The 67,684-nt window shown below is 38.0% G+C and overlaps 2 protein-coding genes across 7 annotated transcripts; both read left to right on the plus strand.

The window, feature by feature from the left end:
* The first annotated feature begins 15,362 nt into the window (after window positions 1-15,362).
* slc4a5b (solute carrier family 4 member 5b) lies at window positions 15,363-54,078 on the plus strand. Of its 6 annotated transcripts, none has more exons than XM_017693736.2 (27): window positions 15,363-15,541; window positions 17,841-17,905; window positions 19,216-19,419; window positions 24,345-24,471; window positions 24,733-24,893; window positions 25,861-26,016; window positions 26,836-26,943; window positions 30,039-30,094; window positions 32,054-32,211; window positions 32,331-32,418; window positions 32,746-32,900; window positions 33,523-33,651; window positions 33,801-33,975; window positions 34,383-34,516; window positions 35,971-36,242; window positions 40,210-40,274; window positions 40,524-40,715; window positions 40,917-41,030; window positions 42,220-42,381; window positions 45,039-45,217; window positions 45,316-45,388; window positions 46,224-46,292; window positions 46,394-46,567; window positions 48,059-48,229; window positions 48,951-49,068; window positions 49,533-49,585; window positions 53,477-54,078. In XM_017693736.2, coding segments are annotated over exons 2-26 (3,306 nt in total). In that variant the 5' UTR covers window positions 15,363-15,541; window position 17,841; the 3' UTR covers window positions 49,535-49,585; window positions 53,477-54,078. The 6 variants fall into 6 exon arrangements, with proteins under 6 accessions (XP_017549225.1, XP_017549228.1, XP_017549223.1 ...); XM_017693739.2 differs by lacking the exons at window positions 40,917-41,030; window positions 48,951-49,068 and adding exons at window positions 41,815-41,928; window positions 48,357-48,369; XM_017693734.2 differs by lacking the exon at window positions 40,917-41,030 and adding an exon at window positions 41,815-41,928.
* A 112-nt stretch (window positions 54,079-54,190) lies between these two features.
* On the plus strand, window positions 54,191-60,259 carry vps37bb (VPS37B subunit of ESCRT-I b). Its single transcript, XM_017693743.2, has 4 exons — window positions 54,191-54,365; window positions 56,146-56,317; window positions 58,053-58,135; window positions 58,248-60,259. Exons 1-4 carry the CDS (start codon window positions 54,252-54,254, stop codon window positions 58,674-58,676), a joined length of 798 nt encoding a protein of 265 aa, XP_017549232.1. The 5' UTR covers window positions 54,191-54,251; the 3' UTR covers window positions 58,677-60,259.
* Window positions 60,260-67,684: the final 7,425 nt, after the last annotated feature.

Consider the following 67,684-nt stretch of genomic DNA (forward strand, 5'->3'; position numbering starts at 1 on the left):
TGCATAATATGTATTTAGCCATTAATACTCCCCCTTACGATTTTAGCCATTTGCTATGGCACAATTCCTTTAGTATTCAATATGAACTCAATAAGAAAGCGTGAGCAGGGTAAGAGGGAAAAGCGGCTACTACTCAAACAAAGAGCGAACAGAGACAATGAGTCTAAGTACAGTAGTGGCTAGGACATAATCTTTCTTCCCACTTATCCCAGTTTTTTTATGGAAGTATACTTTTTAAAGAAAGTAATTCCCTCATTGATGCACTGACTCCATTAGTGTCGCCCTTTCCTATGTCACTAATTTCTCCGTAGGAGATCTTTTTGTGATAGGGAAGACACAATCATCTGGGGAGGGCTGATGTATACTTCTTCAGATGAGATAAAGAAAGTTAAGCTGAGAAAATTGGATAGAGGCAGCATAGGCAAGCACAGTTCTAAACTATGTCAACCTATATGTGTATATATATATATATATATATATATATATATATATATATATATATCTGGAGCAGGGATGTTTCATCCATTATAGGCACTGCCCTACCACTTACTGCACTATAGGTTTACTGAAATATTTAATCAATTTTATAAAGTATTGGTTGATGTGAAAGAACTCATTTCAGAGAAATACCATTGAAAAATTAAATGTTAAATGGACATAGTTCATGTTAAGGACAAAATGTTAAATGGACATAGTTCATAGTTCAGGACAAAATATGTGATTCTGAGATAACTGCTGTTTTTACACTTTTTCACTCTATTCTTGCAGCAGCAGAGGACAAGGCTTAAGTTGGCTTCCAATTCACCAGCTTCTTATTCAGATTTCTCTGATCCACTTTACATGTTGCAGCATTTATTTTTTTGGGGCCACAGTGTTACTGCTGCACCATTTAAGAGGGTACAGAAAATTTTATTGAGTAGCAGCTTCAATAGATATCTCCATTTTAACGAGTGTTCATAAATTGTGGTTTGTGTGTGTGTGAATGGTCACAAGCTTTCATTAAGTGCTAAAAATTGCACATGCGATTGCGATTCGTAAACTGCTATAAAATGTGAAGTTGCAAAGCCTTGAAAATGGACAATAATGGCTTTTGTGACAAAGCTTATTTTGAACATGAACATGTGGTGATAGTATTAGGGAAGACTGATTGGGGCTGGGGGGTGGGGTGGGGGGATTTGTTGGGTAGAGATCTGAGATCTTGGGCTGGAGTTCTGGGCAGCTTCTGCTTGTAGCTAGAAGGCCAGACCCCCTTCATAGCTGTAGTAGGACTGATGTAGGCCTAAACAGCAAGGAGAGGGGGGTGATGGTGGGGATTGTAAAGACTTTGTCACAGGAATGGAAGGTGAGGATGTGGATTTAAATGGTGTTAGATTGGAAGAAGGAGCGGTTTCAGTGCTCTAGTGAGTTGGGAGAAGAAGATGCTTCTGAGGTGTATGGGGTGCATTGCAATGCTTGTTTTGTATGTTTATAGTTATATGGTTTGGGTAATAATTGACTTCTAGTGTTTGTTAGCAATATTAGCCTCATAGCTCAAGTTGTAAATTAAAGAATCAAAATTTGAACACCAAGTCAACATGTCTTCAGCCTTATTCGAGCACAATTTATATTACCTTAGGACGTGCTGTAATTTGAATGATTACCAATGAGCTCCATGATTTTAATCCAGTAACTACGAATCTACCAACTCAGCCCTCCTCAGTAACAGTAGACCTGCTCCAATCGCAGGAATGTGATAACAAAACTGGGTAATAGAAAACGCGTGAGGCTGAAGTTGGTTTCCTATTCCTATTTTCCCATTCTGCCTTAAATGGTTTCCCATTCTGCCATGCTTCTCTTTTTTAGCAGAGACCAAGGCAATTTTAATAGCATCTGGAAAAACACCTGTTGACAGAGAACAGTAGTTAAAGCATCTTTTTTGAACATAATCAAAATACATCTTAAGGAGAGAGGTAGGAACAGCGTCAAAATCACATTTGGATTAACTTTATTTGTTTATAACAGTTGTAAGCTCCTGATAATCGAAAGCAGAGAAAGATGTCATTAGTGGTGTAGGCAGCTTATCAAGAAGGTTATAGGAGCTTGTTTCAGCTGGCTATGCTATGTTTTGTCTTATCAACACACTCAGAAAAATTGGGTTAATGAATCAGACTGTGGTGGAAAAAAGGTTGTTTTTAATAATTACATTAGAGAGGTATGGCTGTCTAAATATTGTAATAGCAGTAAAATTTGAGAAGGGAGGAAAATTGCTATTGCCCAATTGGTATTAGCGTGATGAATGTGATGAATGTCGCCTCCCTCCCAGTTGGCGAAACAACACCAGTGTTAGAGTTTTGTACTGTAGTATATCAAATATTAAAGTAGTACTGTGCTGAGTGGAAATTACAAATTACTGTTTGGCATGTAGCCTCATTGAATCATGCCAAGGTTATCACTTTGTTAATGCTAGAAAGCTAAAGTTAGCGATAACATAACATGATTAGTTGCTATTATAAAATTCTGAAATAATTAGCATAATATGGCAAAATACTTAGCATAATATGGTGCAATATGGCAAATACTGCTGCATAGAAATACAGTTTCTGAAGGACAAAGACTCTCAATCATATCTTCTCCACTTCCACTGCATAAGGAAGTCTGCAGGAAATGAGAACAAACAGAGTGCAAAGGTTTCCAATTCATTTTTTCAATGGTTCTAGTACATCGTCCAGGTATTATTTGCACATTACATCCCGTTTCATGCTCCAGTGTGAGCACACAAAAAATGGCTAGTACTCTATGGAAGATTTGAGACTACAGAGCTACAGAGACCACCATTTCACATCTAATCATACATAGTAATGGAAGAGAAGTTTGGGAGTTAGATTAAGGACTTGATGTAAATGAACAAATGCGGAGCTGCAGGGCAGCGATAGTGATTACCATTTCCATGCCATCTGACATCATCACCCCATTAGGCACAGTTCCAAATAAATAATTAATACACACCATGCTATTAAAGAAAAGCTTCTCTTACAAATAATATTTTAATTTAAACCTAATTAAGATGCAAACATAAACCAAATGTTTCTAAGTCAGTTAATAAGCCACTAGCCTCAATTTTCAGAGAGCTGTAGAACATAAACAGACCAAAAGACAGTAGTGGAATTTGCAGAAAGTATATGCCTGGTTTCTTCTAGCACAGAACAGAGATATGATGAGATTTACTAATTTCTTCATTTGTGTGTGTTGCACAGAGCCAGCATCCCTTAATTCAGTTATTCCGGATCCAGACATCAAATACACGTCAGCCAGATTATTTGAGCAAATTAAACAAACGCAAAGACTGGATGAGTTGAGATTTATTCATTCTTTCTTTATGTGTTTTGGTTGCACACATCCAGGCAACATCATTCCATTCAGTTATTCCTGTTCTAAACATCACTGTGGTAATTGTGCTAACTGTGCTAACAGGCTACTGAAACTGAAGACTATTTCATGCAAGAATGCTAATATGGCTAATAACTAATAAAAGATGCCAGGGATTAGCGTAATCATGTTAATTAGCTCTTACTGCCTTTCATTCAGAATTAGAAACATTGCCTGTTTTTTGAGAATATCCTTAGGTCACCAGACAATGTTGGAGGCTCTTGGCCCTATCAAAGACACTTAAGTGTTTAAGTAACTGTAAATGCATACCTTATGTGTAAGAGTAACTTTTCCACAGTCAAAGATTGAATCAGAGCTGGGACTGTGATTGAAATGATAGAGGACATGTAAATTAAAGCTAATTATGCTGCTCATCCAACCTTGATTTTGTTGACTTATTCATATTAATGAACTGCGATTAGAGAGAGGTGTAAGTGAAAGAGAAAATCTAAAACAACTAGAAGCTTTTCCTGTTCACTAAATAAACCTTCAAGTGCAATCCATTACAGTGCACATCTGATGAAAAATTTTTAGATGCTTTCTATTTATTTGAACAGAGATTTGAATCCATTGTCCCATATACAAGTAGATCAGCCAGGGCATGTTTGGTGTGCATGGCTGCTGTAGTTTTACACTTTAGATATGAGATCCATATAGCTAACTTGTAAATCAGTTCTATAGCCACCAATTTACACTGATAGACAGATAAATAACTGTATTATACATTTCTGGAAGTTTGACTTTAGCTTAACAGTATAAAACACACATGCCCCCCTAAAAGCACAGCACTGGCTACATAGAACATAACAATAAAAAAACAGTGCATGCTGATTCTGTTCTCCCTTATTTCTTATGCAGCCTCATAAATCAAGATAAAATCTACTTGGTTCCTGGGGCTGGTTATTGTTCAAAATCTCAACATACTGATAAAAATACACATAATGGTGCTTTGGTACAGATTCCAGAACACTAATCAAAAAGATTCCAGCACCAATGTTAATAACATGCATATAGATAGATAGATAGATAGATAGATAGATAGATAGATAGATAGATAGATAGATAGATAGATAGATAGATGGTTGTCACATGGTTGTGACAATTACCTACTGCAATAGTCATCAAATAAATGTTTTGTTATTTTATTATTTATGTTATTACAGTTGCCCTGCGATGGACTGGCGACCTGTCCAGGGTGTATCCTGCCTTCCGCCCGAAGACTGCTGGGATAGGCTCCAGCATCCCCCCGCGACCCTGACGGAGAAGCGGCTTAGAAAATGAATGGATGGATGGATGGATGTTATTACAGTTTTTTAGCTGTCCCCAAAGGTCACCAACATGTGAACAGGGGTCATCAGGTCCAAGGTCCAGCACAGCTTAGTGATTTCCCTACACTTTAGTACGTTTTATATATATATATATATATATATATATATATATATATATATATATATATATATATTAATATCAGATAACAAAAAGTAATTTAATTTACAATTGCAGGAACACATCTATCCCATGTTGCTGGCTGGCAGGTTTGTTAGTTAACATTACCTAAGTTAACTTGCTAACCAAATTAGGACAAAAGCACTGAAAATAAGGTGCTCTGAAAATCTTGTTGGTTTTTGGATCTTGTTAGCTATTAGTTAACTAGATTGTTGGTAGGTTCATCAATATGCTTCTGTTTGTAAAGCTAATCAGTTATTATAGATTGTATGTTAAGCTAGCAGTAATGCAATGGTTTAACTCTAGTCATTTATTTGATGTAATTTTGCAGCTAATTTTGCAGCACATGCTTGCCCAAGCATGCGTTTGTGATGATTAGATTTGGTTTTTGCTTGACCGTTCAGAAAGACAGATGTAAACACCCCCAGGATCCATTGTGAGCAGATTATGATGAAATCTCTCCCACATTTGGAGGTGATCTTGACCTCCAAAGCAGGTGAAGGGATAAACAACAAAACCAAAGATGGAGGATATACAATGCTAAAGTTAGCCCCAAGCCAAGTGCCTTCATGCACTCCAGGCCAATAAAAAAGTCAAAGCTTAAAGCTTATTTACTAATGTCATCTTAAGAAAAAGAGTAACCTAAAGTAAAATTAATTTTACCCACGGAAAAAAAAGCTTGTCCAGAGACAAGTTTCAGATACAGCTAGAACTTTTTGCTAGGTTTGCGAGAACATTAGATGAAAAATGATCAGTAACTGTAGGGTGCTGTGGGTTAGTATGAAATGTATAAAATGTTAAAAGGAAGAAAATGATAAAATAGTGGGTACTGAGTCTCAGGCTTCACCTTTTCCTTCCTGCTTGTGAATCTGAGGTCATTGAAATGATCCTCAGTTTCATGCCCTGTCACAGCTCCCTCTGAGGTCTGGAACTGGCATTGGTTTGCTTCTAATCCCTGATTAGGTCTCAAGTAAGGCCTCCTCTCCTCTCATTCATATCATTAGATTCACTTGTTTGGGAAGACTTATCCCCAGCTCTTCTTAACCACCGGGGACGTTTTGGGCTTACATCAAGTTCCAATTTATTATAATCCATCAGTGGCAAACTTCCATTTTAGCAGCACTGGAACATGACTCTTGATGAGTTCTGATTAAGATGTAAGATGTAAGATTTATTTTATTTTGAATTTCCTTTTTAATGCAGCAAACATTTTTCACTCTCAGCATACAGTACTAAATTGTCACTGGGGCATTACCCTCAAGGGTACTAAGTTGTACCTTTAGTCAGAGAACATACATGCCAAACAACATGCCAACAGACTCAGCAAACTGATGCGCAAGGCCGGTGATGTTGTGGGTGTGGAGCTGGACTCGCTGACGGCCGTGACGAGAGGAGGACGCTGCCTAAGCTGAAGGCCATTATGAACAATGGCTCCCACCCACTCTACGACACAGTGATGAGACACAAGAGCTCATTCAGCTCAAGACTCACTCTACCAAAATGCACCACAGAGCGCCACGGGAAGTCATTCTTACCTGTGGCCATCAAACTGTATAACTCCTCCCTCAGTGTGTGATTCACAAAACTCAATACGAAACTGTTCATATGTGCAATAATAACAATTGTGTGTGCAATAACTTAATTAAATTAATTAATTAAATTAGGGACACTAACTTAATTAAAATAATTTAAATAATTGTAACTGCTTTATACCTGACGTTTCATATTACTATCACAATCACCGCCACCTTACTATATTCAAAAGTACTTAAATCTTGTGTACATACTGTAAATTTCTCCATATTGTCTTATATTATTAGTAAAGTATTTATTTTTACATAAATGGCTGCAACTGTAACAACTGCAATTTCCCCCTGGGATCAATAAAGGAATCTAAATCTGAATACTAACTGTACCATAATCCAATAAAATTATAACACATCCATAAAAATACATAGTTTTCACATGGGAAAACTTATTTAAGGTACACAATTGGACCTTAAAACTGCTGTTGTACCTTTGAGGTTACATTTACTTTGTTTGTACCGTGATGAATGCAAAATGTACCTGTATAGTACTATTATTTTTATTTTAAAAAATGATTTTAAGTGAGCTGTACTAGGTAAAAAGTGGTAAAAAGATGTCATGCATCATGACCACTTTTTTATTTATACATCTGATACTTGTTCATGATAGAAATTGACTGATTTTTACTCACATCCATCCATCCATCCATTTTCTAAGCCGCTTCTCCGTCAGGGTCGCAGAGTTTTTACTCACATGTAATTGGGAAATTTATTGTTGTTATTTTGGCTGATATGTGTTGTAGTTGTATGAAGTAACTAATAAGGGCCAGGTAAGAACTCACACACTGTATTTGATAGCTGCTGCTAGTTTTAGCATATTTATGCATGACACATTGTGCTAATAACCCGTTGATTCTTTCATAGTATCCCCTCATTTGATTTATGTTATTTAAACAGCGTTTCATGTAGCATGGACATAATGGTCTGTTCAAATGTATGGACTTACGAAAGAAAATTTCTAAAATCTCGGTGTATGTCAGAATATAGATGACATTCAGCTACATCTCAACCAGCCAAACATAAAACTCTGAGAAGACATAAATCTCCACAGGTGAGCTCTTTCAGATGCCTTAACCTCGAATGTGATTCCTGCTGTCACTGAGCAACAGAGACTGTTGTCAAAAGACACTGATTTGGAGCAAAACTAAGCACTTTTCTGATGTGAAACAAATCCTGCTGTTCTCAACTGTAGAGCTACTCAGTTAAATAGTAGTGTTAAATAAAGTATAGCTAGCTAATGCACTTCATTTAAAATCAGCTAGATTTTAATGATGTTACTGTTGAGGTTGCATATATTTACACTGACATCTACGTGAGTTACTCAAAATATTAGTACCAAAAAATATGTACTTGTCCTCAGTCTGAAAAAAAATTATATTGATGTATCCCTAGTTGGGGAATACTGGGTACAGATATAAAATCCCATTTCCAAAAAAGTTGGAAGACAAAATGTAAGTTAATACAAAATGCAATTTTGAATGAAATAATTATTTGAAAATAGTACAAAGGGAGCATATCAAATGTTGAAACTTTTATTGAAATGTTTTTTGTTTTTTTTTTGAAAAATATATGCACATTTCGAAGACTGGTAAATTTGTGCAATGCTTAAAAAAACAATTGGCACTAGCATCACTGGGTAGAAAGAGCATCCCAGAGAGGCTGAGTCATTCAGAAGTAAAGATGAGGAGGGGTTCACAACTCTGTGCAAGACTGTGGGGGCAAATAGTGCAATAATTCAAGAGTAATGTTTCTCAACGTAAAAGGGCAAAGACCTTTGGGATCTCATCATCTATGGTACATAATATCATTAAAAGATTTGGAAAATCCAGAGGAATCTCTTTATGCAAGCGACAGGGTTGAAAACCAGTACAGGCTAGGCAAGATCTTTGGGCTGTCAGATGGAACTGTATTAAAAACAGACATGATTCTGTAGTGGAAATCACTGCATGGGCTCAGGAGCACTTCTGAAAACCACCGTTGTGGTTCCTCGCTAAATCTGGTGTTAAATCTCTTCTATGCAAAGAAGAAATCATATATAAACAGGACCCAGAAATGCCACCACCTTCTCTGGGCCTGAGCTCATTTAAAAATACTGTGGTCCAACAAAATCAACATTTGAATTTTTGAAATCGTGAACATTGTGTCCTCCAGGCTAAATACCATCAGGTTTGTTATTAGCACACAGTTGAAAAGCCAGTATTCATGATGGTATAGGAGTGCATTAGTGTACACGGGGTGATTGGCACATCTGTGAAGGCACCATTATTACTGAATATAATATACAGGTTTTGGCAACAATGTTGACATTCAAATGACATCTTTTTCAGAGAAGGCCTTGGTTATTTCAGTAAGACTATGCTAAACCACATTCTGCATGTATTACAACAGCATGGCTTTATAGTAAAAAAGTTTAAGGTGCTAAACTGACTTTCTGACTGGCTTTCTGTGCAGACCTGTCACCCACTGAAAACATATGGCACATTATGAAATGAGAAATATGATGAAAAAGACAACAAAAATGTTGAGCAGCTTAAATCCTATATCAAGTAAGAATGAGAAAAAAATTAACTTTCAAAACTACAGCAATTGGTCCTCCTCAGTTCCCAAACACTTACAGAGTGTTGTTAAAAGAAGAGGCGAACACAGTGAAACACTGAAACACAGTGGTAAACATGGACCCCGTCACATTTTCTTTGGAAATGGGGTTGTAAATGTAAACCTTTCTGGTTCATATCTAGATTTTTTAAAAATATAAAAGAATGGGCTCTTATACATAGAAAACAAATATAGTTGAAATTAATCACTTTTTTTTGGTAAAGTCATGTATCTGAATAGGATCTTTGAGTTGAATCAAGGTATTGAAATTTACTTTATTGTGTTGCCAATAATGCTGGAGAGTTTGCGTGGGAGACAACACTTTATTGGCTCCTGGCTTCATATATTTGCACATTGAGTGTGTCTTTCCATTTGTTTTAGATACAAGAGGCTGGTTCAAGTTGAAGGTTCTAGAGGTTTTTGTTCAGAATCACTGGATCTCGTGAAATGCGAGGTCTTTAAAGAGTTTAAATATGAATATTGCTACATGTAAGCTAATGCTACTATGCACCGAATTGGCGTCATGAGACTGGCAGCCTCCTTAAACAGGCTTGGTCAGTGTACGTTTCAGCATACAGTCTCAGGGCAGATGAAAAGAAGTCAGAACAAAAGAAGCAGGTTTCCCTGCTGTTCTTTGTTCCTCATCTAATGTTAATTGAAACACGATAGATTTTTCCGTTCTGTTCATTGCTTGATTTGAATAGTGATACAAACTTACTGCCCTTAGACTAACTTAGTAGAGTCAGCTTTGTATTGCTGATCCCTTGATAAACTGAATTAGGCTCTCAAAATATAATAATTGTTGTTTTAATGCTGGTAACGTTTTCTGAAGACACTCTCGGGACATTTGCCAGCGTTTTGTTCAACTTTTCCGTTCCACCTTAAATGGTACAGCAGTCATGTTCTGAACTACTGCGCCATTTAAGGTGGAACGGGAAACTTCTAACAAGCAGGAAAAAAGCTGACTTTAGCTAGGGTTGAAAGGCAAGGTGTGAGGAGGTTTGTCTATTTATGCTCGACAGCTGAGTAACATTAACTTATTTTTGTTGTTTTACAGAACTGACAGGTCAGTATTTTGTCTCCTTTGCTAAGGTTTGTGACGGCTATGTAGAGCGTGTCCCAATTCAGGAGCTGGATCCTTCGCAGGCTGCTGAGACTCGCGAAGGCTGAACTGAAATGAGACCCTCTGCCAACGGTGGATTTTCTCTTTACGTCATAGCACCCATGTTCCCGCCCTCACCGTTACGCCACAAAACAGCACTTTTGTCAAGTTCTTTAAAAGTTCTTTACAGACGGAGTCAGAAACTTTGATTTTAATTGTTTATTTTTTCATTTATTAGAGTGAGTCATCCTACATGAGACGCCGCAAAGAGCGCATGTAAACTGTGAAGGAGCCGTGTTTGCATAGATATCTCTAACTTACTGAGAGAAACTGGCAAGAATGTGTTGGGTGTTTCGTCTGGTCAGAGGAAAGAAGACAAGGAAAGTTGGTGGTGGAATGAGGAAGTCCAGGAGAGTATTCAGAAGAAGAAGGCAGCTAAGAAAAAGTGGGATAACCAGAGAGATGAAGGAAGTAGGCAGGAGTACTGTGAGGCTAGTCGCATAGCAAAAAGAATGGTGGCAAAAGCAAAGGCTCAGGCCTATGATGAGCTGTATGAGAGGCTGGACAGTAAAGAAGGAGTAAAGGACTTGTATCGCAGATAGAGATAAACAGAGAGATAGAGCTGGAAAAGATGTACAGTAGGTTAGGCTGATAAAGGATAGAGAGGGAAATGTACTAGTGAGTGAACAGAGAGTGTTGAGTAGATGGAAGGAGTACTTTGAAGAGCTAATGAATGAGGAAAACGAGAGAGAGAGGAGGACAACGGGGGGAGAGATAGTGGATCAGGAAGTGCCGAGAATTAGTAAAGTGGAAGTGAGGGCAGCTTTAAAAAGGATGAAGAATGGAACGGCAGTTGGTCCAGATAACATACCTGTGGAGGTATGGAGATGTTTAGGAGAGAAGGCAGTGGACTTTTTAACCAGGTTGTTTAACAAAACAATCCTGGAGAGTGAGAGGATGCCTGATGATTGGAGAAGCAGTGTATTGGTCCCCATTTTTAAGAACAAGGGTGATGTGCAGAGCTGCAGTAACTACAGAGGTATAAAGTTGATGAGCCACACCATGAAGGTATGGGAAAGAGTTGTTGAAGCAAGGCTAAGGCGAGAGGTTCAGATCAGTGAGCAGCAATTTGGTTTCATGCCCAGAAAGAGTACCACAGATGCAATTTTTGCATTGAGAGTGTTGGTAGAGAAGTACAGAGAAGGTCAGAAGGAGCTACATTGTGTCTTTGTGGATCTAGAGAAGGCATATGATAGGGTGCCAAGAGAGGAAGCCAGGTGTAGCTGAAAAGTATGTTAGGGTGGTGCAGGACATGTATGAGACAGTGGTGAGGTGTGCAGTTGTAGTGACAAATGGTTTCAAGGTGAAGGTAGGGTTACATCAAGGATCAGCTTTGAGCCCCTTCTTGTTTGCAGTGGTGATGGACAGGTTGACAGATGAGGTCAGGCAGGAGGCTCCATGGACCATGATGTTTGCAGATGACATTGTAATCTGTGGTGAGAGTAGAGAGCAGGTGGAAGAGAATCTGGAGAGGTGGAGGTTTGCACTGGAGAGGAGAGGAATGAAGGTCAGTAGACAAGACGGAATACATGTGAGTGAATGAGAGGGAGGCAGGTGGAAAGGTGAAGATGTAAGGAGTAGAGTTCGTAAAGGTGGATGACTTCAAATATCTTGGGTCAACCATCCAGAGCAATGGACAGTGTAGAAAAGAGGCGAAGAAGAGGGTGCAGGCAGGATGGAGTGGGTGGAGACAGATGTCAGGGCTGATGTGTGACAGAAGGATAGCAGCAAGCGTGAAAGGAAAGGTTTACAAGACAGTAGTGCGTCCTGTTATGATGTATGGTTTGGAGACTGTGGCTCTGTCTAAAAGACAGGAGGCTGAGCTGGAGGTGGCGGAGATGAAGATGCTGAGATTTTCGTTGGGAGTAACAAGGCTGGACAAGATTAGAAATGAGCAGATCAGAGGGACAGTGAAGGTGGAGCAGTTTGGAGATAAAGCCAGAGAGGCCAGGTTGAGATGGTTTGGACATGTGTTGAGGGGGAATAGTGGATAGATTGGACAAAGAATGTTGGAGATGGAGCTGCCGGGTAGAAGGAGAAGAGGTAGACCTCAGAGAAGGTTTATGGATGTAGTGAAGGTGGACATGGAGATGGTTGGTGTGAAAGTAGAGGAGGCAATGGATAGGGCAAGATGGAGGCAGATGATCTGCTGTGGCGACCCCTAAAGGGAGCAGCCGAAAGAAGAAGAACTTATGGATGAAACGAGAGCAGTGTATTAAACGTAGATGAGAGTAGTATCGATCCTATCTGATATTCTATCCTGATACCAATACCAACGTTTGTATCGATAGTATGGATATGTGGATTGATCCGCCCATTCCTGCGGGTCGGGCCATAATCACTGAGATTTAATTGGCTGAAACGCAAACATACACACAAACACATGTTCTAATCCGCTTCTTCCTCAGTGTAGAAACGCAAACACAGCGGGAGAAATAACGGTTGATAAAAGTTTGTTATTACTATATAGACGAGTTGAAGAAAAAAAACTATATCAGGCTGCTTTAGTACTCAGAGCCGGTCTGTAACTCTGCATATTTTCCTCTTTGCGATGTCAGCAATGCGCCAATAATCCGACTAATAGCTCAATCGGAGCAGAATACGTCCATGTAAACATCTAAATCGGAAAGGCTAGTTAAATAGAAGATTAAGAACCACGTAAACGCCTGCATCTAATTACATTCCCAGTCGAAAAGTTTAAGTAGCTACGCCCCTCTCATATAAGTTTGCGTCGTAGCCAAAGTTTATAACATTCAACACGGCAGACGGTGTTACGGTAAATTCAGTCCCCCTGTTCCCCCCGTTGCGCAATTCGAAATCATGTCGTCTTCAGTTGACGCTCTGCGGGGTTTAGCTTGATTAGTTCATTTGTGTTTGTACCGTTATTTCGTCCTATGCGATTTATCACGTTGTTTGTAAAATGACTTCTAATTAAACACGTTTTAAAGTATAAAATGTGTTATTAGCAGATGTTTAAATGCTCGAGCACTACGTGGGCTTTCTTGCTAATGTTAGCTTCGGCTCGTTTTCAACTACTCCCAGTAACACAGTGAGATTCATTGCGCCATTTCTGATTTAATTACTGTACATGCAGACACGTTATGTTGTTCAGACTTCAGTGATTTTTAAGATGTATTTATGTCCCATATCCTCATCAGTCTCGCCAAGTTTGGAAAAATTTTGCTGAAATAAATAAACTGCATTACACGGCACAGTAATTAGTCTGTGTTATTATAGTTAGACTGCGTATTTCAGTGCACCTAGGAAGTTGGTTTCCCTGTAGTCTTTGACGTCTTACTGTTATGGTACTAATGTGACTTGTATTTACAGTCATTTTTATTCATATTATACCACCTTTAGACCTGAGAATACAGAGGGAACATCTTTAACCAGAGCCTAAGAAAAGTGGTTTCCCCTTATATATTACAGCTGGAGTGGATTTTATATCCAACAATGATGCTGGTAATCTATATCTGTACATGATCCTTTCACTCAGTAACGTTTAGCCACACTGTACTATCTTTACACTGACAATACAGGGGAACATCTTTATCCAGGGCTTTTTTAGTTGCTTATTTAGTTGCTTTAGTTTTTTTAGTTGCAATCCTAAAATCAAGGAATGCCACAGCAATGTAGTGTGTACCTGTTTACATACCATCTTTGCGTTGTTTCCTCCTAGGTGATCTTTTCTTGAGTGCATGCTTCTGTATTTTGATTAATAGGCTGGCATTGTTGCTGCTGGTTGTAAGAGTGCTTTACTACAATCTTTGTTACTTTGTTACTGGTTTTTAACTAACTTTTTCTAGCAAGATAAGTTAAGCCTACGTAATCATCAGAGATTGGTAACGTACACTAAACATGAATTGATTTGGACATTTGATAGAAGATTAAGTTTAGCCATTTTTAATAAATTATGTTGGAAGCCTTATATAGAAAGAAAACCATTTAATTGTGTAGCCATCCTTTCCATAATTCAGCTGAATTCAGATAAAGAATTGTTTTTTGAGTGCATGTGCTTTGTCTATGTTAGATTATTATGTTTAAGCTGGACATGGGTAACCTACCAATAAAATGTCCTGCTTTCAAAAGCTGAAGTTAGAACAAGCCTGCTATCTGTATCATCACTGCTTCGGCATTAAATGCTATATGAACAGTATTGCATATGAGAATCATATTGACTTTTCTAATTTGTATATTTAAATGCTACTGCGATTTGCCTTTTTTTGTCCCTCATCTATACAGCACAAATGAACAACTACATCATTATGGCTAAAGAAAAGAAAGACTGCAGAGGAATTGGTGAGTTGTTCTACCCATTTATTCTTTGTCATTATCATTCAAAAACAGTATGCTGAAGATGTATTTGTAGTGCCACCATGTGGAGAAATGTGCAAAATATGAACTCTACTCCTCTGCTGAAAACACAAGGGAGGTAATTGACAGGTAATTGCCCAATTTTTGTTGATGCAGTAGATTCTAAACGCCATTCATTATTCAGTTGTATTACTATTCAGGAACCCAACTGTAGTGAATTAATCACCACCCAGAGCTTAAGTTTCAATCTTATTATTTACCAGATGTCCCCAAGAGTCCTGCAAAAAACTAATCAACCCTTCCAACTGTGAAGTTGTGCTTCTGATGTACAAACCAGTCATGGTTTAGTTATTTGGGCAGATGGAATATCTCATTATGAATACAAAATGTGGAAAGCAATAGATGTTCCTTCGTTTCTAATAAACTTGCTTCAACAATTACAGCATTAATTTGCTTTGTAAGTTAGCCGGTGAGTCATATTAGAAATGTTCAAGCAGAGACAGGGCAGTGGGTTTCCAAAACAGTCTTTGAGCAATTATGCTATACAAAGTTTTCTTTGTATAAAAAACAATAAAATAAAACATATTTACTTACAGAATAAACCAGTCAAGCAACAGCAGAGGCCAGTATGGTACATTTCAACATTGGAAGCTTCATATTTCACAGATTAGTGCTGCAGTGAATTGAGATTTTCAGTGTCATTTGAAAATCTATCTAATCACAAAGGCAAAGGCAGTTGCAAGTACAGCACCACACTGCCAGCGCAATCGATATGGCCGTGTAGGGTGTGTGTCATTTATTGTGCCCTGAATGTACTGTCAGTCCTTCACGAATCCAACCACCTTCCTCTGCTTACTCATATCCAGGCCTCAGGCACTTAATCATTCACCCAATGCTAAGGCAGAAGAGTAGTGATGAGTATTGGTGGTTAGCAGGTTTACAGTACTGCACAGTTCAGTCGCTTGGTTTGCGGTGATACAGATAAATGCTTGCTGTGCCGCTTGTCTCATCTCAGCTCTCAGTTTCCCATAAGGTAAGGCTTGCTTTTGTGCAATTTGCACTTTTTTGTCAGCATCTAAAATTCATGGTGGAATTATATTATTGCATTGTAAATTAAGTCATATTTGGTTGGTAGTTGAAAACGCTGGGGTTGTAGACATTTAACAAGTTTTTTGTTTTCTTCAAATAATCATGTTTTAACAAACCATTTCCAACTGGAATTGTTTGTATGTTTACAAATCCATTTAAGACCAGTTTCACTCAATTTGCAGTCAGTTTTAATATCATAGCATATAACATTTTATTTTTACAACTTACCATTATTGAAGTAGTACAGAGAGACTACATGATCAAAGCCATGTTCACCACAGCCAAAGAACAACCTGCAACTGGATTTATAGTTAAAAGGGAAGTCTGTTTTTTTCCCATTTTCAATATTTCTCTATAAGTAATAAGTAAAGATGTACAGAAAATAATCAAAAATGCTTTAATGTGAAATGTTTTGTTTTAGAGGACTTAAAGGGCCATTTTTTTCACAGTGGTGGTGAAAGAAACCGGATGTTCAAAGAATTTATTGTCTCTAAAAGCTACTTCACAGACAGCTAGTGCAAAAAAGGTTACAAATACTGTTTTATCACAGTTTTGAGAACAACATCTAGTCATGGTGGAAAGGTACATGCATTTTGTAAGACAAAATACTACCCAAAGAATTTTTTTCTTTAAATATTTACCGCTATTTTACATTTGATATAAACGCAGAAGAAAACGAGTTCACTCCACATTTTGGATAGTAAATAAAATGACTATGTTTGAGGTGTAGAGGTTGCGACTGTTGGTTTTAAGCACCACCACTGTAAGAAATCGTGATCGGTAAGTTTGATGATGCACCATTTCATGTTAAACCACTCAGATTAACTTAATTTACATCTTAATAAAGGAATTATGCAGAAATTGTGAAAAATTGTTGGAATTCCTCTTTAGTAATGATGCTCGGCCTTTCAGTATCTCAGGAATGATTGTTCACTAAATGCAAAAATTATAAGATTATATTTGTACTGCTAGATAGGTTAAACATTTTTGTAGCTCGGATACATTTTTTGCATTTCTTGCAACTTTAAGTTAACATCTGGTAAATTACCCAACAGCATATCTCAGGCGACCAAGTAGTCTTTAGATCAGTGATTACCCATGCAATTTATAAAGCCTGAATGGAATACTCAAGGTGCTGTTTTGCTTAATGTAGATTAATGAATGCCTGGATTGCTGTTGGAAAACAAGAGCCTTATGCCACTTTGTTTCTGTCATCTACGGTGCAATCCATAATTTTCTCAAGCATTTACAACAGTGTCAGACAAAGAAAGATAGGCAAACAGACAGAAAATTAAAAAAATGTAATGCTCATGTGCATTCATACATTTTCCAGACTAATCAATACTACTGTCAATCCTGATTATTTGCTTGCCAAGCACCGCTGTCCATTCAGCATGAAGGACAATGATCTGACAATACAGATTACACACATGGGGTATTGTCTCATAGTGAAGCATTCTTTTCTATGAAAACATCTACGAACTTTTTAATTTCATTAACTTGGTTTTAAACATCGTGATCTTCAGTGTTTGTTTATTTAATTTGATTGTAATTTTTATGTAGTAGGAACAACATCAGAACCATGTAGCTTAACTCAGGTAATGTGTATTTTGCTTTTTCAAAAGAAATCCTCATATTTTTAGGCCTGTTTCTCAGATAAAATTTCTTTATGCCACATTTTTGGCATACATGAGAGACATTTCTGTGATGCTTTTTTTTTTTTTTTTTTTTACTAAAATTTAATTACATGAATGAGCTATGCCAATCGATGGGTTATGTTGGCAGTAGCACACCCTCTGACATAATAGAGATGTGTGTGCGCAAAGAACAAGGTGGCATCTGACCGTATAAGCTTTCTCTTAATTATATCTTCATTGGGTTTTCCTCTAGCCAGATATTTGGTCATTGATTGGCCCACGTGTTGTAGGCAACCCACTGTGACATGATCACATGGCAGTTGTTGCTTAGTCATTCATCGGTAAATACTGGCCAGTTTCCCAGACATTAAGCCTAAGCCTATATTAAATAGGTTACTTTGTAGATTCTTAGGTGAAACACCATTGTCATTGCAGTGTCTAATACTAGATGAACTAGCCTTTCTCTCTAAAGCAATCAAAATGTATTGATTTAAGATAACAAAGAGAAAGGGTTTTCATATTTATTTACCACTTCTTTTAAACATTCTAAGATGGAGTATAATAATTACATTTTATTTGCCTGTCTGTTTCTTTCTCTTGTGACAGAATGGACCATGACCATCACAGCAGCAGAAGAAGTGGTCACAGCAGACACTTTGAAGACGAAGATGGTATGCTGTCTTTTTACACTAGTTATTGTGTAATGTTATTAGGTTAAGTGTCTAGGTTTGTCATACATTCAAGACAGTGATTCTACAATGTTAATGTGAGGTTCAGAGGTAGAACTGGCAGTTGATCTCCAGAACTAGCAGCAGCTGTTTCTGTGCTGCAGAAAAAGACTGTATGATATGGACAAAAGAGTAGTATTGTAATTAATATTGCTCCATCTTATCTGTAAATAGATATTTACCACAGTTCAATAATTTTTTTAAGCAACTTTTTGCTGATACCAATATCATTCTGGTAAGTTATTATTAGGATACCTAATAATAATTAGGTATAATAATTTACTTTGATTGGATTACATGAATATCTTGGTTCATTAAAATATATACAGACTGTAACTGAAATTAGTAAAAATGCTTTCAGCACTTATTAAAAAAATATTATGATTTGTTACCAGGTTTATTTGCATATTCCATGTTTTAGGAGCAGGATTGGCACGTGAGCTATAGAAATTAAATACCTGTTATGCTTGGTTGATTCTAGACTCTTTTTGATCTGGCAGCTCAGAGTGTGCATGATTTTTGATAGGCATGTGGGTTTGTATCAGGTATTTATCGTGGGTTTGGTGGTCTTTACAAAAGTCTGTCCAGTTTAGAATGAATGTATGCCAATAAAATGAAATGCCTCATGCGGATTTGCGTAATGAGTGCATCGCCTGAGGTTGATTTGGGACACGACATTTACACAGGAAGGATATGATTGATTGAGTGGCTGACCTCTGTACTACTCCCAAAGAATTCAAACTGGTGCCTCTACAGTGTACAGTGAGAATAGACACATTTTATATATCACATTAAGTTAAACACATATTGACAATAGCACAGTTCAAGAGTGGAGTTGTTCAAGATGAAGAAGAAGGAAGGATTTCACAAGAGAAGAATGTTTACCAATTACATTACACTGGCATACATTTTTTCTTTTTACAACAGAGAATCACTCGCATTGCAGGTGGTAAACTCAGCTAATCCCAGATTTATTAGTTTCAGGCAAGACCATAGCTGTTCTTTTTATCCTGATAGGGGGTGTATGAGACATCACAGAGAACAAGAATTCCCATGAAGTAAACTGCAGAATGGCAGGAATGTTTTTTCAAAATTCTATTCCACACATAATTACGTCTGGAATAGAATTTTGAAATAAATTCCATATTCTTCCAACGGAAGTATGTTAAAAACAACTTTTAAAGGGGTATGTTCATGATTTATATATAGAACGACAACATGTCTTCCCATCATTCCTCTCTCAATTGTCTCAGAGAACCAGTCTATTTACATTGGCGTTCCAGTGCCAAGGGGCTACAGACGTAAACGGCGACGTCGCAGGCACACATCCCGACACGATCACAACCGTAGTGAGAGACACTATGATCGCCATGGACACCATGCGCAAGAGGAACAGTATGATCCAGATGATGGTGGACAGGACTCAAATGAGCAACTTTCAGACCTCAACTCCACCAGTGAGTAAATGCTTAAATGTAGCACTCAATAATAATTTTCATGCTATGTATTGGCACATAATGATGGTGAGCAGTATGTTTTAAGACATTGAGACTGGCTGTGAAATCTATTCTAGAGCATATTCAAGCATGTACACTCCTGTGCAAAAAAAAAATTTTAAATGACAACAAATCATTAAACAAACAAATACAGTTACATAGTATCAGGTAGATGTTTCCTTTGATTTCTTCAAATAGTGAAGTTTTGTTGGCAAACTTGCTGACAATCTTTTACAGAAATAAGGGTCAATATTGTTAGCACTTAGCACTGATGGCTTTGAACAGTTGAAAAATGTTGCCAAGTTAGCTTGTGTTTAATGTGAGACAAAATATTCTCTAAAAGGTTTCCACCTGGACTTTGACCAGGCCAAAACTGTCATTATAAAGCATTATATTTTGGGCTTGGCCCTGTTTTTTATTTGTTTGTTTTCTTTTTTGCATGGGAGTGAAGACCTGTAAGTTGGGAGCTAAAAGCATGAAGTCAGCTTTGGGCTGACCAAAATGATGCATGTTAGTAGGATAATGTGAATGGCCCGATTCATCAAACTCATCTGGGATATGGGAGAGTTGTCAAAAATGCTCATAGCAAACAGCAAAGCATTTAGAGCCACTTTGCCAGACCCAGATTAAGTCTAAGCCTAGACTAAATGAGATTTTTTTTTTTATGGTGAAACTTGCCATTTTGTCCAAGACTAGGCTTAATCCATGCCTACAAAATCAGCTCTTAACGTTATCTTTAAGAGTGTATTTAAGCTTAAAATGGTAGAAAAGCATCGATGGAAAACAGTGCCAGCTTACTTTTTGATGGGTGGGGAAATCTAAAAACCATGGACTCTAGCATGAACAGGTTTCTAGCATCTGCATATTCTCTTTTTGGGCTAGACAGCCCAAATGCCCTTCATAGTTAGGTTTCAGAATGGTACTGATGAAAGACCTATCTACAAAGATACAATTTGTTGTATCTGAGCAGATAGTGAGTATTTCCATTTATATAAGTGACTGACCAGGGGCATGTTTCCCAGAACAGGATTTCTCAATAACACTACATAATGTAAACCCAAAGTGAGAAAGTCTTCTTTGAGAAGAACCTGCAATGTGCAAGATATACAGACAAAGCAGCTTTAGTATTAGCAGTCTTTTGCTCTTAGCGGAATGTAATTTCCACTGTATTTATGATTAATGGTTTAGTGACTGGATGCTCTACCTTATTTTCTGTACATCCACCTACTTTAGTGTAACACTGGATCATTTTGACTTGGGTATAGGAGAGGAGGGTTCAGTGAAGGTGGAGGAGGCACTTGGAGCACTTCTCAGGTCTTTCATGCATGAGGCTCTTTGCCCTGCTCTGGATTTTAGCTTTGCTAAGGCTCAGTAGAGAACAGCAGTGTGGAATACAAAAGCATAGAGCTGGAACACAAAGCAGCACAACATAATCAGGATGACGTGTGGAAATGGCTTGACTTTCCAAGCAGAAAAGCTTGAAGGTACAAAGGAATAAAAAGGGGAAGAAAGAAGACAAAGTTGAGAAACTGGAAAGTTCTCAAGGAGATAACAAAAAAGCAAAATATTCTAGACAATTCATGTGTCTAGTTTAGGTGGGACAAGATCACATATTGTGCATGACAAAGATTCCTGTAAACATTTGATTATTGGTGAGACAGCAGAAGTATGGATCAAGAAAGCCTTGGTTTGCAGTCTGCCTCATGCAATTTTCAGGACTCAGTTCTGACCCTCGCCTCCAGTCTTGGTTCCTGTTCTTCTCTGGCAGGTAACTACATAGTTAAACTCATGAATTCCTTGTGAAGTGATCATCTTGATTCCTCTGTATTTTCATTCTTTATTTACAGTCTTTCTTTCATAGTTTGTTGTCAGAGTTGTTGTCAGAGCTTAGAATGTAAAAAATATTAGGGATACATTGAGGTGGGAATTTTGGGCCCGTAACATTTTTTTGTAAATATCTGCTAATGCCAATACAGATGCAGGTATTTACGCATATGTAACGATTGAGACAAGATCCAATTGGATTAGCTTTACAGAGAAATGTAACACTTATTTTTATAGGGTTGGAATAACTTCATTCCAAAATACTGTATAGCCATTTGTAATTTTGCAGTATTGGATAGAATGTTTTGGACAAGAAAAACAGCTGAAAAATGGAAATGGAATGGAAAACATGTTTTTATTTCTATTATAAAGGTAATATAAATAATAATATAGCATTGACATGTCTGATGTGTATAGCCTCCTCCCAAGAATGTATATCATGAAAAAAGAAAGCTGTCCATTTAATGTGTATAACGTTGTCTTTAATAATTTGTGGCTATAATAAACAAGTTATTAATTGTGGCTATAATAAAAAAAGTAGTCTTGGAATAAGTTTCAACTGCAGTTAATGAATACATTGCAGACGTTTTATCCTTGTAACCCATCTAAATGTTCTGCTCTTCCAGATAAATCATCACATTTCAATGCAAAATAACAGTCAAATCTGAATATCTGATGCTGATATTTTTAAGCCGAAATTTTCTTTTAGTGATACAGTTCCACTAACATTGTGTATCCCTAAATAATGAATGTTTTTGTGACATCATTGTTATCCATTAAGCCATCTTCTTGAGGTTTACCATGTCCTAATGTACTGTCAACTTTTAACAAATGGGTTTTTCAGACAGTTGATAGAGTTTTGAGATCATGTGAAATGTCTTTGAGATGAAGTGATCACCTTTTAAAACTCTTGGATTGAGTTTATCTGAATTAAAACAACCACCATCATCCAAATGCATATGCATGCAAAATGCTGTAGTTTTACGTGCTGAGAATGGCATAGTATAAGCAGACACATCTGTGATTGTACAGTGGGATCAGCGGGATTACATAGCAGTCAGCAACTAGAGAAAAACACCCACGTGCTAATAATCCCCTGGGCTGTAAAGGCAGAGAGCCAGAGTGAAAGGAATGAGAAACCTATGCTTACTGAGAGTGCTGGGGCAAACCATGGTCAACAAACTGGTATCATGAAGGACGTCTCATTTCTTTAGTCATATTAATTATGGATAGGCTTGACTGCTTTTATTGGTGTTTATGAGAGATCAAGTAACTTAGTACAACAGAATGAAGCCACTAATTAGGAATGATTAGTTTACAACAGCTCCTCCAGTGGTAGCATGAGGTCAAGCAGCTGAAGAAAACAGGTTATAATCACATGGATTTTCGGTAACACTTCAATTGGAAACTACATCTATAAGAGTGAGAACACATTCATAACATGTTGCAAAGCATAAGGTATTATAAACATCTAGAAATGGTATAAACATCTATAATAATTTGCACAGTTATGGCTATGCACGTGGCTAAGAGACATAGAAGGTCAACAAAAAGGAAATACAAACAGAGCTAAGGTGAGGGTAACATTATAGAGACATGAAATTTGGCCAGGGATATTCAGACTTTTGCATATTACTGTTCATAACATGTTATATTGTCAAACCCAGTTCTAACTTACATAGTGCATTATGACTTAACCAGGAGATGCCTTAATTTCTTTTAATGACTTAGAATAAATGGAATAATAGCCTATAGTCTTTTTATTGCTTCAAGTAATGTCATCACAAGTTACTGGATTATTATTGCAAAGGGTATTATATTAAAACCTTTTTATAATAACCTATAAGTTGGTTAGTACTAAAATTTATTTAGGTCATGCCAATCATAGCATGGCTCAGTGTGTTTTTATGACTAGGCAGGTCATAATGTGCTGTGCAAGCTGGGGCTGGGATGAAAAACTTGGATTGGCATGGCCAATGTTATGAACAACATTTATAATGCATTATGAGCAATTCCACTATTATTCTATTATTAATGCATATAGGACCTGCCTTTGATGTGTAATGCATTTTTATAAATATTTTATCCACATTAATAAGGCTGAATGAATATATGGTAATATGTTATGAATATGTTAGAAAAACATGGTATTCGAAGATTTAACGAATATTGTTTACTGACTAAATTCCTTTTTTTTAACCCCTTAAAATCCCAACTGTATTACATACTAAAGCTTATTCAGTAAGTACAGGGATTTCAATGTAAACTGGTTTAGCTATTCTTAAGATATAGGATTTTGAAAAATGCACTCGCTGGGGGTCCCTGGACATTTGAGGGATTAGTATGTAAAACTTTAAATTCAAAGCCTGGGCTTAATTTTAAATTATGTACAAATCTCTGATATGTAGATTGCTCCATAAACTCCAAGGTTTCAACTCCATGGTAAAGGTCGTGGCTATAGACTTTGAATCAAATAAAATGAATCAAATAAATGATTCATTTAAATGCTTGCCTCTAGACTTGACCTACAAGCACTTACACACTTACTGTGCTGTGTTGGAATGTTGGTATGATGGAATTTTTGGTGCTTTCAGGCTTTGAGCATTGGAATGACTACAGTCCAGCATAATCTAGCTGATATTCAAAGCTGTCACACTGGAATTCAAAAACCACCAATGCATTCAATCACTGACCAATTTCTTAGTAACACCTACTTTAAAATTTGTCTGTTTTATCAGTTTCACTTACCATATAGATGCACTTTGTAGTTCTACAGACTGTAGTCCATCTGTTTTTCAGGACACCCACAAAACCACAATTTTTTCAGTGTATTGTTTGGGTGGTGGATCACTCTTAGCAAATCTCATGGTAGTAGTATGTTAGTGTAGAATGAACCGCCACCAAAATGATACCTGTTCCTTGATGTTCCTGTGAGGGTCCTGACCACTGACAAACAGGGTAATGAGTGAGATAACAATGCAGAGAAACAGATGAGATGTAAGGACCCCCACATAAAGAAAGATCTTCATTAAAACTTTTGACTGATTTTGTATGCATACCAGTGTCTCCTGCTGCGGAGAGACTGCGCTCCATCCTTGGCGAGGATGACGACCCCACGCCTACACTCTTCACTGAGATGGACACACTGCAGCATGAAGGTGGAGAACTGGAGTGGAAGGAATCTGCCAGGTAATGTGCTCAGTGGCTTAAGAAGCTTTGTGTTTTGCTTCTTATAAACTTGTAAAAATAACAAAGCAAATGGCAAATTGTTATCTAACCAGGGTTGAGTGAAGCTTTATGTTTTTTTAAGCCCTATATTGATTTTAAATCCCTTTTGCCTTTTATGTTGGGTTAAAATGACGTCACTCAGTGCTATTTTTATGATCAGTGATATTTCTCTCTCCTTTTACTACCTTCAGTCACACAGTCATGTTTGTGTTGTTCTCTCAGGTGGGTGAAGTTTGAGGAAAAAGTGGAGGAGGGTGGGGAGAGGTGGAGCAAGCCCCATGTGTCTACTCTGTCACTGCACAGTCTATTTGAGCTACGTACCTGTTTACAGACTGGCACTATCCTGCTGGACCTGGAGGGCTACTCTCTGCCTCAGATAGTCGGTGAGTTTTACCCCCAGCAATGCAAAAATTAGAAATAATTTATGCATTTCTCATATATGTTATAATGTGGTAATTCTATGGTGAAAAAGCCATTTAATTTAAAATATTAACATTCTGATATGTGAACATTTTTATCATTTCTCTGTTCTGAACACAAAAGCTATCAGTGAAACAATGTATATATCTGTATATATATCTGTCTGTGTATTAAATATATATATATATATATATATATATATATATATATACATTATAGAAGCAGATTCTGTCCATTTCAAACCTTTAATATGTAAGAGATAGCAATGCCTTTATGCAACCTAGCATAGCATAGTCAACTGTTGTGCCAACTGAACATTACTATAATCGCAAAAGCCTAAAACTTCACTTCAAGAGAATAAAAAACTAAATGAAACTATTCATGCATTCTTAAAACTAATTAAAATTAAATTGATAGAGAGTTAAAAATAAAAACTAATGAATATGTTAAAAATCTGATCATCATGGTTTATTTCAAAAGAAAAAATGGATTATTCATGAATGTTGGGGGAAATGTTTCATCTGTAATTCTAGGTTGTATAATTATGTGTGGTCTATATTTAAATGGGCAGGTCCTTTTGGACAGTCACCATGTTCCTAAGACTGTGCTATGCATCCCTTGTTCATTGCCCTTTAAATTGCAAGAGCACTTCCTTCAATTTCTCATTCTCATTATCATATAAATTTACTGAATAATTTGTGGTAGTTTTTGAATAATCATTTGTATTATTGTTAATAATCATAATAGTAATAATAATAATAATAATAACTGAATAATAAAAACTCTGTAGTTTAAAGTTAAATGTGCAAATATTTATAAATTGGTTGTTATTATTATTGGTGATGCATAAAACTGCCTGTGAAAATATTTTTAAATAAACTATAAAAACACTAACCTTAATTGTACATCTGTGTTCTTTGTCTTGGCCAGATGACATAGTGGAGAAGCAGGTGCAGGACGGTCTGATAGCTCCAGAGCTCAAAGAGAAAGTCAGTTTCGTCTTGCTGAGGAAGCATCGACACCAGACCAAGAAACCCATCCACCGTTCACTGGCTGACATTGGGAAACCCAGCCCTTCGAATAAAGGTCTTGATCGCTGTGATTTGCATGAATTTTGATATTGTTGTCCTAATGCGTGTGTAGGAGCATCCACAGTTTATGTATTCTGTCCTACACTAAACATAACTTTCTTTTGACCATTTAACCACTAATGCTATTTCATTAACACTCTATCTTTACTCCTTAACTTGTTTACAATTTCCATTATTTCATCAAGAGGTGGGCAATGTGGTGTTATTGTTATCATGATGACTTACATCATGATGCATCATTAAAACCTATTAACTCAAAATGCATTAAAAAACTTCTGCTAAAGGAATCTTCTATGCAGCAAATAGATATTTGATTGAAAAGTATTGTTGCACATTATTGTATTAATTTATTTGACCACTTTTTACATTATTAAATAGTTTGTCTGTAAATTTTGACATCCAGCACCCCCCACTCAGAGACCCCAAAGGATAAGCAGCTTAGATAATGTGTATGGGTGTGTGTCTGTTTGTAAACTTTGAATAAAAAAATATACTTGTAGCTTTTTGTCACCTTTTTAAATATAACACTGCTGTTTTGGTGTTACATTTTGTTTGGCCCTTATTTGCGTACTACTTTGCATACAGATTTTTGTCATGCATATCAAGTATGATGCCGATGACCTCAAGAATCATGAAATTATATTCTTGCTATATTGCCCACCCCATTCCATCTAATCTCATGTTTTTCCTTATCCCCACCCTGTCTATGCCAACTTATTGTTTTTTCTTAAACTCTGCAATCTTTCCACACATCTCTCCCTCCTTTTTCTCTCTCTATCCTCTTCTTTCATCTCTGACACTGGGTCTGTATCAGACCGTAGTCCGAGCCGCAGCCCGAGCTGCAGCCCGAGCTGTGCATCTGGCTTTCATCGCTCCACTGAGGACCTGCGAGCTCGCCAGAGTGGAAGCCTGGGAAAACTGCGTGAGTCTAGGTTTCTGACCCCAAGCCCTAATATACATTCTATGTCAATTACATGTATAGATCTACTTTTCACCTTCACTTCTGATTGACCTACATATAACATGAGCAAGGGCAGTTGATTTTTGCAACTGTTGTGGTTTGCTTAGTATAATAAAAAGGATTAGGAATTATGCAAGTGTTTCCTACTTAACTTTCTATTTTTTACTTCCATTGTACAGGGATATGTCTCACAAAGCAGGATATTTTTTAATTGTCCAGCTAAATTTAAGCTCTGTTCTACTTAATCCTATATTTTCTGTCTCACAATAGTGGAACACTTTTTACTTGAAGACATCAACAGTGTAATTTATGCTGTATGCCTAATTTCATATCATAAACAGCTTCTGGGCAGAATAAGCCAGTGATGAAAGCAGACCCCTCCCTGTCCTTTTCTTTATTTTGATGTTTTATATGACGTGTGGCATCAATCACCTGAAAAATGTTGCTTTCAGCAGACGCAACAAATCATATTGCATTGATATTAAGATTATAATATAGAAGTTGTTACTTCACTAAGCCAAGTCAAGTCAAAGTTTATTTATATAGAGCTTTTTACACCAGGCATTATCACAAAGCAGCTTTACAGAAAAATCTGGGTCCAAGCACCCATGAACAAGCCAATGGCGACAGCGGCAAGGAAAAACTCCAATAGCAGTAGGAAGAAAACTTAAGAAGAACCAAGACTCAAAAGGGCAACCCATACTCCTTTGGTCTACACTGGAAGGTAAACAGTAACACAAGAGCAAGATGAATAGAGGATAAGGTTTTAACATTGGTATAAAAGTATTAAAATACAAATGGGGAAAAACTGGTGAAGCGATGGTTATAATTACATTTTTTTGTTTGAGTCTGTGCAGCAGCAGCATCAGAGAAAAGGTCTCTTCATGCAGATGAGGTTTGCACAGCGTTGTACCATGGGAAGTTATATGATGGTCAAATTGATCAGGCTGGTAAACAGTGGTCACCCGATCAGGGTAGAAGAACCAACAGCAGGTGAAGCTCTGCTCCACCGTCAGCAAACTTGAGTGAGCGTGTGAAAGCAGCAGGAAGACAGCACTGACACTCCCAGTTTACCATAATACTCTATGTCCATGAACTCCCAGATCTGCAACTTTTATCCAACAGGAAATACTAATTACCAAATGCTTGAAGACTAAACAAGTAGCTTTTTAGCCTAGGCTTAAAAACAGACCCTGTGTTAGAGTCCCAAACACTGACTGAAAGATTATTTCAAAGTTGGGGGGCTTTGTATGAGAAGGCTCTGCTCACTGATGTAACTTTATTAATTCTAGGTACTGCTAGTAAGCCAGCACCTTGTGTCCTAAGAGGCTGTGACGGTTCTTAATAAGAGAGAAGTTCATTCAGGTACTGAGGGGCGAGGCTGTGTAAAGCTTTATATGTCAGTAAAAGAATTTTGTAATCGATATGAAATTTAACTAGCAGTCAGTGTAGGTTTGATAAAACTGGGCTGATATGGTCAAAATAAGCACTGATGCGCTGGCAGTTGTGACAGCATTGTTTTTTTACTGTTAGTAATTCTTTCTTTTGTGCATATTTATGTAGATTTTTCCTTTTTTTGTAAAGAAAATGCAGCTTGAATCCATCTAACTTTTCACACAATTGGCTGCTTGGTTCCATGTCCACATGCACAAGGATTAAGTGTACCTTGAATCTCTAAACCCAGGTTAAGGGGAAAGTTAAGTTTGTGACACAGTAAAATAAGTTAATTGTGTGTTTTGTGAATCAGAAACTTCAGGAACACTGTTGCAGAACATGCTTTGTAAGACAGGCAGCAGTGGTCAGTTTGTTTCCAAAACTGCTTTTAGGGACATCCATTTTTTAAAAATCGGTTATCTGAAATGGCTGTCTAACATTATAAAGTCAAACAGTTGAAAAGCTAATATTAGACTGATGAATCATCATGCACTCATACATTTTACACTTCTAATTTTTATCTTACTTAATGAGTTTGCTATATTTGCTCTATTTAGCATGCAGTGAATGTTACATTTTGCCTGATAGTTCTTCAATGCTGCCAAGTTCAGTACTGTTTCAGTAGGCCCTCATCACCTTAGCTTCCCCATTTCCCCTTGAGGGAATCCCCAGCATCATATAGGGGGCATTCCATTACTTTCTTATAACAAGTGAGGTGTGATAGATAAGCCCTCAAAGAGGCAGGGATAAAGTGAATATGGGTGTCGACCTCAGTGATTATTATACAAAGCAATTATTCACTAAAGTTATGTACATTATCAAATTTACAAATTTATTTGTATAGCGCTTTTTACAGCAGATGTTGTCACAAAGCAGTTTCACAGAATTCCAGACAAGGCAGAGTTTTAACAAGAATGTAAAAAACCCCCAATGTGCAAGCCAGGGGCGACAGTGTCAAGGAAAAACTCCCTCAGAACTGAGGAAGAAACCTTGGGAGGAACCAGGCTCACCAGGGGGGGACCCATCCCCCTCTGGTCAAACTACCTACAAGTGATTATACTACTAATATTAATAGCAGTAGTATTAGTAGTAGTAATAGCTAGGAGTCTATGAAAACATCAGTGTAGGGTGGGCAGGTAGGTGGCGGTAGCTGGGGCGTGGGCAGCTGGTCTGAAGTGTAGCTGCTTTGTAAAGCTGCTTTGTGACAACATCAGTTGTAAAAAGCGCTATATAAATAAATTTGATTTGATTTGATTTGAAGTGGGTAGCAGGAGGGCTCGACAGTCAGTCGTCCTTCAGTATCCGGCTGGACATGTGGGCAGTTGCATACTCTGAAAAAAAATGTTCAGACTTCTCAAAAAACATTTTCCATTGCAAAGTTTACTGGGCTAGCAGAGGGTAACCTAGCTGAGGGTGGATGTATGTTTAAAAAAAAGAAAGTCCTTCACTGTCCTCTCCTCCCTTTGTACTGCGAGCAACGATGTCTGTAACGTAGGTGTGATGCATTTCCAAGTGGTGATTTAAGTTGGTGAGGGCATGTTAAAAATACCATTAAAATGAGGCCATGGACACTAGATTTAAATTATATTGTTTTCATCAGGTGTATATTTTCTGAATTACAGACCCTTCCCAGTGCCGTAGTATGAATGACATCTCTGTCACTCCAAGCTCTGACCAGGTATGGGTTTTATACTTTTTTATTTAAGCCTGGGAAACAAGAGAGATGGATGAACATTCTTGTGTTTGCCATGTGCGTGCATTGATTAAGCTATGCAAATGTGTTAATTAGGGGAGAGTTAGCAAGAGGTCCTCCAGTCTGTGATTAACAAGGCCTCAAAGGGAATGATAGAGATTTGGAAGTAACTGAGAGATTTTGTTAACAATGGCAGCCTGTCGTTCCACAGGGCCGTGAGCACTGCCATGGCTTTAGCTCATTGCAGCAGGTGACACGCATGAGGCGGAATGTTCCATTCTATTTTTCTTCTAATCTCCTAACAAGTCTTGCAGATGCTATGTCAAAGCTAGAGGGCTAATTAATCTTTTTATCCGCCCCTTTGTTTCATTAAAACAAAAAAATAAAAAAAATTGTGAAAAATGCTTTAAGTTGCATTAACTGCACTGGATTGAGATGTAAATGACTGCACTCTGTTCAGGGGACTTCAAAGGAGCAGTGATCCCCTCCCAGTATGCGCCTGAGTACATTTTAATTAGGTTCTGCCCCTAAGAGTGACAGGCTCCACTCACTTTCATGTTTCTACTCATACTCGGTATGCACTGTTTGGCATGATCACACCAACCCCCTCCCAGAGCTTTTTTCAGCTTCATCAGCACTTTGAGGGTCAAAGGTCCCACCGATAACAGTTTGTCATTGTCAAACCCATTGTTGTTTTTATTCAATGTGCATTTACCGTACAAAGTCCATTGACAGTTGTAACAGTTTTAATAAGCACACTGGATCGACTTTACCTGCTGTGGATGTAAATCCCATAGGTTTTCATAAACACTCAGCTACATTCTTGCAGTGCCCAACCCAGTGGTATTGGTCAGTATCATCCTGTCCAACACTAGCAAGACACGGTGTTGATTTAAAGATTAAAATTAACATAAACAAAATTAACCAAGCAGCTAAATAGCTCACATATACAACAGAAAATTCTTCCCAGTATAAACTGTAAAATATTTTCATTGTGTGCTGTGAGTATTTTTATTTACTTGACAGTAAATGCCAGTGATCTACACTGAAACAATAGCAAATGGCCTCAAAAGTTAAAACAGGGTCAGCACAACAGAAAAGAGCTTGTTTATTCCAGGCAAAAAGTAAACTGACTATGAAAGCAGTATTAGAAGATTAAGAGGTGATTTTGACCTAAGCACCAACCATTCCATAGCCACATGCTCAGTGGCGGCAATGGCAAAAACACAGGGTGTGCTGATTAGGGTGTTAGTGTGTTCATATTTAAATGAATTTTCAGTGGTTGCACAACACTATTGATCTGCAATTGGTCACGCACTGGAAAGGCTGGGCTGCCATTTTCATTACATGCAGAGACATCAGACAATGACAATGGAATGATTATTGATACTGTTAACGAGTTTCCTGTACACAATGGCTAGAACTCTGTGCTTGGAGTTTATGAAATTAGAAACAATTCATTTTGTCACAAACAAAATTACACAGTGAAATTGCTAACAAAACTTTACCAAATGTTTTGTTAGTGAAAATTTTGGATAATTTTGAGCATAACTCAAAAATGCTATCCAGTGCATGACTAGCAAACTTAGCTTTGAACAGTTGTACACATAAAATCCTAAAGTGATTAATAAAACACAAAACGTTTATTTGCAAAAAAATATGCATTTTGGTAGTGACCCACATTTTTATTTAAAATAAAGTTAAAAGAATTCAAAGAAGGCTTTGTCAGATTTTCAGAATGGATCGCCACAATATGCACAATTTGCTAACTAAATCTACTGGTGTCAGTTTAATTCTTCTCCATCTAAATGTATATCAGCCAGTATTATTAATCCTCAAAATATTTAGATCCTTAATACCAGATATCTGCATCTGATGCTACTATTTGATCTCTTTTTTTTTAAAATCCATAATGGTTCACTGTACTGTAATGTTGATCACCAGCTCAAGAACAAGTTCATGAAGAAAATCCCCAGAGATGCGGAGGCATCCAATGTGTTGATTGGAGAGGTGGACTTTGTGGACAAGCCGTTCGTGGCATTTGTTCGTCTTGCTCAAGCTACCACACTAGGCGGCCTGACTGAAGTCCCTGTGCCAACCAGGTGACAAACATTGTGCAGCATTTATATCTGTATTGTTCTGTGTTTCATTTTCCTTCCTGAGTACAATATTTTCATGAACCACACTTTATATTCTCTCAGCGCTGTTGTTCTATTGCTAGGTTTCTCTTTGTGTTGCTTGGTCCTCATGGCAAGGCCAAGTCCTACAATGAGATCGGCCGGGCCATGGCCACTCTCATGGTGGATGATGTAAGCACGAATGGCTTAATTATTATTCATAGATCTGAATTATTTGATACACCAAGTTGTTAATAAAGGACCTACACAAAAGATAAAAAGTCTTTTACAAATGTACAGAAAGTCCCTGCATGATAGCTGAAGTAAACTCTGTGAAGTAAATGCTATGGCCTTCATGAAGACACTAAGACTGTACCATCAAACGGTGATCACTGAAAGACTTTTAAACAGAAATCTTACTGTTAGCTCTTGGATACAGATATGGCCTGTACTATTTCACTAAACAACTCAAAACATTTTTGTTCTTTAATCATTTAAACAAATCTCATGTCTCTCCAGCTCTTCAGTGATGTGGCCTATAAAGCCAGGGATCGTGAAGACTTGATTGCAGGAATTGATGAGTTTCTGGATGAGGTGATAGTGCTCCCACCAGGAGAGTGGGACCCAAAGATCCGTATTGAACCACCAAAGAAACTTCCCTCAGCAGAGATGAGGTATGAGGTTCTGTAGATCACATGTAATGTCATAATCACCACTGGGATTGAAGAATTATTGATTACACACTGAAAAAATGCACAGAAATTTTCAATTTAATGAAAAATAATGCTAAATCCTCAATTTAATGTCAAATAAAAACATAAAGTTGTCAGGTAGTAACTGTAATTAATATTTACATCACTTATACTGTAATGTTTGTTTACAGCAGTAACATTGTACTATATTTTTAAAGACTACATATTGACAGCAGCAATGTTTTTGTAATCAAAAATGTATATACAAAAGGACTGGTTCAAAATATACAGTAAGGGTTATGGGATGCTGTCAGCAGTGGTGAGTACCTCCTTACAGTGGTGGTAGTAAGTGGAGCTGATAAAATGGACAATGACCGTAGAAACATGGATAATGTTATGCCTGATCGGTGTATTTAATGTTTTCCCAGAGTTTATTGCAGGACAGCATATAAAACTGCAAAACACATTTAAAGTATCGCATTGGTTTGAATAGATGGCATTTTTGTATACTGACTTTGAATCTCTGTATTAAAAAGGAGCTTGAATGTGAATAAGTACTAATGTGGAAAAAAGACATTAAATCCTGTTCTCCCTTTCCTTGCAGGAAGTCTGTTTTTTCACTAAATGAGCTGGGCCAGGCGAATGGAACTGCAGGAGGAGGAGGAGCAGCTGCTGATGATGAAGAGATGCCTGCCCCTCATGAGTTGGGAGAGGAATTAACCTTTACTGGGAGGTGGGCTTGCTGGTCCATAAAGTCTGATCACTTTGTCTTTTTTCATGAGTTTGAGACTGCAGCAGGAGATGAGCTACCAAGCTGTAATGCTTATACTAACTGCACTGTCCTGATAATGTGCATAACAACTAACATTGTATGTTCTATAGATTTTGTGGAGGTCTTTATCTTGACATCAAACGAAAAATACCTTGGCTGCCAAGTGACTTCTATGATGGCTTTCATATTCAGTCGATCTCGGGTGTGCTCTTTATCTATCTGGGTTGCATCACTAATGCCATCACCTTTGGAGGACTTCTAGGAGATGCTACTGACAACTACCAGGTAAAATACTTTAGTACACTATACTGCAACTTCTCCAAGCTCCTCCTTTTGTTTATCATTTCAACTCCAGTACACCTGAAATTAAGGATAATGTATCTTAACCAAGAAACAAAGTAGCTCAATCACTAAAGCACTGTTCTCAAGAAAGAATTTGGTTCTGTTGTTGCTGCCCATTTTCACATTCCAGTAATTTGCTGTGCACTCACAAAAAATTCTGTCCTTCTCTTTACAAATAGTGATTTTGGGCAATCTTCATGGCTCAATATAGTCTACATATGACATTAGGAGAGCAAATATTGATAAAAAGTACCTTATAGTAGTCTAATTTATTCACGTCTATGTATCTTCTTTTAATGCACTATAAAGCTTGTGTCTGCAGTATGTAAATTTCTTTTTGTGTCCTTCAGGGTGTGATGGAGAGCTTTCTTGGCACAGCTTTGGCAGGAACAGTCTTCTGTCTGTTTGGTGGTCAGCCCCTCATCATCCTAAGCTCCACAGGACCCATATTAGTCTTTGAAAAGCTGCTCTATGACTTTTGCAAGTAAGTGCAAATTGAGCATGGGCCTAATGTTCGTGAAGATATTCTTTATGTGAAGATGTTAACACCAATTTTAAATTTTAATAAGAATATTTGTTTCTTTCATACAGTAGTATGAAAACATCCATAAGCCGCCCTTCATTTATTTAATTTCCAGTCAAAACGTGAAGTATTCAGTGACAAGTTAGTAACTTTTCAGCAGCAGAATCAAACACAAAATACAAAATACAACCCTCAGCCACTAGGGTTGAACATTATTTGTTTGAGGATTGCACGAAGCCTTTGTGAGCTTACAAACTCGAATACTTTTTTGTTTTGCCTGTCGCAGATGCTTTACTAATGCAGGTGATGACATGACATTTTATCTTATCTCCATGACTACTGGAAAACAATTCAATCACAGTTCTAAATATCTAAATACAAGTCCAGAATGCTGTCACCACTTAAGGTACAACGGGAAAATTAAAACATGAAGCTGGCAAATAGGAAGCCAACTTCAACCTCATCCTCTGTTGAATCAAAATATAAGATAATCTATATGCTTTGGTGCTTACTAATAGTTAGCACTATTACAATGTTAACAGACTTAACATCTTACATTTAGGAAGCATTCATTGTTTATTTAAGGAATGTGCATTTAACATTGAAATGTTGGTGTCTCTGCCAAAGCGCTCAGCATACTTCTTGCCAAATGAAGCTCTTTAAAATTGTCAATTATTTGTTTCATGGCCCTCTTTTTTTTACCAATCACAAGCTTTATTGTGTAGTGTCTTCATCTGCGGAGTTTGCGGTGTCTCCACACAAAGCCTACACACAATGTCTGCGGTTGTTCATTTTCTCTGTAATTACGTCATACATCATCTCCACAAAAAGTATGCATCTGAAGTTCAGTCAGTTGGTTGCATTTTCTAATTCTCTCAATCCAATCTCAGTCCAATAATCCTTACCTCATGTACCTTTTTAGTTGCAGCTTGTTGACAGTTACACATAATTTAGATAATTTGTATTGTGTTGTCTTCTCATAGTGGAAGGAAGAATTGAGCTAGATTTTTTTCTTGGTTCTCAGATATGAAAGTTTGTTGACAGTTTTGGTGATCTACCAAGTCTTACATGGCTGTTACATGTCCCATTTTCTTTTAATCAATTTTAAGGTCCACTAGTATAAATATTTTCCTTTGACTTTCTTCTTAATGCAAGTGGATTATTTGATATCTAATCCCCTCATTGATATCCGTGAAAATTGAATAACTTGTATTTAATGTCTGTTTTGACTGGAGATTACATAAATGAAGGATGATCTCTGGCATTTGCACAGTACTATAGTCCAGATTAATATGGATTCTCATATGCATTTCTCTAGTTCATCCCTTCTTCTCTTAATGGACATCAGTCATTAGTCAGACTGCTGTGCTTGGTTATCTCATCACATTGGTGACCTCACTGATTTCTGCTTTCAGGACTAATAGCATTGACTACTTGGAGCTGCGACTGTGGATTGGTCTGCACTCGTGCCTGCAGTGTCTGCTGCTGGTGGCCTCGGATGCCAGCTACATCATCAAATACATGACACGCTTCACAGAGGAAGGCTTCTCCAGCCTTATCTCTTTCATTTTTATCTCTGATGCAATCAAGAAGATGGTGGGAGCCTTCCAGTACTACCCCATTAACATGAACTTCAAGCCTGACTACATCACAGCCTACAAGTGTGAATGCTTGGCACCTGACCAGGGTGAGCCACATCCCTTTGAATATAAATGACTTTGGGTTTAGTTCATGGTCATTTTGACCTAGGCAAAGGGGGAGTGGTAAGTTATGTTTCATATCTCCTGGTAGCCATGGGTGGTACTTACTGAGTGGATATTTCCCTGCGTACACAGCCTCAAAAAATGAAGATGTATACTAACTATGTCACAATATGACTCCTGAAAGGGATGTCACTGAGGTTATCAGAATGACCATGCACCGCTGCAACACCATTTCATGCTCTCAGAGCTTAGACATTTTTTTGGCCTACTATGGTCTGTTGTTATCAACTCCTTGTTTGACCCAGGGGCAACTGTAAGATCAGCTCCCCTGTTTTTTTTGTTGTTTTTTTTATCATATCTTTTATCATTCATCATATTACATTAATTAGCCAATATGCACACAGACAGTATTAGTCTAGCACTTTGGCTTTAATAGCAAAATATAGGCCTACCAATGGCACAACAGCTAGCTTTTCTCACTCAGATTTAAACAGTGGACAGTCATTGATTTACAACCTAAAAAACATTAACTTGCTAGATTAAAAAATAAAAAACAATAACAACAAAAAGTTATCTGTGATTCAGTTCAGTAAAAATGAGGACTACTGCTAATGATTGTAACGTGTTGCTGAGTAATAAAAAAATCCTTGTCTGTGCTACTTACTGGAGCCAACCACACCATACAGTCACACTGTAATTGGCTCTAGTATGCACGTGTGTGTGCGCACCATAGATATACATACCTTGATGCCACATTGCTTGTTGCTCTCTATCTGAGGCGAAACATCTGCGTGCCCACCATGCTAGAGCAGTCAACATCTGCTTGTGAACAAATTCACTTGTATTGAGAGAAGATGAGTCTCAGGATTAAATCAGCCACAACTTCACTTCTAATCTTAATACACATAAAAGTAAAATAAACATCCAAAACAGAGTAAGAAGGATGATGTTGGCTTCTTATTTGCCAGTTTCTTGTTGGACCTTAAATGGTGCAGCAGTCACTCTCTGGCACCTGAAGCTGCACCATTTAAGGATTCGAACAAGAAGCTGGCAAAGCTAACTATCAGGTTCGTGTAAGAAGGTGCTAACATTAATCTATGATGAATATCTATACGGATTAAGGAATTGCTGTGACTTAACTTCAAAGCATTAACCATCATTGTAAATAAATAACTACTACATAAAGTTAAGATCCCTGAATAGACTATTCATTAATTAATTAATTAATAACCATAATATTAAGCCAGAGGAAAAACAATCACATCAACAGATTCTTTGTGCCTCACCAACCACACGACCATCTGCACATAAACATCATGTAAGAGCCAAATGTAAGTTCCGTTTAATCTATATTGTTATTTTCTGTTTACTCAATTGTTCTTGTCATTTTCCATTACGTCAGTTGTGTTGCGTGCATTAATGTTATGCATACGTGTCAGCATTTGACTTGCTATTAGTTTAAAAGAACTGTTGCGCATGTGCACAAAAAAAAAAGCGAGATCGAAGAAGGACGTTGTGCACATAGCTAAAACAATAAGTTTTGACCATCAGCCACATCAGCCTTTTGTTAATAACATAAGCTGTCTGTTTACTCTGGGAATGTCAAGTGTTGCCGTGCTTCTAAGGATTGCTTTGGATGGAGTAGAAGACTTCAAATAAAAGATTGAACACGACAATCCTGCAGTCCGTGAGTGAAATTCACGTCAGCTTGCTAGTTAAGAGGAACAAAGTGGGAATGCGTCAGAAACAAGTGTGCAATTCTGCCAGTGGCCAGTTATAAGAAGCAAACAAGCACGCAAGCAAAATTTATTTATATAGCGCTTTTTACAACAGGTGTTGTCACAAAGCAGCTTTACAAAAAAATCAGTATTACAGAGAGAAAAGAAAAGCAAAGAAAAGAAAAGAAAAGAAAAGAAAATCCGGGTCCGAGCCCCCATGAGCAAGCCAGCAGCAATGGTGGCAAGGAAAAACTCCCTAAAAGAGGAAGAAACCTTGAGAGGAACCAAGACTCAGAAGGGGAACCCATCCTCCTAAGGTCGACACCGGATAGCAAACATTATTAGTATGAAGTATTATGTGGGACCAGGAGAGTCCATGGGACAAGACGCCCTGGGTCCTGACTGTCCAAGGGAGCTGCTGTATGTATTTTTCCCCACTCACTCCCCCCCCCCCCCCCCCCCTTCCCCCCCCTCGTTCCTAATCTAGACAGAATTTAGAGAAAAGACCATTAGGTTGTCTTGGCAGTGCCACGGTAACTGCTTCTGTTTTTATTATATAGTATTCCTTGCAAACTCCCAGTACAGGTGGACCTTCTCTCCCATCTGGGAGGCCAGATATGGCTTTCAAAATCAGTTACTCCAGCTGTGACTGTGCCCTTAGTGCCACCTCAGATCTGTCGTTGTGCTCTCCTGGAGTCAGAAATACGATACTGAACGCTAGAGCTCCTTCAACCCAGGCCTTACATGAGGGCAAGTGGCAGGTTTTTGTGGGCTGGTGCCCAAAGAACCAAATAGATACACTTTCATGCTCTGTGGGACTAGAGATGGGCATATCTCCCTCTACTTTAGAGAGAGCAGCGATGTAGACTTTGTCATCTGGGTTAAAGTGATGTCTCATCTCTGTGTTCCCACAGGCTGACTGGATCTTATTTAAAAGGGGCATGGAGACTTGGCTGCTGCCCTTGAGCACTATTGACTGCAGGTCACTCTTATTCTGATTTGGCAGTGAGGCCAAACGTGGCTACCAAAAATTCTTAGTCCTGGGTTTATTAACTAGTCCACTAGCCTGGTGGCATACACTGACCATTCAGCCCCCAGGAGTCAGCTTGTATGCCAAGTCAGGGTGTCGCACTGCTACTTTTCTGCTACTGTGAAAGTGTAGAAGACAGAAAAGCTGTTTATTGGCTTTTCAGAGGTTAAATGAGCTGGCTTACATGGCTGCCAATTGTCCCTTGATCGTGCATGCTACAGGCCACTCCATCAGGGGAGTATTCACATCCTGACCTGCCTTGAAAGAGGTTCCTATCATTGACTCTTTATCTCAATTTTATAATGTCATTGTAGCAGCGTCCTGTTTCACATCATGGGCTGCATCTGAGGCACTCCTCATTACAGCATGGGCACAAATCATCCACTCAGTATGTACTAACATTTTAGAGGGTCATCATCTGACTGCTGTAACTTATTTATGTTTGTTTTTGATGCACACTCAATTTGGCTGCTGTCTCATTGGAGTATCATCTGCTTGACGGAAATGGGAATCGTTTTGCATGTAAAGGACTTTTTGCAAAACTCAGAGATCAAATGTCACTTATTTATTAATTTCCAGTAAAGTGCCCACTGCGAAAGGGGAAAAAATACACACACACACACACATCCCAGATATATTCAGTGGTGTGGACTCTGTGGAAGCCTGGATTTAGCTTCTTTGTTTGATTTGCTAATAGCTTCTTTTTTGTTTATTTCCTTTTTTCTATTATGGCTTCTTCACAGCTACTCATCCTCATAGACCTATGGCATTGTTCTTTATGTGAAGAGTCTTCTCACAGTGGAAGCACTGATATAAACACTTGTGGATTTTTTTAGATCTGAAGCAAAAATAGAGCTTCTGAAGAAAAATAAAAAGTAAAAGTTCAATGCTGAAAGTACTGTTTGATTGTGATGGTTTTGGTGGTTTACCAGGTCATTAAAAGTTACATTTTTATCTATATCTTTTCCAGTTTTCCAGATTTTTCTTTGATTCCCCTTCTTATGCATATGAATTATCTTCTATCTAATGTTCTCAAAACTGAATGCTTATTGACTGCTTTGGAAATTGACAGTTTTGGACATTAAATAATAAAGTATTTGACTTTTGCTCAGTATGTATATCATATACAATATATACAAAGAAATTTGCATTGCCTAAGAAGACACTTGCTTTTAACTTCTTTTTTTTTCTTTTCTCTAATAGTCGCTTCAGTGGTTGTTAATTCTTCAGCTACACTTGGCCAAGACAACATCACTGACTATTCTTTGGTAAGTGCAAGCACACCAGGACACCAGGACAATTGAATGAGCTCTTTATGTTTCTCCAATGCTGTGTTGCTTGAAGTGTTCTGTGAAAAATAACCTTTTATATTAATGAAATTAATGAAAAATTATTCATGTGTTATCAGATTGTGTGCTTTTTTTTTTGACAGTTTTTACCTTCTCCTTTCTTTCTCTGTCTTCACCTGTATTTAACACTCTTCCTGTGTGCACATATGACCTCATCCCTCCACTCAGTACAACTTCACAGGTCTGGACTGGAGCCAGCTGAGTAAGAAGGAGTGTTTAAAGCTTGGCGGTTCCCTGGTGGGCAAATCCTGCAAGTATGTCCCTGACCTGGCTCTCTTGTCCTTCATCCTGTTCTTTGGCACCTATTCCATGACCATCTCTCTCAAGAAATTCAAGGCCAGCCGCTACTTTCCCACTAAGGTTTGACTGTATCAGATGGAATTGTTTCATTGATGTTTTGTGTTAGGAGAAAATAATTTACTTTGTTGTTGTTGTTGTTGTTACTACTACTACCACCACCAACAGTCGTTCTCCTACTTTTTTATACCATATTTATACCATTTTTATTTCTCCACTTTTGACCTCTTGCTCTCGACCTCCACACCCTTATGCGTACCTCAGTGCCGTACCCTGCTTGCGGATTTTGCCATTATCATATCCATTCTGGTATTCTGTGCCCTGGATTACCTGATGTCCTTGGATACTCCCAAACTGCATGTCCCCACTGAGATCAAGGTTACCTTTTTTTGTAGAAGTCTTGCACTCTGTCACAATTGCTTAAATAAACTTGAATGAACTAAAATCAAATATTCACCTTCTCAGTTAATCAGCAATTTACATGATGGTAATGCATATTTAAAAAATGATTTTAGACCACTTTCCACAGTTTTCTTTTTTTGTGATATATGGCATTACAGGCAGGCTTTACACATAATATACGCATTTGATTTTTGATTAACTGACATACGGGCAGATTACTAATATGATCCATTGTGACAACTAGAAATGCACGGATATGGGAATTGTAAGCCAATGCAGATATTTTTCCTTCACATATCTGCCGATGCCAATACATAAACATATTTTAAAATGTAGAAATTCTGACTGCATTCTCCTGGATTAACACTACAAAGAAATACAACATTTTTTTCTATAGGGAAAAAATGCAGATATTAGCATACTAGCCCAGTGTTGCCTAAAGGCTCTAGCCTTCCAGAGTACAATAAACACAATCAAATTTTGGTTTGAAATATCATTCAAATCTAAATGTGTCCAATAGCAGTTACTTTTTAAATCAAATATCTGCTGATATTGATATGATTCAGATGTCACTGTGCATTCCTATAGACAACAGCTGTGTGTTCTGCAGGCTTTCTGTCTTGCTTTTAATCACTAGGGGGTCTTTTCTTTTGTCTGTGTTTGCCTGCCCATGTCTATACCCCGTCTGTCAGTGCATATATATATATATATATATATATATATATATATTTCTTTCTTATTCTTCTTTGTAAATGTGCAGCTTCGAAAACTCATCAGTGATTTTGCCATCTTCACATCAATAATGACATTTGTTGGTCTTGATCTGTTAATGGGACTTGAAACACCTAAGCTTATTGTGCCAACAGAATTTAAGGTATGAGCATGATTAGCTATACTTATTCGATTTTGTCCACAAATTGTCTTCTTGATTATTACCAGTTTTATTTGTTTTGAACCTATTCAGATAAGTGTTTGGTTAATGAGTAAGTGGTCCTTGACTGCTATGCTAATATAGATAATACAGATAAACTAACTTTATGGAAAATTAAACAAATTTTTCTAAACATCTTTGAAGCACTGTTTGCTGTTACCAGCATGACTCATTGGACTCTCTGGGCTTTGTCTACTTCTCACTCACTCATTCCTTCTTTCACTGTAACTACAGCCAACTCGGCTAGATCGTGGCTGGATAGTCATGCCCATTGGGAAGAACCCCTGGTGGATGTACTTGGCCAGCTTTGTGCCGGCTCTTCTAGTTACCATTCTTATATTCATGGATCAACAGATCAGTGCTGTCATTGTCAACCGCAAGGAGAACAAACTCAAGGTACTGATTATTGTTGGATTGTTTCCTCAAACGCATCGTATTGCATTAGAGATTGTGTTATATGGATAAAAGTTAAGTGAGAGTGTAATTCTCTGACTTACAAATTGACTGTTTTCTTCGGTCAGAGGTGTCCAATCATATTCACAAACGGCTGATGAGTTTGCAGTTTTTCATTCAAACAAAGCAAGAGTACACATGATCAACTGTTTGAAAACTTAGACAAATTACATAAAGAAGAAGAACCAGATGTGCTTTTGCTTGATTGGAATGCAAAACTGCAGCCCCATCTTGTAGCCAGCCCTTTGTGAATGAGACTAAACATCTCTGCCTTAAGTAGTTATTTAATGCTTCATAATTGTCCTGTTTTAACATTTCACCATAATATGATTTTATTTCATTATGTTGCTAAAATTCTGAATTATTGAATTATTAAATACACTGAATATGCAAATGTGACTGGAGAAACTGTTTACTGTAGTGGAATAGAGACAGTAAAAACAATGCATGTTTGAAATAGACATTAGATTTTTTTTTCATAAATTGTATTATATAGTAATTGATTGTAGTTCATTGTAATCTATTTTAAACACCTTTAAATGAATGCACCCAGAACTACAGGTCTTGTGGTCTTCTTTACAGTACAATCATTATTGTAAGATAGACAGTTCCAGTTCTGAAATCTGATTGACCAAACTACGTTCAAAATCTTTGACAAATAGTGGAAACACACTGGTGATATATTGCCAAAAGTATTTGCTTGTCTGCCTTCACACTTATATGGAATTGAGTGACATCCCATTCTAAATCCATAGGGTTTAATATGATGTAGACCCACCCTTTGCAGCTATTACAGCTTCAACTCTTCTGGGAAGGCTTTCCACAAAGGTTATGAGTGTGTTTATGGGAATTTTTGACCATTCTTCCAGAAACACATTTGTGAGGTGAAACGCTGATGTTGGACGAGAAGGCCTGGCTCGCAGTCTCCACTCTAATTAATTCCAAAGGTGTTCTATCAGGTTGAGGTCAGGACTCTGTGCAGGCCAGTCAAGTTCTTCCAGAGCGAATTTGCTTATCCATGTCTTTAAGGACTTTGCTTTGTGCACTGGGGCGCAGTCATGTCATGTTGGAACAGGAAAGGGCCATCCCCAAACTGTTCACGCAAAGTTGGGAGCATGAACTTGTCCAAAATCTCTTGGTCTGCTGAAACATTAAGAGTTCCTTTCACTGGAACTAAGGGCCCGAGCCCAGCTCCTGAAAAACAACCCCACACCATAATCTCCCCCTACACGAAACATTACAATTGCCACAATCCAGTCACACAAATACCGTTCTCCTGGCAACCACCAAACCCAGACTCGTCCATCAGATTGCCAGATGTAGAAGCATGATGCACCACTCCAGAGATCACGTCTCCTCTGCTCTAGAGTCCTGTAGCAGTGCTTTACACCACTGCATTTTATGCATTGCGCTTGGTGATGTAAGGCTTGTATGCAGCTGCTCGGCCATGGAAACCCATCCCATGAAGCTCTCTATGCACTGTTCTTGAGCTAATCTGAAGGCCACATGAAGTTTGGAGGTCTGTAGCGATTGATTCTTTGGAAAGTTACCGACCTCTGCGTACTATGTGCCTCAGCATCCGCTGACCCCGCTCTGTCATTATACGTGGCTTACGAGTTGCTGTCGTTCCCAATCGCTTCCACTTTGTTATAATACCACTGACAGTTGACTGTGGAATATTTAGTACTGAGGAAATTTCACGACTGGATCTGTTGCACAGGTGGCGTCCTATCACAGTACCATGCTGGAATTCACTGAGCTCCTGAGAGCGACCCATTGTTTCACAAATGTTTGTAGAAGCAGCCTGCATGCCTTGGTGCTTGGTTTTATACACCTGTGGCCATGGAAGTGATTGGAACACCTGAATTCAATGATTTAGATGGGTGAGTGAATACTTTTGGCAATATAGTGTATCTATTATGCTGTTGGCCCTCAGGTCAAAACAGCTCCAACCTGCCAAGGCATTGATTCTACAAGAGGCGGAGCTCCCTTCTGCAGTACATTCCACAGATGCTTGATTGGATTGAGATCTGGGGAATTTTAGAGGCCAACACCTTGAACTATTCATCTTGCTCCTCAAACCATTCCTGAACAATGTGTGCACTGTGGAATGGTGCATTGCAGCAGTGTTTAGGTAGACTTCATTTGTCAAATAGATGTAAGGTTCCCCAGGACATTTCCCAGATCATTACACGTCCTCTTCCAGCTTGTTTTCTTCCCATGGTGCATCCTGCTGCAGTCACTTCCCCAGAGAAACAATGCATGCTTTCATGGCCTTCCATGTGAGACTCATTAAACCAGGTGACCTTCCATTGCTTCACTTTCTTGTGTGTCCATTGTAGCCCCGTACACAGCAGGGTGCACCGTTGTGACAAATTCCTCTCGTAGCCATCATTGTCTATTTTGTGAGGTTGATTTTACTGTAAAAAAGACCTATACATGAAGGGAACAGCTGACCACTAGGGATGTAAAATGTTGTAAAGTTTACACCAACAGCTTCTATTGGAGCCCAGTGTACATTTGAAACTAACAGCGGTGATTTTTCTCTGATTTTTTTTTTTTTTACTACATTTTACCACATTTCTTCACATGATGCACAGAAAGGGTGTGGTTATCATTTGGACCTCTTCTGGGTGGGCATCCTTATGGCTGTCTGCTCTTTCCTGGGCCTACCCTGGTATGTAGCAGCCACTGTAATCTCCATTGCTCACATTGACTCCCTTAAGATGGAGAGTGAAACCAGCGCTCCAGGGGAGCAGCCACAGTTCCTTGGAGTACGGTGAGTGAATAGTCAAGTAGAAATTATTTGCTGTGTACTTTTTTTTCTCTCTGCCATTAACGTAAGTTAGATCATTTTTCTTTCCTTATCTTCCATAGGGAGCAGAGATTGACAGGTATCTTGGTTTTTGTACTAACCGGACTATCCATTTTCCTGGCTCCTGTACTGCAGGTTAGTCTTGTAACCAAGACTTTTATGTTTCATGTCAAGTAGTACCTTGATAGTAGCATTCAGAAAGTACCTTTTTACCTATCAGTATATTCTTTCTCGTTTTTGGTTGTAGGTCCTTTCCTCAGGTTTATCCTTACACCTATAGACATCTGTTGTCCTAATAATAACAGCCATAACTATAAATAACAACAGTGATTGTTAGTAGGCCTACTAGACATACAACTAGCTATCAGTGTTCCAAGAGTTTTTTTTTTTTTTTTAACATTTATGTTTTTTTGGTTTTAATACGGGGTAGTATTTTTTAGCCTGAATTAGCCATATTTTCATTTCACCCTATCTGTGTTGGATTTTAAAATAACTACTAAATTATCTGTTTGTTTAGGTCTTGATGTTTTTAAATCTTTTTTTCTAGAACTTGAGATGTATGTCAAGTTTGCCAACCAAATCTTTCCCTACCTTTCTACTGACTTTGAAATTTGAACCTTCCTTTTATCCGAAGTGTCTTTTTTTAAATAAATATTTTACAAAGTAGCTTTACAAATTGAAAAAGCAGCCAAAACATGCAGAACTACACAGAACTTAACTGTGAGACTGCTGTGATCAAAAAATGCCACCTTTCTGTGCAACAGTATTGAATAGGTCTGATTGCATTTTATTGCTGTGCTCTCTGTCTTCTACATAAATCTAATTGATTATATGAAGGTCATTACAGTATTTTCTTTTAGATATACATTTATTTTATGTTTGATATTTAAAACATACCAAAGTTAGAGGTTTTAGAAGTATGTCCTTCACTCCATCATAGTCTAATAATATGTCAACTGATCATTTTCAGTACATTCCCATGCCTGTGCTCTATGGTGTATTCCTATATATGGGAGTAGCCTCGCTCAATGGCATTCAGGTACACACATATACACCCTGGCTTATGTGTATTCATATTCAAGTCTTTAGATTGAAATTTGATTTACATTAAAAGTGAGGAAATACAATCATGTTATTTAGTTTTGGGAAAGGATCAAGCTTTACCTGATGCCTGCAAAGCACCAGCCAGACTTCGTTTTCCTCCGACACGTACCTCTGCGCCGTGTACATCTCTTCACGTTGGTGCAGATTACCTGCCTGGCTGTGCTCTGGATCCTCAAGTCTACAGTGGCAGCTATTATATTCCCTGTCATGGTGAGAATGTTTTCCTCTGTATTCTAGGTTCATGGATCAAACTCAATGATACAATGAGTAAAATGAGAAAATATTATTGCTACAAGGGTGGACAGAACTCAAATATTATTTTAGACTCTTGACAATTTCTTTAAAGAACTGATTCTCATATGAACATATTAATGCCAGTTGGCAGATTTACTAATATATAGAGGGAAGTACTAATTTATAAATGCAGCTGCAACTTCATAATTAACACATGACCCGTGTAATATAAACCGATTTTGTTCATATGCTTATTATTTGGAAGCCATTTTCTGCCAGGAAGGAAGAAAAAATTGTTGTTTGCTAGTAAATTTTTTCCCCTAACTTTTCACCACCAGGCAGAAATGGTCCTCCATTTTCTAACAACAATATAAAGCAATATAACATTGTTAGCACCAAAAATAATGGATGTCAAACTGCACACACAATCATCAAGTCAGTATTTATTATCAGCTTTGGAAAATTGGGGTGGGTCGTTCATTATAATAATCTCCTCCCAGTAATTTGCACTATGAGAGGGAATCTCAGACAAAAGCACACAATTGCAGTGATTGCATTGATCTTATAGTAGCTAAAGGGCTGCTGTGCCTGTGGTACGTATGGTAGATCGCAGCAGTTAACACCAAAAGTGGATTTGTGATGGCAGATCAATAGATCTGCCCAGGTTTAACTGTTTTATTAAACCAGTAATCTAAGTACTTAGTTGTCTCACCATCCCTAACTGGTGCTGTGCTTCTTCAGAGTTGGAGGACAAATTGAGCTGATGATTCTGACAGATATAAGTTTGCATTTTCACCTGGATGTATGCTAGATGTTTAAAGTTAGACGGAGATGAAGACTAACCTTTTTACTGGCTGTGGCAGAGACTACTTAGTGAATAATCACAATCCTCTTAAACTCTGGTCATGATTTTTTTAGTTAGCTGCATATTATCATGATCATCTTATCATATTATCATCTCTGCATGAAATTCTCACCTTTTTCTGGACCAATAATACTGACTTCCTTAGCTACCATGTTCTCATATTTAGCATTCTCCACATCTGTAATACAGGTGATAGACCTTTCTTCAAGGTTTTCTTATAAAGTCTTAAAATAGTATTAAAATGTTTAAAATTATTTACAAGTCTTACAATAAATTCTAAACTTCATAAAATGTCTAAGAAATCTTAGTTTTGAAGATGCCTGAAGACCAGGTTGAAAAGTGTCACTGTCAATATTTAACTAGTTGAACACAGAAGTATACAAAAGCAAACCTGCAAAGGTCTGCAATGAAACTACTCAAAGGATGGCAATCTAAATCTAATATTTTGCCAAAAAGAAAGTTAAAATGTCCCTATAGATTTCTTTGAAAACCTGAAAGCATGTTTTTGGAAAAAGAATAGCAGCTGCAGTAAAAGCAAAGGACGCAAAAAATCTTATAATTAAGTAGAGGTCAACTGAAACATTGACATGTCACACTTGCAGATTCTGGGACTGATGGTGGTGAGGAAGATGCTTGACCTGGTTTTCTCCCAGCATGACCTGGCCTGGCTGGATGACATCCTCCCTGACAAAGACAAAAAGAAAAAGGAGGATGAGAAGAAGAAGAAAGAAAAAAAGAAAGCCAAGAGCATAGATCACGACAGTGATGAAGAGGTTAGCAGACGCACAAGTTCCTTTTAAATACATAAACTAACTCCCTACAATTCTTTGAAAAAATCTTATTCTCTGTTGTGTATGCTTTGTGATTAATCATAGATATATTTCTCCTTCTGTCTCACAGTTTTGCTGAAAAGGCACTGCAAAACATTTACTACAATCTGTATGTCATTCCATCTAATAAGGGTTGCACAATATGGATATAATACTTGCATTGCAGTTATATTAGATAATATTTCAATTGCAATATAACTTGCTATATATTAAACAAAAAATAAAGGAAATTTACTGGATTCTAGGAACGACATGGTTCATTCAAACAGCCACCGAAACACACATCTTAAACCATGACTGATCAAGATGTGCACAGCACACAGTAAAATTTGTGATTGGTAAGAGGGCTTAATTGCATAAAGCAGCCTTTTGCAATATCAGTATCTCAAAGGTCAGTATTGCAATAATGATAAACAAGTTATGTATTGTGCAGCCCCACTTCCAATCCAGAACATTCTGTTGTCTTGCATGTTCATATGTTTACTCTAAATAGGGACCAATCCAGATCAGTCCTTTCTCTTAGCTGAAAGTACCCATTGCTGTTTCCTTTATTTGCAGAAGTTTGATGTGTAACAGTTGCTTTACATGCCCTTTTTGTGTTTGTGTTTTTAGCATGTGAATGTTTTTGCATGGGGATAGTCTGTTGTTATTCTGTCTCTCCCAGACAAGCTGTCCCAGTGAATCTCCCTCCTCAGTGAAAATTCCCATGGAGCCAATGGACCCATCAGTACATCCCTCATCCTCCCATGACCCCACTAACAAAGACCCTACTACCTCTAACTGTGAGTAAACAAGACAGGTCCTTCCTCTCTTGTCATCATATGCAGCCCAATTGCCCTGTTACAGCATCCATCAAAAAGTGTGTAATAATCCAAACTGGTACCTCAGATACCAGTACAAAACAGTGGAAATGGGTTGGGATGTTTTCTGGGCTAAAAGTGAATACCCATGTGGTGACAATGGTTGTGCATGCTACCAAGTTGGTCTGCCTGGTGTCATAGATGCTTTTCCAATGGTTCCTATGGTCACCACACTGATATGACATTTCCCCATGACATGGATTGTGCCATATCATGAATGGCAGCTTTAAAGTAAATCATTTTGTATACATTTTGTTGCATTTTGATTTAACTCTAAAAAGCCAAGCCAGGCCTCATTCTGTAGTCAGTGAAGTCTTGTTTCATGTCTCTCCATTTCTTTCCTTTCTTGTCCTACACCTATTAATTTTTTTTTTATCTATGTACAGAATAATCACCTTTATTCCAGCTGCACCCCCACTGTGTCAAACTTGGACCACAGGTACTGAGTTCAGAGTTCACATACAGTAAGCTGACACACCCACCTCATGCCCACACACTGGGAAGCTCACAGCCAACTGAAGTGTGACAACTGAAACTAAACTCCTGCGTGCACACACATACACACATACACAACTAGTTACTCAGTTACTTACAGCAAACTATTAATCAGTTGTCAAATTGTTTAGCTTAAATTGCAAGTGTCAGCAATATCAACAATACTATAGGACTTTGAAATCATCTGATCACTGGGCTACAGTACATTTCTATTATTAACTCACTGACTTCACACATGGAGTTAGCATGCTTTAAAAATGTATAAAGACATGTGTTCATAAAAGTCAGACTGAATTCTGAATAGACAATATCAGATTATTTAAACTGGATATTTGAATATTTGCAAATAGCATTATATTAAGCTACTAGGATCACATACAGTACCAGTCTAAAGTTTGATTGTACAAAACTCAATTTCAGAACAATTGCAACAGTTGGGTTGTACCTTCTGAAATGTATTTGCATTTTGCACTTTGCAATGCACCACATGTTTTCAGTGATACTACAGGTCTGGACTATAGGCAGGCCAGCCTTTTACCCACATTCTCTATGCAGCCTTGCTCTTATAACACATGCATAATATTGCAATAAGCATTGTTTAAAAGGCAGCATATCATGTTGCTGCAGAATGTGTATATATCTTTTAGCATTACTGATGCCTGCAAAGTTACCCATGCCGTGGTATGTTGTTGAAATGTCTTCCTTTGTGCATTGTACAGTCTTAACTTGTAATTATTGATGCAGTAATCAACGTTGATTATTGACAAGGTATTCCTGAGTCAATGTGGTGATATCCGTCACAAAATCATATAGACATAGATATAGATATAGGCAGACATGTCGTTTTTTTAATATAGTGCTGTCTGAGTAATTGAAGGTCATGGACAGTTGCGGTTTTCATCCTTGGGCTTTACACTCTGAGTTTCCTACAGATTCCCTAAATCTTTTATCTTTTTATGATATTATCTAAACTCCTTGCAGCTTCTCACTGAGAAATGTTGTTCTTAAACTGTTGCCCATTCTCTGATGCATTTTGGCAAAGTGGCAAGCTTTGCCGCATCCTTTCTCACGAAGCAGAAAGCCTTTTCCTTTTACACTAAATTACACGATTGCACCTTTTTTTACATTTCACAAACTTCATCTTAAATTGCCTTTGTCAGGCATATGTTTCAAAATGAGTGTGTATTTACAAAAAATAATGAAGTTCCTTTTCTTTGTACTTTATTTTCTCTTTGTCTCTTTTATTTTACAAATTTTACACATCACTACTTTCTATTTTATTTGTGTTTCACTTACTGTCTCAACTGTTTTGGAATTGAGGTCTGTATTAAATCCATAATCTTAGGCACGTTGATCTGAAAGCTGATGCTTAAAAGCTTCAACGTTTTTTCAAGATAAATATAAATATAAATAATTTTAAACAATATTCGTTCATTCATTTTAAGGTAAAACTGAAATTTAGGGCTAATCCCATTTATTATTTTTACGCCTACCCCTTGTTTTCAAGTGTCACCCTAAACCCTTGGAACAGAGTTATAAGAGGAGGCAATTATTTATCATCACCCACCGCTAATTCATGGTGATACGAAGCTGAAGTCAGATATTCTTGTTCGAATTTTTCCATTCCACCTTAAATGGTGCTCCAGTTACATTCTGGTGCTTTAGGCGTCAGTACTGCTGGACTATTTAAGTTGGAACGGGAAAATGATCTAGCTAGCTACCGAGACATTAGCATACTTTTAGCGATTGTTGCTTGTTCAAAATCAGAATCAGAATCCTTATTGATTCTGATTCTGAACAAGCATAAAAATCGCTATAAGTATGCTAATGTTAAGAAAAAAACGATCACAGTACGTCGAAACGACATCAAGCAATGATTATTGTAATTTTTTAATGGTTAAAATACTTAGTTGTGTGTTTCTTTGGTCGCTTGCGCAGCAATCTTACCGGGTTTTTTTTCTCATAACACTCCGTTTGGACTGAGCCTTTGAAAAACCTCCTTTTGGAGGGCCATTTAGCCCTAACAGTTTTCCCTACCCTGCTATCTCAACAAGAATTTGGGCACCCTAACCCTAGATGTGAACGAGCAAAACAGAGGGCTAAGGGCTAAGTGTTACGCGCAAGGGGTGAAATAGGATTTGGCCTGTAGAGTTCTAACCACAATCATTACATTGTACTAATTATTATGTGTTTTTCATTACAATTTAATTAGTGGAATATCAATTGTGCTGTGTTGAAGTGTTGTGTGCTGTGTTGTGATGAAGAAAGGCTGGGTCTGAAAAGCGTTATTCAATATAGAATATAGAATATTTCTGACTGAAGTAATTCCATGTGAACTATTTCATATCTCTTATGTCTTATGACTTATTTTTTTTAAAGAAAATTAAAGCATTTTCTATGAGTAGGTGGGTCCAAAATTTTGATTGGTAGTATACAAGGAAGACAAGCACATAAACAGAAAGACAGATATAAAAAACATATAAAGTAGCCCATTAATCTGATGCCATTGTCTCAAAAAGACACATACATGTTGTGTAAAAGCATTGTAAGCTGGCTAAATGGAGCATTTTCACTTTTAGTTTCCTTGCAACTGAAAGCAACGCAGGTCTTTTGTTTCACACAACAAGAACATGTCTGTTCCTGTATGTCAACTGAGGAAAGAACAAGAGGAAACATATTATAGGATGATTCTCTGCATGAAAAATATTGTTTGTGCTGTTTTTTTGACAATGTAAAATGATTACATTAGATTTACGAATATAGAGTCTGATCATATTAATATTTATATTGTTTCTGAGCAAACAAGCAAATTGGACTCCTTTGTCTCATCTTATTGAAATGCATATCAACTATGGTTTTGGTATACTTTTTCTTACTTATGAAGTATACTTCCCTCTACTTTTTAAGCCATTCACTGAGTTACTAAATCTCTACTTAATTTCTGTTTAATTTAATTTTGTACGTCTTTGCTGTTACTAATAACTCTCTTTCCTTGCAGCATTAGCATTTTGTTCTAGGTTGAAATAATGTTAAAAAGAGATGAATAGCAACTAACAAAGAAGTTCAAACATCGATAGTGAATTCCACTTTTAGTTGCAAACTGCAAAAAAAGTAGTTTTATTGTTCAGATACTATTTTTATTCTGAAGTTGTTTTTGCTAGGCTACTTGTAGTTTAGTCGTTCAATCAGTAAAGTAATAATATTCACATATGGTCTCATACCCAACATAAACCCATCCCAAAATTAGAAAAAGATAGCCACAAGAATATTTGATTGTTTCCATTTTAATTTAAGTACCAGAGCCTCTTTATACCACTCAAAACAAGACAAGTATTTTTGTCTCCTTGCCTTTCACCCTGTTGTAAATCTCTGCTGTGTCTGGTCCATCATCTGGTATTCTTGAAATGGTGCTCAGAGAATCATTATTATGTTATCTGCTGCTCCCTTTCCTCCTTGCCAAATGATGATAACAGAAGTCCTTCCTGTATTGCCTCTCAGGAAGCGTGGTTGATACTGAATAAGTAACGCTGATAAGATGCATCACTGATACATGATGAACCCTAAAAAAATATGTGGGTTTCCTCTACGCATCAAAAGTCTCATTTATTCCTGATTCAATAAATCTATTGCTCATTGGGAGGGTCACATAGATTCTGTTTATTTCTTAGTGTATTTTGACTTGTTCCTCAAATGCTCACCATTGACCTATTACCATTTAGCTGTGTGCTTCCCTTTGTACTGCAGATTTTCCAACCAGTTTCACTTCTCAAAGTAAGGTTAGGCAAAGCTGTCTGAGCATATGTGATTTCTGCTTTTTCTTTCTGCTGTTCTTCAGCATCAATCTGCACCAAGATCTCCTGTACTCCTTCCCCAGCTCAACCTTCAATCCATCAAGCCGCCCTTCCTGTCCCTCATTTCAGCATTCAGACGGAGCCCAAATGTGAAGAGATGTCACTGGCAGTGAGACTACACTGTAGTAAAACTTGCATGTTAAACTGTGCTGCTGAAGTCAGCCAACAGTGGACATTAATTTACATACATTCTAACCCAAGCCACCATATGGAGCATCATTTGACAGAAAGACATCCACAAGTGAACTGGTTTCATAGCCTTCTCTGTCAGTAGGATAGCCCATGTGTAATCGATACTGTTCCGCCTAATCCCAATATGATAGCCCTCTCAACTAACTGTCTTTTAATTTAATTAAGAATAAACCACCAAATACTTAGACTGAATATTGATTTAAATCTGCATTTAATGTTTAATATGCATTATGTTACCTGCTGTACTACAATACTAGTTATGATTTTTTTCGAGAGGTGTAGATATTGCTGGAGAAGCTGTGTACAGTGTGCTTATATATGTATGTGTGAATATGAAATTAATTTGTAAAGACAGTAGTGCGTGCTAGAAATAAAGATACTTAAAAAGCTTAAAGACTTTAATCCATGAATGTCCTCCACAAAACAAAGGCTAATGCAGTTTAGCTAAGCTGCTGCAAACATCGTCAGGCAGATGACGTCAGCTCTCTGCTCTCTCTGATTGGACCAGATGCAAGTGAGTTCCGGCTAATGGAACAGCAGGGCTGGCGAGAGGAATAATAAACAGCAATGGGAGAAATATTTGAGTTTGCGAGCAAATTTAGTTCATGTTCCGTGACCCAGCTGAACGAGTTGCTCGAAGATGACGAAAAGCTTAGTAAAATCGTCAAAGAAATGGACGAGGTAAGTGTTTGTGGTCAACGAAGCGAAATAAGATAATCTTTGCCTGCACGTAGCTATAGCACTGAAAACGGCCTCTCCTTTGTCAAATACTTAACGCTAGCGAGTACAGAATACGCACAAGTTATCGACGATTTTTAAAGTTCTTCCTCAGGATTTCCTCTGTTGAACCTCAATTATATTGTTTGTCTTACATTCCCATTAACGTTAGTCTTTAGAGTGTTAATACTCAATAGCTAGCTAGGTTAGCTTGCTTGACAGCGGTTTTGGCGAGCTACATAGCAGCGTACAACCTTGTTTCTTAATTGTCATTACGTTTAATTCGGTTGTCATTTTACCATAGTTTGACTATCGACATAGACTTTATGTATACCAATAATTTGGTGGAGAGATTATGCTTTGTGCGAGCTGTTTATTGAAATGTTCTAGCCATTAATTTTAACTAACTAACTAGCTAGGTTAGATAGCTTTATTTTGCCATCAACATAAATCTGTAGCGTGTTTGAAAATGTGAGGTACAGCTTCGGACAAAATGGTGTGGGTCTAAGATCCTCACGTAGGTTAACAAGCATGCAAATCTGTGTTGGAGGTAGACATTCCCTTTGAGATTACACACTGTGCTTCGTGGCTGAAAAAACGGCCCATTACAGTGTGACTCACTCCATTTCATATCTCAGCAGACTGCATCGCTAAAATCAGGAGATACTCAAATGGTGAGATGGTTTACAGACCACATGCCATTTTAGATGTTTCTGAAAGGGGCCTGACAAAGCCTATGAAAGATGCCAAATTGTCACAAAAGTCTATTTTTATTTACACAGTAACTTTTTAGACATATACATGAATATGACTGTGAACACCGAGGACAGATTGCTATGGACAAAATAAAGTTTTCTTAAGAGAGATTTGAATGGTGAACGGAACAAGATGCTGCAAAGACTGTGGAAATCTAAAGTATGAGTCCCATAACACTACAAGGCAGATTATAATGTCACAATTGTTACATAATTGCCTGATCTGAACTGTTATTTTCCTCAGTTGTTAGCTTTCACAATACTATGTTTACAACAAATAGAATGTGAATTGAATGCTTTTTCATCAGTTGGATGGAGGCAAATTAAAGTAGATTTGAAAACATGCCGATGACATCAGTGAAAATCAAATCGACAGCGAGGAATTTTTATGTGATGTTTGTTAATTACATCGTTAGAGGGCAGCGGTGTGCAGAATATGATTATTTGTGCTTCAGCTGTATCTCTCATCAGTTGAGAGCCACTAAGTCCCAACCAGTTAAGCAAGACAGTTAATCAGCGAATTTAGCCACGTAGGCTTTTACTTTTACAATTCTATATAATGAACACAAAAGAGAAATTGTTACTTGCAGTTATGTACATGGCAATTCATTGTCGGCTAAAATTTCATGAGTTCATTTTGTCACATACCAGTTCATGCACTTTGGTTGGTTTCCCATACCGGGATTAAGCGTGGACTATGTTTTCTTTTCACAGAGTCTCGATTCAAAATGCTCTATGGTTCATGACTAGGCTTAATCCATAAATGTACTGAAGGACAAGGCTTAATCTCTGTCTGGGAACCCGACACAACCCTAGCCTTAGTCAAAATAAAGTAGTCTTAATAAAGTCTTAATAATAAGATGATATAAATATAGATGCTTATTTCTATTTGGCTTGGCTATGACTTCTACCCTAACATGAGTGATGGCCTGTGATCCATGGACAACTATGATAGGCTTTCCTGATCACTGATTTTATTTTACCTCTAGATGCAAGAGGTTCAGCAGTCTAAGGAGATGACCCTTGCCAGTAATCGCAGTCTTGCAGAACAGAACCTTAGCCTTCAACCTTGCCTGGACCAACAAAAGATGCAGTTAACCAAGCGATACTGCAGTTTACAGGAGCTCTTTGAGGCCTACCAGCTCCGCAAGTCCACTCTAGGTTTGCAAATTTCACTCAAAATTTACTTCTTTACTCAGTTACTCACTAATGATTTCAGAGCATGAGTTCTCAACAAAGGCCAGTACTTTTGTATTGTTATCAGTAGCTCCAATAATTGTACCACAGGTGTGCTTTATGCATTTTAGATATATTTTATATGCAGGGCTGCTTTGTATCATAAGCAGTATAGGTAGTCACTTAGGGGCTCCAAACCACCAGGGTGGCCTGCAAGTGTTTAGTATTTATCTTTTTTTTTTCCAAACTTTTTTTTATTTATCTGAACATGCAATTCAGTAAATTGGGTTTCTCCTGTATAGGCCATAGCTACTTATTGTTTGACTGTCTTTACCATGGCATTAAATAAATGTTTATTTATTGAAAGTACTAAATACTTTATTGATCAGCATATTAAGCAGTTACACCACACACACACTGTCTGATCTCCTCCATTTATACTAGTCACTGTTGACTGGATCTGCTGAACAGCTTGTTTTTTGTGTAGCTTTAAGACTATCAAAGTATAAAGTATTTCTTATTAATATTTTAAATGGGCTTGGAATAGATTTTTTTCTCCTAAAACAACAATGGTGTCATAGAAGTCTGCTGCATCTCACTTTGTTTCCTCATACTTAAGTGATCATAAGCTTGAGTGAATTAGTTTGGTAATCAAATTGGCTACTGCCCAATTAGTAAGCATCTTATTTTGTCTCATTCTTTAACATAATTAATGGCATATAAAGAAGTTGTGTGACCTGAACCTGATTCTTTTGTGGTAAATAAATACACTACTCACAAAAAGTTAGGGGTATTTGGCTTTTGGGTGAAATTTATGGAAAACGTAAAAAGTTCACACTACAGTGATATTATATCATGAAAGTAGGGCATTTAAGTAGAAGCATAAAATGGTGATTTCCTCATCTCAAACAATTTTTGAAACAAAAGCCAACAACAGTGGTGGGTATACCAACAAAAATGTCAATGTCTCAATAACTTGTCATGTGCCCTTGAGCTTCAGTTGCAGCTTGACAACGACGTCTCATGCTGTTCACAAGTCGACTTATTGTCTGCTGAGGCATGGCATCCCACTCTTCTTGAAGGGCAGCCCTCAGGTCATTGATGTTCTCTTGTAGAGAGTTATGAGCCAGATCCCATAGGTTTTCTATGGGATTCAGGTCTGGAGAAAGTGCAGGCCATTTGAGGTACCCCAGTCTCCAGCAGCCGTTCCCTAATGATGCGACCTCGATGAGCTGGAGCATTGTCGTCTATGAAGAGGAAATTAGGCCTGTGTTGTTCCTGCAGAGTCACAATGACTGGATTAATTATGTTATTCAAGTAGTATGGGCTTGTCGCTGTATCATTCATAAAGTGTAGGGCAGTTCTGTATTGACTAGACACACCTGTCCTCACTGTACCACCACCACCACCACCTTACCATTAAGCTCCTTGTTAGAGAACAGCAAGTTGTGCAAAAAGTACTGAAACATTGAACAGTTGGAGATGTGCATTCAAAAGTTTAGCGAAGGTCATATTAGGTTCACCTGTAAAGGTTAGAGTGCATTTTAGGTTCATCCTGAAAATTCATCTGAAAGCCAAATATCCCTAAACCTTTTGTGAGTAGTGTATGTGCCAATATACACTAGTAATTCCTAATACTTAAAGTACAACATGGTACCTCAGTGATTCCTAATGATTGCATGTAAAGAATTGTTTATGCCTTTTTCTTATTCTTACAAAGATCACAGTTCAGGGAAAAGCTCACTGGATACTCTATTAGCCTTGCTGCAAGCTGAGGGGGCCAAGATTGAAGAGGAAACAGAGGTAAGCTTGGTTTCTAATTTCTAGAAGATGACCGTAGCATTAAATAAAGGGCATAATTCATATTTTGCCATCAGAATAATTTTACTCCACCGCAATTCTCTGCATATTCTAGAACATGGCTGATTCTTTCCTCGACGGAGATTTGTCTTTGGATACGTTCATCGAAGCCTACCAGAGCAAGAGGAAGCTGGCTCATTTGCGGCGTGTGAAGATTGATAAGCTGCAGGAGATAGTGCTCAAATGCTTCCAGATGCCACAGGCCTCAGTTAATCAGCCTGTGCAGCCTGACATCCCCAACTCTCCTGTACCCTTCCATGGCCAAGCTAATGGCTCCCCGGTTCCTCTGAGACCACCACCCACCCCAACTCAACCAACAGGGCAGCAGTCGGCTTTGTCATACCCAGCATCTCCCTACCCTTCTGTCCCTCTACCTAATATGGTGCCATCATACTCTAGTCCTTTTATACAGCAGTATGCACCAGCACTTCCTCAGAGGCCCAGTCCTGGTCTACCCCCAAGGACTGGCTACATCATGCAATGAAGTAATACTTAAAATGCCCTTAAACTTTTTTTTTTTTCTTCCCTTCAGTGGAAATGTATAAACAGGGCATTCTGCTCTGTTTCTCAAGCACTTTGATCTTGTACAGATTTGGGTACCTTACTCTCATTGTCGACGTTCTTGATCATTTCTCTCAATTGCTAAAATTATCAAGAGAGAATTCCACCATTCTTTCTAATTTTACTCACAGCTGCAGTAAGGTTTTCATTTGTCAGAGATTGTAGGAGTAAATATTTTCTCAGTATATTCATAAATGGGTCTGTCAGGTATAACTAAGAAGTCTAAACTGGTGCAAACAGTCTATTCTAAACTCAATTCAGGTCAGAAACATGTCTACAATTATACATGTACTTTAGTTTACTTGTAATTTTGGGATAAAATGGCCTGTTATGTCAAATTTTGAGAAGCACTGAGCTGCTATTCAAATACAGATATATGGGAACTGCAAAGGCTTATGAAATAATCATGTAAATTACATGTGAAGAATTAGGGAGGGGGAGTGTTGTGTGAATGTCTAAAGTATGCTAAAGCGTAAGCAGTGAGTGGTTTATATGCAAATTGAAGAGTTGTGGATATGCTGTGTTCATTTTTTTTGTGCATTTTGTCCATTAGCATTAGGCTATTAACATACTGGATTTCTGGGTTGAATTAACCAGCAACCAAAGATGTCTTTTTCATTTCTTCCTGATACTAAATATATTTTGTTTCTTAACTGATTTTGAATGTAGTATATCCATTTAAACGCACTGAAAACTAGACTTCTTTCAGTACTGATGCAATTACTCTGTGTCATTATCTTTCTAATCTCTCTTGGGGATGAACCTAAAATGTTTTTTTTCATGTTTCAATCAAAAATCAGACTAGCTGGTTATTTGTCTTTGTGAAAATTATTAGGTAGCACCTGCCCCTTAGACATTATGGTACCTGTGAATTCCTGTCTTTGCTAAACCTTAGAATTACATGATGTGCAATGTTTTAAGATGGCATTTGTACTATGCAGCCCTTGATCCTCCAATCAAACCACATACAAATATCCTTTAAATATGTTTAAACAATGAGGTCATGGCTAAAATTGTGTAGCATTAATGAGACATTAGATGTAGTATATAGTAGATTAAATCTGGACCGGTCTGAATCAAAACTTTTTACAAATCTCTGCAGGCTTCAAAGGTAACTGTCATTTTAGGATTTTTCATCTTCTGTACAGCTTTGTCTAGGAATTAATTATTGAAAATGAGTCATCCTACTGGATTTGAAATAACAGCCATAACTCAAGTGTGCCTTGCAGCAAGTTGTTTTTTTTTTTTTTTTCACCCATTGATATTTAGGCCATTTGTTTTTGCCCCACCCCCCATTATTGGGCTCTCACTGTCAAATTCGCTCATGGTAAGAGGTGTCATCCTAGTGTAATGCATGTTATAAAGCCTTTTTCATACTGTTGTACACTACATGGAACACTCCTTATGTAAAGTATGTCGTAATTGTTTTCTTAGTGGTGAACATTTAATGTTATTTGATTTTATAAAAATCCTAATAAAAAGAAAACAAACCAACTTGTAATATAACTTGTGTTTAATCTTTCAGCTGCCTTTGAGTACCATCTCCCAGAAAAATGCACCACTGTTGCCCTCTACTGGAAAAGAACAAAACTCATTCCATTTTCAAACAGGGTTTTTTGTTTTTTCACCACGCCATTGTTCCTGTATCTGTAATTAAATATTGTCCAAAAATTGAGTTTTTACCAATAAACTGAGGTTTACATAACCAGCAACCTTCTTTTAAACCACAAATAGTATTTGCAAAGACATACAATCCCCACCTCCTCATAATCTTTCTCTAGAGATGCCAAATCTTCACAGGCCTCAGAAAACTCCCTCCTACTCCGTTCCTTCTCCAACATACTAGTGCACAAAGGCTGTCTTTGCATACATAAGATCAAACTTGTGTTCCAGGCAGGCCCAGGTCTTCGCAATGGCAGGGGTGTTGCTCAATGTGCAGAAATCCCTCTTGACTTTGGCAATGTCACCCCCTGGAACCACAGTTGGTGGCTGGTGTTAGAAATTCGACAAGAAGAGTCAGGAGATTGGAGCTTCGGTGTTGACTGGAGTTTATTTCCACATACAGAGTTTGGGTACAGTGTGGTCAATCAACAGTCAATCAGCAGGATCAGGAGTCTTATTCATGTGCATGCAGATGATCATGCACGGGCACAGAGATGTAGGGGGTAGAGATAGGGGGGGTGATTGTTATCACCTTAAGGTCGTGAGACAAAAGGTCATTTCAATACAAAAAGAGGTAGGGGGCAAGGTGAGTGTGAGAGTTATCACTGCTTAGGCAAGCGAAAGACCATTTGCTAGCACTCTAAAATAAACATGGTTAAGATGATAAGAAAATAACAGATACAGGAGCGCATATGAAGAGAGAATTACATTAGAAAGGAAAATAACATATGGTGACCATATTTTCTCTCAATTCCCCCTTTGATTCTCCCTAATGGAGAATCACAAAACTGTATTGAAGTATGAAACATATGCACATTGAGGGGTCAAAGACAGAAACAAAGTGACAATAACTGTACAGAATAGGACAATGCCTATCTGCATAACTTTATGCCAAAAAATGCCCAAAGTGTTAATGCAGCCAATGGTTAGGGCTGTTTAGTTCTGCTACTTTGTAATGGAAATATTATTGAAAAATATTGGAAATGTCTGTAGGATCTAGGAACTTGAACAGTTTGCTTCAACATTGTTATGTTACATTGCAAGTTGAATGGCATGGACAGCAGTTGCTTGGCAAATCATCCTGGAAGTCCATTTTCAACAGCAGACACTCAGTTCTTCATAGCTTAGGTGTGCAGTGTCAAGATGTTTGTGCCATGCTGGCAGTACAACTGGCTTCAGTTTATCTGTAACACACAAAACAAAATATTTGCACAGTAAACTGTTCATCAAAATTGGGAAGTTATTCATTCAGAATAAGATTATCTGCTATCCCCACTATTTGTCCCTCAGAGGGGGCTGGTATGGTTCCACACAGTGTGTTGAAATCTTCACCTACAGGGGTGGCCCCCAACGGCCTAAAAACCACAGTTCTTCCCTGAGGCTCTGTGCTTCACCCACCCCCTCTCCAGCTGTCCCTGGATTCAATTCTGGGGTGCAGACACAACCTTACAGTGGGAAACATTTATCTGTGTTTTCTTTTCTTCACATTTCACTATCAGCAGAACCTTAACATGGAGCCTCTCATCTAGATGCCATGTCTCCTCACCATGACTCATTGGCATGAAATTATCATACGAATACCTTCAGCACTAACTTGGTAGTACTGTTCGTAAAAAACTGCTTTTACTTACTTCTCAAAATTAGAATTCCACCATAAAAAACTAATTTTTTTACCCCAGTGTGACCCAAAGGATGTGTTTGGGTCACAAGGCAAAGTAATGCAAGTTTTCCCTCTTTGGTCCAAACACCATCTGGAGCAACTTTTGCATCTGAATTCAGCCATGTCCAGTTCCCAGGCTGGATTATAGCTGAGTTACCAGCAGATCATATAGTGGTTTTTAAAATGATCGCATAAGGATTGATTCAAGGCCTATTGTAGTTACATAGACCTGAGAAAAAAAAGGCCCAAAGTTGTGGGCAACAAAATTGCATTAATCTGAAGGCTTCTAACAGGCAAAAATGAACCACTTAGTAGTTAATTTCCCTCATTACTGTACACCAGCACAATTCACATAAACAATTTTCCCTAATTTCCATTGCTTACAAACAAATCAAAAAGGGCTTTTACATCTGCCTTAAATAATAACAGAAAGACAGTTCAACACCCATATAAGCTTAAGCATCAGAATAATTAGTTAAAAACAGGAGCAGACAAAACTATGACTCCTTCTATCGCCTACATTACCAAAGACAACTGCTCTGTGACTCCCTGTATGGCTCTGATTATCAAAGATAACTGTTCCTTTGAAATTCCCTGAAAAAGGTTTCCTGCTGGGCCTCCCTATGAAATTCTCTCAAAGGAATTTCTTGCTGGGGTCCCATTCACCCTTGCACCTATTTTGTGTATTCCTGCCTGCTTTTTACGACAGTGTCTGGCCTGATGACCAAACTTATGGCAGTACTGACATTCAGATAACTTATCCTTCCTGTTGGAAGTAAAGTTCTCCCTGGAGCTTGGGTTAGAGCTACTCTCTGTGAGTACATGTATAGATGCAGGAGCATTGCAGAAATCCAAATCACAGTCTAGGCGATCAAGCTCCTCTTTAAGGTTCCTCCATTTAGTTTAACGCCAGTTTGGAACAGCAGTCACAAGTGCTTGCCTAAGGTCTGATCACAGTGCCTCAACAAGTTGCCTAAAATGAGGACCATCAGTTGTAGAATCAATGTTATCACTATTGTATTTATGAATACCAGAGTGACGCAGGAAGACTCTTTCAAAATGCTCACAGAAATCTGCAGCTGGTTCTCCTCTTTTCTGTCTGCATTTAGTTATTTGCCCCCAATCAGTAGTTTTGCGACATTTACAGCTGATCCAGTCATTGAAAGTTTTCCAACCCCTTTCAATGTCAATGTCCCGGCCTTTGTCACCCAATGCATGCAATACCTTATTAGCAAGCTGTCCACTATCTGTTATGTTAAGTACTTGGCTTGCTATGGCAACAGCATCATTGGGGTGCAATAAGTAGAGGGTCTTTTTCTTTTGCGTGAGATCAATGAAGTCAAGCCCCTTTTCCCTAGGAGGTTTTAAATTCCTTAGACAGCTTGCCCAAAGTGGCTGCATCTAAAGGAACATGACCAACTTCTACTCTGGTTTGCTTAACTTCACTTCCCTTATTAAGGACCTCAGACGATCTTATAGTGATTGGTCTCATCTGTACTGCCTTATCACTAGTAGGTTCAGAATCTTCATCAGAGGAGGAGGTTTCTGATCCATCAGAGTGGATTGCATCCAAATCTGGATACAGTCTAACCAACAGTGGAGGATCTTTGTCCTCATGGCTGACCCAGAGGAGGGCCTACAGGTACAACAGTGGCACTGTTGCTTTGATGTAGATTTGCAATTGGCCTGTTGCTGTTCAACCTTGGTCAGTGATTGCTTAGGTTTTTTACATGTTCCATGAGCATTCATGGTAGCTATTTTATGCCTGTTACATTCGCTGGTTAGCTCTGGGATCTTTCCCTCAGCTTCCTCTAGCTTACCCTCCGTGTATCTAAGCTTACACTTCCAGTACTGCTTTATTACAAAAAGACATTCCTTAACTGAATCATGCTTAATACCATAACCCAAAGCTGTTTCACATTCTTGAAGAGTCCATTCTCTATCAGCAGAAAAGCCTTTGCATAAAAAGTATTGAGTTGTCTTTTGCTCATGAATGTGTTTCCCTATTATGTCATCATTACCTTTTCAAATGCAAATTCAGTCCATTCAGACATTTCTGTTCCTCCCTTAACTAGTGTACTCGTTCTGAAGTTAAGAGGTTTCCAAGATTCTTTCTCAAGATTCTGTAGTTTTTGGCCTGTACTAGTCATGGTGAGGTAACACAAGAACAAGCTAAGGCAAAAACACAACCAGTCTTTCCTCACTAGCTCAGCAAATAAGTTTCAAGAAACACTGGTCTTTTACCAGTGCCAACAAGTAAACTTCTCTGGGAACAAATGGGATAACAGCCACAAAAAACACTAGGTTTCTTTACCAGTGACAACAAGTAAACTTCCCTTGGAACAAATGGGATAACAGCCACAAAAATATTAGGTTTCTTTACCAGTGACAAAAATGTAAACTTCACTCATTTCAGAGAGGCTAAACTTTACTGACTCCTCTATCTTATAAAGCCAGAACTTCAGTTCGAAAATGGCGTTTTTTCCCGCCAAGTAGGTTTCAGTAAGCCATCCGGGTCATGGCACCAAGTTGTTAGAAATTGAAATTCGACAAGAAGAGTCAGGAGACTGGAGCTTCGGTGTTGACTGGAGTTTATTTCCACATACAGTGTTTGGGTACAGCGTGGTCAATCAACAGGATCAGGAGTCTTATTCACGTGCATGTAGATGATCATACACAGGCACAGCTTGGTCATAAGTGTCACCAGTCTAATATGGTCAGCAGTCCAGTCTGCAGTCCAGTCTAACAAGAATATTTTGGAAGGACCTTATATACATTGAAAACTAAGGGAAGAGGAAAAGGAGTTTGAGGAGGGACAAGGAGGGGTTGTAGAAGGAGAATATGAGTAGAGATGTAGTGGTTATTTTATCAATGTCATGAAGGTAAATGTTAAATATCAATTATGTTAACATCAAGAAAAGACAATTAGCAGTGTGGCCTTGATGGTCGCAATGGCAGCGCTGACATCTTTGGGGACCACATCACCACGGTACAGCATGCAGCAAGCCATGTACTTCCCATGACGAGGGTCACACTTAACCATCTGATTGGCTGGCTCAAAGCAGGCATTGGTGATCTCTGCAACAGACAGTTGCTCATGTATTTATGTAGTTTACCCACACACACACACATATATATACATACATATACATATATGTGTATATATGTATATATATGTATATATATATATATGTATATATACACATACACACACACACATATATACACACACATATATATACACACACACATATATATATATATATATATACATATACATATACACATATGTATACATATATATATATATATATATATATATATATATATACATATACATATTTATACACACACTGCTCAAAAAAAAATAAAGGGAACTCAAATAACACATCCTAGATCTGAATGAATTAAATATTCTCATTGAATACTGACAACAAAATCACACAAAAATCATCAATGGAAATCAAATTTATTAACCAATGGAGGCCTGGATTTGGAGTCACACACAAAACTAAAGTGGAAAAACACACTACAGACTGATCCAACTTTGATGTGATGTCCTTAAAACAAGTCAAAAAGAGGCTCAGTATTGTGTGTGGCCTCCACGTGCCTGTATGACCTCCCTACAACGCCTGGGCATGCTCCTGATGAGGTGACAGATGGTCTCCTGAGGGATCTCCTCCCAGACCTGGACTAAAGCATCCGCCAACTCCTGGACAATCTGTGGTGCAACGTGTCGTTGGTGGATAGAGCAAGACTTATTAAATAGCTTTAATGCCTTCATCTTGCAGGAACTGCTGACACACTCCAGCCACATGAGGTCTAGCATTGTCCTGCAGTAGGAGGAACCCAGGGCCAACCGCACCAGCATATGGTCTCACAAGGGGTCTGAGGATCTCGTCTCAGTACCTAATGGCAGTCAGGCTACCTCTGGCGAGCACGTGGAGGGCTGTGCAGCCCTCAAAAGAAATGCAACCCCACTGCCAAACCGGTCATACTGACGGATGTTGCAGGCAGCAGATCGCTCTCCACAGCGTCTTCAGACTCTGTCACGTCTGTCACATGTGCTCAGTGTGAACCTGCTTTCATGTGTGAAGAGCACAGGGCGCCAGTGGCGAATTTGCCAATCCTGGTGTTCTCTGGCAAATGCCAAGCATCATGCACGGTGTTGGGCTGTGAGCACAACCGCATCTGTGGACGTCGGGCCCTCATACCATCCTCATGGAGTCCGTTTCTAACCGTTTGTGCAGACACATGTACATTTCCCCCTGGGATCAATAAAGGAATCTGAATCTGAATTTGTGGCCTGCTGGAGGTCATTTTGCAGGGCTCTGGCAGTACTCCTCCTGTTCCTCCTTGCACAAAGGCAGAGGTAGCGGTCCTGCTGTTGGGTTGTTGCCCTCCTACGGCCTCCTCGTCTCCTGTTGTACTGGCCTGTCTCCTGGTAGCGCCTCCATCCTCTGGACACTACGCTGACAGACACAGCAAACCTTCTTGCCACAGCTCGCATTGATGTGCCTCCTGGATGAGCTGCACTACCTGAGCCACTTGTGTGGGTTGTAAAGTCCATCTCATGCTACCACGAGTGTGAAAGCACCACCAACATTCAAAAGTGACCAAAACATCAGCCAGAAAGCATCGGTACCGAGAAGTGGTCTGTGGTCCCCACCTGCAGAACCACTCCTTTATTGAGTGTGTCTATTGGCTAATTGCCAATAATTTCCACCTGTTGTCTATTCCATTTGCACAACAGCTGTGAAATTGATTGTCAATCAGTGTTGCTTCCTAAGTGAACAGTTTGATTTCACAGAAGTTTGATGTACTTGGAGTTATATTGTGTTGTTTAAGTATTCCCTTTATATATATATATATATATATATATATATATATATATATATATATATATATATATATATATATATTGAGCAGTATATATATATATATATATATATATATATATATATATATATATATATATATATATATATATATATATATTGAGCAGTATATATATATATATATATATATATATATACATACACACACACTGTGTATTATTAGGCAAGTATTTTGACCATACTATCATTTTTAGGCATATGTTCTAACTCCAAGCTGGATAAACTTGAATGCTTAATGGATTTAAGCATAGCAGGTGATGTGTATCTGTGTAATGAGGGAGGGTGTGGCCTAAGAAGTTCAACACCCTATATCAAGGTATGCATAATTATTAGGCAGCTTTTTTCTTTAGGCCAAATGACCCAAAAAAGAGATTTAACTGACTCTGAAAAGTCAAAAATGACCAAAGGTCTCTCAGAGGGATGCAGAACTCTTGAAATTGCTAAGATATTGGAGCATGATCACAGAACCATCAAACATTTTGTTGCAAATAGTCAACAAGGTTGAAAGAAACGTATTGAGAAAAAAAGACGCAAATTAACTGCCAAGGATTTGAGAAGAATCAAGCATGCTACAGGAAGCCAGTGAAGGGAGCGCAGCAATGGGATGACGTGGCTGAACTTGGGCAGATTGAAGATGAGTCGTGCTGCCGCATTCTGGATGAGTTGCAGAGGCTTGATGGTCTGCATGGGAAGACCAGCCAAGAGTGAGTT

This window comes from Pygocentrus nattereri, chromosome 18 (assembly GCF_015220715.1).
Source record: "Pygocentrus nattereri isolate fPygNat1 chromosome 18, fPygNat1.pri, whole genome shotgun sequence".
In the NCBI taxonomy this organism is placed as follows: Eukaryota; Metazoa; Chordata; class Actinopteri; order Characiformes; family Serrasalmidae; genus Pygocentrus; species Pygocentrus nattereri.

What these genes read in the sequence shown, in the direction of transcription:
- vps37bb (XM_017693743.2), top strand. Translation starts at nt 54,252, where the DNA reads ATGGGAGAAATATTTGAGTTTGCGAGCAAATTTAGTTCATGTTCCGTG. An exon ending in TCGTCAAAGAAATGGACGAG is followed by an intron (nt 54,366 to 56,145) that starts GTAAGTGTTTGT and finishes TTTTACCTCTAG; the next exon opens with ATGCAAGAGGTTCAGCAGTC. An exon ending in GCTCCGCAAGTCCACTCTAG is followed by an intron (nt 56,318 to 58,052) that starts GTTTGCAAATTT and finishes ATTCTTACAAAG; the next exon opens with ATCACAGTTCAGGGAAAAGC.
- slc4a5b (XM_017693736.2), top strand. Translation starts at nt 17,842, where the DNA reads ATGGACCATGACCATCACAGCAGCAGAAGAAGTGGTCACAGCAGACAC. An exon ending in GCAAGGAGAACAAACTCAAG is followed by an intron (nt 42,382 to 45,038) that starts GTACTGATTATT and finishes CATGATGCACAG; the next exon opens with AAAGGGTGTGGTTATCATTT. An exon ending in CTATTATATTCCCTGTCATG is followed by an intron (nt 46,568 to 48,058) that starts GTGAGAATGTTT and finishes TCACACTTGCAG; the next exon opens with ATTCTGGGACTGATGGTGGT.